The 72089-nt window shown below is 43.9% G+C and overlaps 3 protein-coding genes across 5 annotated transcripts; 1 reads left to right on the top strand and 2 right to left on the bottom strand.

The window, feature by feature from the left end:
- Nucleotides 1-13587: 13587 nt before the first annotated feature.
- Nucleotides 13588-19443, bottom strand: LOC123096082 (probable E3 ubiquitin-protein ligase ARI1). 3 transcript variants are annotated; one of them, XM_044517681.1, is made up of 6 exons: nucleotides 19319-19443; nucleotides 18137-19207; nucleotides 17315-17347; nucleotides 16929-17205; nucleotides 14616-15096; nucleotides 13588-14543 (listed from the first exon to the last, which is right to left on the bottom strand). In XM_044517681.1, the coding sequence occupies exons 2-6, from the start codon at nucleotides 18275-18277 to the stop codon at nucleotides 13871-13873; spliced, it is 1605 nt and encodes a 534-aa protein (XP_044373616.1). In that variant the 5' UTR covers nucleotides 18278-19207; nucleotides 19319-19443; the 3' UTR covers nucleotides 13588-13870. The 3 variants fall into 3 exon arrangements, with proteins under 3 accessions (XP_044373616.1, XP_044373617.1, XP_044373615.1); XM_044517682.1 differs by lacking the exon at nucleotides 18137-19207; XM_044517680.1 differs by having other exon boundaries at nucleotides 18137-19437.
- Nucleotides 19444-25393: 5950 nt separating this feature from the next.
- On the top strand, nucleotides 25394-26920 carry LOC123099553 (metacaspase-1). The gene is made up of 3 exons (XM_044521691.1): nucleotides 25394-25790; nucleotides 25870-26209; nucleotides 26286-26920. Exons 1-3 carry the CDS (start codon nucleotides 25433-25435, stop codon nucleotides 26671-26673), a joined length of 1086 nt encoding a protein of 361 aa, XP_044377626.1. The 5' UTR covers nucleotides 25394-25432; the 3' UTR covers nucleotides 26674-26920.
- A 4825-nt stretch (nucleotides 26921-31745) lies between these two features.
- LOC123096084 (probable E3 ubiquitin-protein ligase ARI1) lies at nucleotides 31746-35339 on the bottom strand. The gene is made up of 5 exons (XM_044517683.1): nucleotides 35014-35339; nucleotides 34138-34170; nucleotides 33742-34033; nucleotides 33021-33501; nucleotides 31746-32769 (listed from the first exon to the last, which is right to left on the bottom strand). The coding sequence occupies exons 1-5, from the start codon at nucleotides 35191-35193 to the stop codon at nucleotides 32106-32108; spliced, it is 1650 nt and encodes a 549-aa protein (XP_044373618.1). The 5' UTR covers nucleotides 35194-35339; the 3' UTR covers nucleotides 31746-32105.
- Between the last annotated feature and the right edge of the window lie 36750 nt (nucleotides 35340-72089).

Here is a 72089-nt window from a genome sequence, read left to right on the forward strand (position 1 = left end):
TCATCTGCTAAAACTAACATTTCAAAAATTTCTAACATTTCTAACATTTCTATATACTATTTGACATTAATCTAATCTAATTAATTAATTCATCTAAAACATTTGTATAAAAACAGAAAAAACTAAAAACAGAATCGTGTGTGTGTGTGTGTGCGCGCGTGTGTGTGTGCATGCATGTGTGTGTGTGCGCGCGCGTGCGCGTGTGCACCTACGGCGCCGGCGGCGCGGCGACTTCGATTGGAGGGAGGAGAGGGGCTCACAGCGCGGGCGACGACCACGGCGACGGCGAGGCGACGGGACGGCGAGGCAGAGGGGACGGCGACGGACGGCAACGGGGACGACGACGGGGACGGCGACGGGGGCGGCAGCAATGGTGACGGGGGCAACGACGAGGGGCGGCGGCGACAGGGCAGAGGAGAAGAAGCAGAGGGAGAACGAACTGACGAATTTTTTTGAAGTGTTTTCTTATATAGAACCCACCTTTAGTACCGGTTGGAGCCAACAACCGGTACTAAAGGTCTGTTTTGTCCAGGCGAAGCGGCGGGAAGCGCACCCCCTTTAGTACCAGGTGGTGGTTCCAACCGGTACTAAAGACCCCCCTTTAGTACCGGTTGGAGCCACGATCTAGTACTAAAGGTGGTGCGCTGCCAGGCGAGGGGCGCAAAGTTTAGTCCCACCTCGCCGGGCGAAGGGCAGCCGCACTGGTTTATAAACCCAGCCGCGGCTGCTCCCTCGAACTCCTCTGTATAGCAGGCTTCTGGGCCTAACTATGGCGCGCTGCCCTGTGAGCCTGCTGGGACTTCTGGGCCTGAATTTGCACACCCGAGGTCTGGCAGGCCCACCAGGCAGCGCCCCAACAATTTTTTATATAGTTTTTTCTTTTCTGCATTATTTATTTTTATTTATTTATTTATGAGTAATTTTTTATATAGTTTTTTTTCTTTTCTGCTTTATTTATTTTCTTCTATTTATTTATGAGTAGTTTTTTATATAGTTTTTTCTTTTCTGCTTTATTTATTTTCTTGTATTTATTTCTGAGTAGTTTTTTTATATAGTTTTTCTTTTCTGCTTTATTTATTTTCTTCTATTTGTAGTGCTTTTCAGAGTTCATTTATAGTGCTTTTCAGAGTTCATTTATAGTGCTTTTCAATTTCAGGGTCATTTAGCTCAAAACAAATCAGTAAATGCATTAAAAATACCAAATTATGTCAGAAAGGATTGAAAGTTGATGACGTAGCTTTGAATGGCGCCTGCTGAACGCAAAAAAAGTCCGGAGTTGTAATAAGTTATTAAAATTTTGAATTGCCGGTGTAACAGACGAGTTCTCGTCCGAAACCCTGATACTTCGAAAGAGATTGTCTAGTTTGTACACGAAGTGCATCCAGTTTTTGTCGTGACCCTCTCTACTTTTTTGCGCATGCTATGTGGGTGAAATGATGATACCATGCCAAGTTTCAACATTTTCAGAGTTCATTTTGTAGTGATTTTCAATTTCACGGTCATTTAGCTCTCTAAAGAAATCGATAAATGACTGAAAAAGAGCAAATGATGTCAGAAAGGGTTGAAAATTGATGACGTCGCTTTGAATGCTGCATACTGAACGCAAAAAAAGTCTGGAGTTCAAATAAGTTTTAAAAAAATGAAATAACTGTGTAACAGATGAGTTCTCGTCCGAAACCCTGATACTCCGAAAAAGATTGTCCAGTTTGTACACGAAGTGCGTCCAGTTTTTGCCGTAACCCTCTCTACTCTTTTGCACATGCTATGTGGGTGAAATGATGATACCATGCCAAGTTTCAACATTTTCAGAGTTCATTTTATAGTGATTTTCAATTTCACGGTCATTTAGCTCTCTAAACAAAAAAGGTAAATGACTGAAAAAAGAGCAAATGATGTCAGCAAGGGTTGAAAATTGACGACATCGCTTCGAATGCTGCATACTGAACGCAAAAAAGTCTGGAGTTCAAATAAGTTCAAAAAAAATGAAGTAACCGTGTAACAGACGAGTTCTCGTCCGAAACCCTGATACTCCGAAAGAGATTGTCTAGTTTGTACACAAAGTGCGTCCAGTTTTTGCCGTAACCCTCTCTACTCTTTTGCACATGCTATGTGGGTGAAATGATTATACCATGCCAAGTTTCAACATTTCCAGAGTTCATTTTGTAGTGATTTTCAATTTCACGGTCATTTAGCTCTCTAAACAAATCGGTAAATGACTGAAAAAGAGCAAATGATGTCAGAAAGGGTTGAAAATTGACGACGTCGCTTTGAATGCTGCATACTGAACGCAAAAAAAGTCTGGAGTTCAAATAAGTTTAAAAAAATGAAGTAACCGTGTAACAGACGAGTTCTCATCCGAAACCCTGATACTCCGAAAGTGATTGTCCAGTTTGTACACGAAGTGCGTCCAGTTTTTGCCGTAACCCTCTCTACTCTTTTGCACATGCTATGTGGGTGAAATGATGATACCATGCCAAGTTTCAACATTTTCAGAGTTCATTTTGTAGTGATTTTCAATTTCACCGTCATTTAGCTCTCTAAACAAAAAAGGTAAATGACTGAAAAAGAGCAAATGATGTCAGCAAGGGTTGAAAATTGACGACATCGCTTTGAATACTGCATACTGAACGCAAAAAAAGTCTGGAGTTCAAATAAATTTTAAAAAATGAAGTAACCGTGTAACAGATGAGTTCTCGTCCGAAACCCTGATACTCCAAAAGAGATTGTCTAGTTTGTACACAAAGTGCGTTCAGTTTTTGCCGTAACCCTCTCTACTCTTTTGCACATGCTATGTGGGTGAAATGATTATACCATGCCAATTTTCAACATTTTCAGAGTTCATTTTGTAATGATTTTCAATTTCACGGTCATTTAGCTCTCTAAACAAATCGGTAAATGACTGAAAAAGAGCAAATGATGTCAGAAAGGGTTGAAAATTGACGACGTCGCTTTGAATGCTGCATACTGAACGCAAAAAAAGTCTAGAGTTCAAATAAGTTAAAAAAATGAAGTAACTGTTGGGGAACGTAGCAATAATTCAAAATTTTCCTACGTGTCACCAAGATCAATCTAGAAGATGCTAGCAACAAGAGAGAGGGAGTGCATCTTCATACCCTTGAAGATCGCTAAGCGGAAGCGTTACAGGAACGCGGTTGATGGAGTCATACTCGCAGCGATTCAAATCGCTGAAGATCCGATCTAGCGCCGAACGGACGGCGCCTCCGCGTTCAACACACGTACAGCCCGGGGAGGTCTCCTCCTTGATCCAGCAAGGGGAGAGGAGAAGTTGAGGGAGAACTCCAGCAGCACGACGGCGTGGTGGCAATGGAGCTCGTGGTTCTCCGGCAGAGCTTCGCTAAGCACTACGGAGGAGGAGGAGGAGGAGGAGGAGGAGGTGTATGAGGAGGGAGGGGCTGCGCCAGGCAAGGGGGTGCGGCTGCCCTCCCTTCCCTCCACTATATATAGGGGCAAGGGAGAGGGGGCCGGCCCCTTAGATCCCATCTGGTGGGAGGGGCGGCGGCCAGGGAGGGTGGCTTGCCCCCCAAGTCAAGGGGGGCGCCCCCTCCAGGGTTTCCTCCAACCCTAGGCGCATGGGCCCTAGGGGCAGGTTGGCGCCCAGCCCACTTAGGGGCTGGTTCCCTTCCACCTACAGCCCATGAGGCCCTCCGGGGCAGGTGGACCCTCCCGGTGGACCCCCGGAAACCCTTCGGTGGCCCCGGTACAATACCGGCATACCCCCGAACACTTCCGGTGACCGTATGATGACTTCCCATATATAAATCTTTACCTCCGGACCATTCTGGAACTCCTCGTGATGTCCGGGATCTCATCCGGGACTCCAAACAACCTTCGGTAACCACATACTATTTTCCATAACAACTCTAGCGTCACCGAACCTTAAGTGTGTAGACCCTACGGGTTCGGGAACCATGCAGACATGACCGAGACACCTCTCCGGCCAATAACCAATAGCGGGATCTGGATACCCATATTGGCTCCCACATGTTCCACGATGATCTCATCGGATGAACCATGATGTCGGGGATTCAATCAATCCCGTATACATTGCTTGCCCGAGATTCGATCGTCGGTATCCCAATACCTCGTTCAATCTTGTTACCGGCAAGTCACTTTACTCGTTCTGTAATGCATGATCCCGTGGCTAACTCATTAGTCACATTGAGCTCATTATGATGATGCATTACCGAGTGGGCCCAGAGATACCTCTCCGTCATACGGAGTGACAAATCCCAATCTCGATTCGTGCCAACCCAACGGACACTTTCGGAGATACCTGTAGTGCACCTTTATAGCCACCCAGTTACGTTGTGACGTTTGGTACACCCAAAGCATTCCTACGGTATCCGGGAGTTGCACAATCTCATGGTCTAAGGAAACGATACTTGACATTAGAAAAGCTCTTAGCAAACGAACTACACGATCTTGTGCTATGCTTAGGATTGGGCCTTGTCCATCACATCATTCTCCTAATGATGTGATCCCGTTATCAATGACATCCAATGTCCATGGTCAGGAAACCATAACCATCTATTGATCAACGAGCTAGTCAACTAGAGGCTTACTAGGGACATGTTGTGGTCTATGTATTCACACATGTATTACGGTTTCCAGTTAATACAATTATAGCATGAACAATAGACAATTATCATGAACAAGGAAATACAATAATAACCATTTTATTATTGCCTCTAGGGCATATTTCCAACAGTCTCCCACTTGCACTAGAGTCAATAATCTAGTTCACATCACCATATGATTAACACTCAAAGTTCACATCGCCATGTGACTAATACCCAAGAGTTTACTAGAGTCAATAATCTAGTTCACATCACCATGTGATTAACACTCAATGAGTTCTTGGGTTTGATCATGTTAAGCTTACGAGAGAGGTTTTAGTCAACGAGTCTGCAACATTCAGATCCGTGTGTGCTTTACAAATCTCTATGTCATCTTGTAGATGCAGCTACCACGCGCTACTTGGAGCTGTTCCAAATAACTGCTCTACTATACGAATCCGGTTTACTACTCAGAGTCATCCGGATTAGTGTCAAAGTTTGCATCGTCGTAACCCTTTACGATGAACTCTTTTACCACCTCCATAATCGAGAAAATTCCTTAGTCCACTAGTTACTAAGGATAAGTTTGACCGCTGTCATGTGATCCATTTCTGGATCACTATTGTACCCCTTGACTAACTCATGGCAAGGCACACTTCAGGTGCGGTACACAGCATAGCATATTGTAGAGCCTACGTCTAAAGCATAGGGGACGACCTTCGTCCTTTCTCTCTCTTCTGCCGTGGTCAGGTCTTGAGTCTTACTCAATACTCACACCTTGTAACACAGCCAAGAACTCCTTCTTTGTTGATCTTATTTTGAACTCCTTCAAAATCTTGTCACGGTATGTATTCATTTGAAAGTACTATTGAGCGTTTTTTTATCTATCCTTATAGATCTTGATGCTCAATGTTCAAGTAGCTTAATCCAGGTTTTCCATTGAAAAACACTTTTCAAATAACCCTGTATGCTTTCCAGAAATTCTACATCATTTCTGATCAACAATATGTTAACAACATATACTCATCAAAAATTCTATAGTGCCCCCACTCACTTCTTTGGAAATATAAGTTTCTCATAAACTTTGTATAAACCCAAAATCTTTGATCGTCTCATCAAAGCGTACATTCCAACTCCGAGATGCTTACTCCAGTCCTTAGAAGGATTGCTGGAGGTTTGCATACTTGTTAGCATCTTTCAGGATTGACAAAACCATCTGGTTGTATCACATACAACCTTTCCTCAAGAAAATCGTCGAGGAAACAATGTTTTGACATCCTATCTGCAAGATTTCATAAATAATGCAGTAACTGCTAATATAGTTCCAACAGACTCTTAGCATCGCTACGAGTGAGAAATTCTCATCGTAGTCAACTTCTTGAACTTGTCGGAAAACATCTTAACGACAAGTCGAGCTTTCTTAATGGTGATACTTACCATCATTGTCTGTCTTCCCTTTTAAAATCCATGTGTACCCAACAGCCTTACGACCATCAAGTAGTTCTTTCAAAGTCTAAACTTTGTTTTCATACATGGATCCTCTCGGTTTTATGGCCTCAAGCCATTTGTCGGAATCCGGGCCCACCATCGCTTCTCCATAGCTCGTAGGTTCATTGTTGTCTAGCAACATGACTTCCAAGACAGGATTACGTACCACTCTGAAGTAGTACGCATCCTTGTCGTCCTACGAGGTTTGGTAGTGACTTGATCCGAAGTTTCATGATCACTATCATAATCTTCCACTTCAATTGGTGTAGGTGCCACAGGAACAACTTCCTGTGCCCTGCTACACACTAGTTGAAGTCATGGTTCAATAACCTCATCAAGTCTCCACCATCCTCCCACTCAATTCTTTCGAGAGAAACTTTTCCTCGAGAAAGGACCCGTTTCTAGAAACAATCACTTTTGCTTCCAGATCTGAAATAGGAGGTATACCCAACTGTTTTGGGTATTCTATGAAGATGCATTTATCCGCTTTGGGTTCGAGCTTATCAGCCTGAAACTTTTTCACATAAGCATCGCAGCCCCAAACTTTTAAGAAACGACAGCTTAGGTTTCTCTAAACCATAGTTCATACGGTGTCGTCTCAACGGAATTGCGTGGTGCCCTATTTAAAGTGAATGCGGTTGTCTCTAATGCCTAACCCATAAACGATAGTGTAATTCGATAAGAGACATCATGGTATGCACCATATCCAATAGGGTGCAGCTATGATGTTCGGACACACCATCACACTATGGTGTTCCAGGCGGTATTAGTCATGAAACAATTCCCACAATTTCTTAATTGTGTGCCAAACTCGTAACTCAGATATTCATCTCTATGATCATATCACAGACATTTTATCCTCTTGTCACGACGATCTTCAACTTCACTCTGAAATTACTTGAACCTTTCAATAATTCAGACTTGTGTTTCATCAAGTAAATATACTCAGTATCTACTCAAATCATCTGTGAAGCAAGAACATAACGATATCCACTGCATGCCTCAGCACTCATTGGACTGCGCACATCAAAATGTATTACTTCCAACAAGTTGCTTTCTTGTTCCATCTTACTGAAAATGAGGCCTTTCAGTCATCTTGCCCATGTGTTATGATTTGCATGTCTCAAGTGATTCAAAATCAAGTGAGTCCAAACGATCCATCTGTATGGAGTTTCTTCATGCATATCTACCAATAGACATGGTTCGCATGTCTCAATCTTTTCAAAAACGAGTGAGTCCAAAGATCCATCAACATGGAGCTTCTTCATGCGTTTTATACCAATATGACTCAAATGGCAGTGCCACAAGTATGTGGTACTATCATTACTATTTTATATCTTTTGGCATGAACATGTGTATCACTACGATCGAGATTCAATAAACCATTCATTTTAGGTGCAAGACCATGGAAGGTATTATTCAAATAGACAGAGTAACCATTATTCTCCATAAATGAATAACCGTATTGCGATAAACATGATCCAATCATGTCTATGCTCAACGCAAACACCAAATAACAATTATTTAGGTTTAACACCAATCTCGATGGTAGAGGAAGCATGCGATGCTTGATCACATCAACCTTGGAAACACTTCCAACACATATCGTCATCTCACCTTTAGCTAGTCTCCGTTTATTCCGTAGCCTTTTATTTCGAGTTACCAACACTTAGCAACCGAACCGGTATCTAATACCCTGGTGCTACTAGGAGTACTAGTAAAGTACACATTAATATAATGTATATCCAATATACTTCTATCGACCTTGCCTGCCTTCTCATCTACCAAGTATCTAGGGTAGTTCTGCTTCAGTGACCGTTCCCCTCATTACAGAAGCACTTAGTCTCGAGTTTGGGTTCAACCTTGGGTTTCTTCACTAGAGCAGCAACTGATTTGCCGTTTCATGAAGTATCCCTTCTTTCCCTTGCCCTTCTTGAAACTAGTGGTTTTACTAACCATCAACAATTGATGCTCCTACTTGATTTCTACTTTCGCGGTGTCAAACATCACGAGTTGCTCAAGGATCATCATGTCTGTCCCTGATATGTTATAGTTCATCATGAAGCTCTAATAGCTTGGTGGCAGTGACTATGGAGAACCATCACTATCTCCTCTGAAAGATTAACTCCCACTCGATTCAAGCGATTGTAGTACTCAGACAATCTGAGCACATGCTCAACGATTGAGCTTTTCTCCCTTAGTTTGCAGGCTTAAGAAACTTGTCAGAGGTCTCATACCTCTTGACGTGGGCACTAGTCTGAAATCCCAATTCCAGTCTTTGGAACATCTCATATGTTCTGCGGCGTTTCAAAACGTCTTTGGCGCCTCAATTCTAAACCGTTAGCATTACGCACTGAGCTATCACGTAGTCATCAAAATGTGTACGTCAGATGTTCGCAACATCCACAGACGACGTTCGAGGTTCAGCACACCGAGCGGTGCATTAAGGACATAAGCCTTCTGCGCAGCAATGAGGATAATCCTCAGTTTACGGACCCAGTCCGCATAATTTCTACTATCAACTTTCAACTAAATTTTTCTCTAGGAACATATCTTAAACAGTAAAACCAAAGCGTAAGCTATGACATAATTTGAAAAGACCTTTTGACTATGTTCATGATAATTAAGTTCATCTGATTATTTAATGAACTCCCACTTAGATAGACATCCCTCTAGTCATCTAAGTGATACATGATCCGAATCGACTAGACCGTGTCCGATCATCACGTGAGACGGACTAGTCACCAACGGTGAACATCTCCATGTTGATCGTATCTACTATACGACTCATGTTCGACCTTTCGGTCTCTTATGTTCCGAGGCCATGTCTGTACATGCTAGGCTCGTCAAGTCAACCTAAGTGTTTCGCATGTGTAAATCTGGCTTACACCCGTTGTATGTGAACGTTAGAATCTATCACACCCGATCATCACGTGGTGCTTCCAAACAACGAACCTTCGCAATGGTGCACAGTTAGGGGGAACACATCTCTTGAAATTTTAGTGAGGGATCATCTTATTTATGCTACCGTCATTCTAAGCAAATAAGATGTAAACATGACAAACATCACATTCAAATCATAAAGTGACATGATATGGCCAATATCATCTTGCGCCTTTGATCTCCATCTTCGAGGCGCGGCATGATCACCTTCGTCACCGGCATGACACCATGATCTCCATCATCGTGTCTTCATGAAGTTGTCTCGCCAACTATTACTTCTACTACTATGGCTAACGGTTAGCAATAAAGTAAAGTAATTACATGGCGTTTTCATTGACACGCGGGTCATACAATAAATTAAGACAACTCCTATGGCTCCTGCCGGTTGTCATACTCATCGACATGCAAGTCGTGATTCCTATTACAAGAACATGATCAATCTCATACATCACATATATAATTCATCACATCCTTTTGGCCATATCACATCACATAGCATACCCTGCAAAAACAAGTTAGATGTCCTCTAATTGTTGTTGCATGTTTTACGTGGCTGCTATGGGTTTCTAGCAAGAACGTTTCTTACCTACGCAAAAGCCACAACGGTGATATGCCAATTGCTATTTACCCTTCATAAGGACCCTCTTAATCGAATCCGATCCGACTAAAGTGGGAGAGACAGACACCCGCTAGCCACCTTATGCATCAAGTGCATGTCAGTCGGTGAAACCTGTCTCACGTAAGAGTACGTGTAAGGTCGGTCCGGGCCGCTTCATCCCACAATGCCGCCGAATCAAGATAAGACTAGTAACGGCAAACAAATTGAACAAATCATCGCCCACAACTACTTTGTGTTCTACTCGTGCATAGAATCTACGCATAGACCTAGCTCATGATGCCACTGTTGGGGAACGTAGCAATAATTCAAAATTTTCCTACATGTCACCAAGATCAATCTAGGAGATGCTAGCAACGAGAGAGAGGGAGTGCATCTTCATACCCTTGAAGATCGCTAAGCGGAAGCGTTACAAGAACGCGGTTGATGGAGTCGTACTCGCAGCGATTCAAATCGCGGAAGATCCGATCTAGCGCCGAACGGACGGCGCCTCCGCGTTCAACACACGTACAGCCCGGGGACGTCTCCTCCTTCTTGATCCAGCAAGGGGAGAGGAGAAGTTGAGGGAGAACTCCAGCAGCACGACGGCGTGGTGGCAATGGAGCTCGTGGTTCTCCGGCAGAGCTTCGCTAAGCACTACGGAGGAGGAGGAGGTGTATGAGGAGGGAGGGGCTGCGCCAGGCAAGGGGGTGCGGCTGCCCTCCCACCCCTCCACTATATATAGGGGCAAGGGAGAGGGGGGCCGGCCCCTTAGATCCCATCTGGTGGGAGGGGCGGCGGCCAGGGAGGGTGGCTTGCCCCCCAAGTCAAGGGGGGCGCCCCCTCCAGGGTTTCCTCCAACCCTAGGCGCATGGGCCCTAGGGGCAGGTTGGCGCCCAGCCCACTTAGGGGCTGGTTCCCTTCCACCTACAGCCCATGAGGCCCTCCGGGGCAGGTGGACCCTCCCGGTGGACCCCCGGAAACCCTTCGGTGGCCCCGGTACAATACCGGCATACCCCCGAACACTTCCGGTGACCGTATGATGATTTCCCATATATAAATCTTTACCTCCGGACCATTCCGGAACTCCTCGTGATGTCCGGGATCTCATCCGGGACTCCGAACAACCTTCGGTAACCACATACTATTTTCCATAACAACTCTAGCGTCACCGAACCTTAAGTGTGTAGACCCTACGGGTTCGGGAACCATGCAGACATGACCGAGACACCTCTCCGGCCAATAACCAATAGCGGGATCTGGATACCCATATTGGCTCCCACATGTTCCACGATGATCTCATCGGATGAACCACGATGTCGGGGATTCAATCAATCCCGTATACAATTCCCTTTGTCTATCGGTATGTTGCTTGCCCGAGATTCGATCGTCGGTATCCCAATACCTCGTTCAATCTTGTTACCGGCAAGTCACTTTACTCGTTCTGTAATGCATGATCCCGTGGCTAACTCATTAGTCACATTGAGCTCATTATGATGATGCATTACCGAGTGGGCCCAGAGATACCTCTCCATCATACGGAGTGACAAATCCCAGTCTCGATTCGTGCCAACCCAACGGACACTTTCGGAGATACCTGTAGTGCACCTTTATAGCCACCCAGTTACGTTGTGACGTTTGGTACACCCAAAGCATTCCTACGGTATCCGGGAGTTGCACAATCTCATGGTCTAAGGAAACGATACTTGACATTAGAAAAGCTCTTAGCAAACGAACTACACGATCTTGTCCTATGCTTAGGATTGGGTCTTGTCCATCACATCATTTTCCTAATGATGTGATCCCGTTATCAATGACATCCAATGTCCATGGTCAGGAAACCATAACCATCTATTGATCAACGAGCTAGTCAACTAGAGGCTTACTAGGGACATGTTGTGGTCTATGTATTCACACATGTATTACGGTTTCCAGTTAATACAATTATAGCATGAACAATAGACAATTATCATGAACAAGGAAATACAATAATAACCATTTTATTATTGCCTCTAGGGCATATTTCCAACAGTAACCGTGTAACAGATGAGTTCTCGTCCGAAACCCTGATACTCCGAAAGAGATTCTCCAGTTTGTACAAGAAGTGCGTCCAGTTTTTGGCATAACCCTCTCTACTTTTTGCACATGCTATGTGGGTGAAAGGATGATACCATGCCAAGTTTCAACATTTTCAGAGTTCATTTTGTAGTGATTTTCAATTTCACGGTCATTTAGCTCTCTGAACAAAAAAGGTAAATGAATGAAAAACAGAAAAATGATGTCAGAACGTGTTCAAAATTGATGACTTCGCTTTGAATGGTGCATACGGAACGCAAAAAAATTCTGGAGTTCAAATAAGTTTAAAAAAATGAAGCGCCCGTGTAACAGATGCTAAGTCAGCAAAGAGTGAGGGGCGGCCGGCGGGGGAGGACCGGCGCGGGGGGATTGAGGGGGAGAGCGAGTGACTGGAGAGAGTGATGGCGTGAACATGTAAAAATATACATAAAAATACATTGATTATCAATGATCTTTTTGTGTACAATCTGAATTGTCAATATGAGTCCTCAACGGTTTAGAAACCGGTGAAGACTCATATTGCGACCACAAATTCTACACATAGAGTTCAATGAAGACCAAGTGCTTGTGATAGTTTGAGAAGTAACATATTTAAGGTGGTAAAAATCTTGCTAGGGGAGCGAGGTGGGACTAAAAACAGCCTGCCACAACCTCTTTACTACCGGTTCTTGCCACGAACCGGTACTAAAGGGGCTGGCCGGGCCCCAGCCTCTTTAGTACCGGTTCGTGGCATGAACCGGTACTAAAGATTCGCCCTGAACCGGTACTAAAGATCTCCTCCCGCCTAGCCGTTTGAACCGGCACTAATGGACACATTAGTACCGACTCAAATGCAAACCGGGACTAATGTGTCTCACATTTGACCCTTTTTCTACTAGTGCTCACATCATCAACACGACACGTGGCTAACGGTAGGATTTCAAAGCAACTCTTTCAAGTGGTCTGCCTTGCCGTGTAAGACAACTAGTTGTTTTGCAAGGCAATTGCGCCAAGGAGTCTCGAAGAATAACATCTCGGACTCTGAAGCCAAATGCACTTGTGTTTACGTTCTCAAAGTTTTCAATGAAAGATTTTGGGTTTGGATTAAGCACAGACTAGAAGAGTTCAATCTAACTTTCACTTTGACCCCCTCAATAGTACAGTTTGTCATATTGACTCAAATAGAAGCAAAATAAACTAGTAAACCAAAGTCTACACTTCTGGTTCAAATTCTACATTTGCTTCAAATGGGCATCCCATATTCTTCAATGTTTTCATAACATATTTAAGGGTCATAACTCTTTATTAAACCAAATCCTCACATACTATCGCTGCATACTAACAAAAGATATCGAGGAAGCATATTTAGGGCGCCTGTGTGTACTAGCATATTTAGGTTCATATCTCATCTAGTCCCTTACCTAACTGTTGATACTTCTGGCCCATGTGTGGCCCGTGGTGCCTATTGATCAGTTTCGGCCCATACCGTCTTTCAAACTTTTATGACCCGTGCTGCATTTCGGCCAACTTCCGGCATGTGGTTTCTCTGGGCCATTTTCAGCCCTTTGTGTTTCCTGACCCATTTACTGCCCGTCGTGCCTGTGTGGCATTTTCGGTCTATGGTGGATTTCGGTGCATTCATGACCCACGTTGGCTCTAGGCCATTTTCAACCCGTAGGGGCTTTTGGACCATTTACGGGTCGTGTTTGCTTCTGGTCTCATTTACGGCCCATGGTGTATAACAACCCATTTACGACGCGTTGTTCATCTTGGCTGGTTTTGGCCTCCAATGAAGAGCCCTCCGGATAAACAACACAAAAGAACCCTGCCAACCAATGTCAAACAATCGACCAAAAGTGTCAAGGATCAGACAGCTCCGATCTTAATAAAGAGGTTCGCATGAGAACAAGCACATCGATGGCAAGTTCATAGACAAACGACGTGTTTTACTCTTTGAATCTCGCCCAAATGATATACAGTATACAGAATACTCTTTGGGCTTCTGAATCTGGTACTACAAAATCCAATGGGAAAAAAATGCAGCTCCTATCGAGCTGCCTTCCTGAAGCCATTTCCTGTCCGGTGTGGCTGCCCAGACAGTCAGCGAGAGACTGTCCAATAGTACTACAGGCCATGAACTCCTTGGCCTTGCAGCACATTACAGCCACCTGCCGTCACGGCCAAAAAACTAGAGGAGCTAATCTCCTCCTCATCAGGCCGTGAACTCCTTGGCCTTGTCGGGGCCGCGGGGCCGGTAGGCGGCGATGATCATGGGGTCGAGGAGCAGCGGCAGCAGCTCGTCCTGGATGCACTTGTAGATCTCCCCGCATCGCGTCTGCACGATCTTGGTGAGATTCATGGCGTTCTGCTTGTCACGCCGGACGTCGTCCTCGTCCGGCACCGGCCCGTACTCGGTGGCGAGCACCTTGGAGAGGCGCTCCACGTTGCTCTCCAGCTCCTCCTGGTAGTTCTCGAAGAGGCCCTGCGCGATGGGCAGGCTGTGGCGGTTCGCGGGCCACGTCCGCACCTTGTCGTCGTCGCCGAACATGTAGTAGGCGAAGACGTAGGAGCGCGACAGCACCTGGCGTGACTGCAGGAGGCCGCGGTGCGCCTCGGTGAGCCAGCTGGCGTCCTGGATGAGGGACTGGTCCCGCAGCGCCTCTAGCACCTTCACCCGCTCATCGATGGCGGGACCGAGCATGTCGTGCTCCAGCTTGTGGGAGTCGCCGTGGATCTTGAAGCGGTCGTAGTAGTGCGTGTAGCGGTGCAGGTTGCGCTTGGCGTTGTCCACCTTCTTCTTCTCCTCCCCCACGAAGCGGTTGCAGCTGTGGCCGTCGATGCTGTCCCAGTTGTGCGCGAACCCCGTCGCGCCGCCGCACTTCCAACTGTACCATCATCCATGGATTCGATCACGCCAAGAAGCAAGCATGCATATCGTCGTGCCGATGGTTACTTACCATAGATGCTGGCCGCACTTGCAGGTGACGAGGTTGCAGCCGCCGTCCTTGACGATGGGCTTGAAGCACTTGGGGCAGCTCTTGGTGTTGGCGAGGATCCAGTTGACGGTCTCCGACTCGCCGTTGCACTTGACCTCCCACATGTCCCACATGGTGCAGGGGCACGGCGAGTGCGCGGCGGCCGCGCACGCGAAGCAGAAGCCCAGGCCGCAGGGGCACTCCACCTCGGTGTAGCGCTCGCCGGCGCCCACGCGGATCGCGCGGCCGCAGTGCGGGACGCTCGGGCACCACTTCACCGACTCGTTGTTCTCGAGGTACGACTCGAGGAGGAAGCGGTCGAAGCGCCTGGCCGCGTCGGGGTACTTGCCGGCGAGGAGCTGCTGCACCACGGCCTCGTCGCACACCACCGGGCACTTCACCCCCATGCACCGGATCTGCTTCTTGCCGCTATCCACAGACGCCTTGAAGTGCTCCGTCCAACCTGCAGAACGCACAAATTAAGAGCGAAAACTACACCAGTAAGGAACTAAGGATTGATTATCCTTGCACATCGCAGAAGTGCTCCTCACTCGGCAAAGAAAGTCGAGTTGCTCAATCAAAGGTCATGAAAACGGGATTATTTATCTAATGGAAACCAGATAGGTGCATATTTTGTAGGAAAAGTGTGCTTCTTGCGCACGCAAATGCATACAGGTTCGAATGATAAAATCAGACAAATCTAACATTCAAGTATCTATAATCACACCATTGGAATGTGGTTCTAACCATTTTAAATTTGTTTTTGAGGACGTTGCGCTTACGTGTCTACCATGTCACTTCTGTGTCATAAAAAAATAGCAGTAAAAAGCATAACATATAATGATTTTTTGGGGGAAATGTCTTTTCCAATTTCAAAAATAAAACTAGTACGTTCCATATTATATGTCGCTGCTCTAGTACAACTTTGTACTATTTTTTGGGGGAAATGTCTATTCCAATTTCAAAAATAAAACTAGTCCGTTCCATATTATATGTCGCTGCTCAAGTACAACTTTGTACTCAAGTTGTACTAGAGCAGCGACAATTAATATGGGCTGGAGGGAGTACTAACTTTTAAATTTTGAAATTTCCGGAAAATTTTGAATTTCTTTTGGGGAAATGGTTGTGAGATTAAATTCCACGGGAAATTTGGAGTTCCTCACAATTCTCAAAACTGAAGCCATGTGATTAAAATTTATGACATTTTGTGTACTTTTGAAAAGATTGGACTTTAGAAACCTGAATTTTTTTTAAAAATATATCTATTTTTTTTACAATATGATGAAGGTAATGCAGTAGACACGTGGGCACTGGTGCTGATATAAGGACCAATCCATGTCATGGCCTGTCCAGCCCATGAGAAACCGAGTGCTGGGCCATGGAACACCAAGCCAGGAGCAATTTCCTTCAGCCTGCCCTGCCCAACTATTTGCTTCAAGCTCCGCCGGTGGTGGGCAACATGTCATAAAACCAATTTTCAATGGTCAAAACTGCTTAGGAGTGGTTCAGGGAGTATTTTACCCCATTTTGATACTCGAGGGTTTAGTTTGTCTGGTACTCCCTCCGTTCCAAATTACTTGTCTCAAAAGTGGATAAAAATGGATGTATCTACAACTAAAATATGTCTAGATACATCCACTTTCGTGACAAGTAATTCCGAACGGAGGGAGTATTATGTATAAGATGCTAATTAACGGGGCAACTCTATTATTCCCTTTTTAAGAAATTGAGATCCTCTGGGGCCTACTTTCGAAAGAAAAAAAAAAGTGCACATTCAAATGGACGACGGGTTGCAACCTACACTTTATCCTATCTTATAAATTCTGTGCAACTATATAGGATTTACAAAATGTGCAAGTTGATGTTGCACAAACTCCTTTTTGTACATTTTTAGGACTGATGATAAGCAACTTAGTCAATTAGAAATAAAAATTTCATATGCTATTGAGAAATAGATAATCCATTAACAAAGACAAACCTTTGGAACAACTGCATTTCGCTATAGAGTGAGAAATTTGCTTGGCTAACTCGGGCTAAAGAATTGTGTGTTGACCTTATTATAACTCAATAAAGTACACTGTTGAAATTATTATGCTATGTGATACCATGTAGTATTGTATTTTCAAAAATTTTGCTCCTATGATTTGGATTTGTTATGTCCATACATGAAAATTAAATTGTGCATGTCAAGTGTACCCTCGTTGGTAAAATGCTAGCCCTAAATACTAGCAAAAGATTCTTAGTAAGTTAAACTGTAAAGATACAAGATAAAACATTGTGAAGGGGAAAACTCACAGTCATTGCAGAAATAATGGCCACATTCCATGATGGAGACGGCACCCACAGAGAATTCATCAAAGCACACCATGCAGTTCACCACTCTTGAGGGCAGCGCCTTGCCGTTGATATTCTCCTGAAGCACGATGCCTGCCTCTCTGAACATGCGGTCTCGCCCCTTCCTGTCGAGGTGGTCGTAGATGCAGTCTATCTTCCACCGATGGTGGATGAGGAGAGCACGAGCGTTGTGCTGCTTGACGTTGAGCAAGTTCATTACCATGGATAGATCTTGTTGCTGTAGGTAGAGAACCAAAGAGAATATTGTACATTACTCCTCTGATCACAGTTGGGAGACACGTATAATCTGAACTCCAAGCAGTGCCTAGTATAGTGACTCTAGTTACCTGTGCAGTGGAAAGAGACTCTTGTGTAATTGCCTGCAATAACAGATGGAAGAGTAGTTCAGTAGTGCATCTTCTGATTTACAGTAAAACAGCAGAATAAATATTAGCTAATCCAACTAAAGCAAACCACTCGGGAAAAAATGAGTGTTGAAAACTTAAGACTAGGTTATTGCAACCACAGCAATCCGTCAATCAGCGTCAAGGAGAATTTCTGTATTGTCCAATCAAATTTTACACTGATAAGAAAGAGAGCCCATGCAAGACACAGAGGGAGTCTGCTCGAGTGAAAGCTCGTTTTATGATTTCTCCAAAATTTCTGTCGAGCCATTTGCCGGGATATTATACAGTAGGATTCATGTGATCCAAAGGGCTTCTATAAGAAGAAAAGAAACTATGTGGACTATTTTGAAATCCAAATTCCTTTGAAAATACCTTGACAGCGAGAGCGAATAGATGAAAATTGTGCTGAACTAAATATCTTACTGCCAAGACTAAAAATCAAACCATCTATTAGTATATTGTCGTTAACGATGCCCTCCACTTTTATCAGTAAATAAACCTGCATCGCATTTGAATTCAGAAACCAGTGGGCGCAATAAAACCATACCACAATCCCCCATCGGAAGCCGATCTGGCAAGAGTTTATGGAAGCCTCAACATTAACCCCACCGATTAGGTAATAAAACAGAGATTCCGCGCAAACCCCAGGACCCTAATTTGTTCGCCTTCGATTTTCTTCTTCTCTTGGATCGATTCGGTAAAGATTCAATCGGGCAGTAACCGAGGGCGCAATGGGCGGCGTTGGTCGATGGGCTTACTTACCCAGCAATCGGCGGGGCGATCCGGCATCGGCGTGTCGTCCTCGAACAGGCCGTCCTCGTCGGCCTCCATAGCCTCCTCCTCCTCCTCCTCGTCTTCGTCGTAGTCATACTCGTAGTCGTAGCAATCGTCGTCGCTGGCCATGGCGGGCGAGCCCGCCGCCGGCGCCGAGGGGTTTTGGATTCGTCAACGGGGCGCGCGGGGATGGCGGCGAGGCGAGGCGAGGCGGAGCTTGGCTGGCGAGGGTTTGGAGGCCGCGGGCTTAGCGCGATGATCTGATCGGCAACATATAGATTTTGCTTGGATTAGGACTCCGCTGGGCGCTCGGCGGGCGTCGCCTCGTGCGGATGCCGTTGTGTTCAAGATCCTCGTTCGCTCCGGTCACAAAATTACGTACTAGTAAGTACTCCTTTTTCTTTGGCGGCTGCTACGAATCAGCCGGATGATTTGCTAGAAAATCATCCGGCTAACTAGCCGTCCGATCTGGTGTTGAGTCGTTGGATCCATCCCCTCATAGCTGTTGGACCGGTCAACGCATTAGCATGGTCCTTCTCCTCTCATTGCAACCGCAGTGAAGAAACACAATCACGTCGTCGTGGGGAAGCAGCACCACCCCGGCTCGTAGCAGGAACTGCGTCCCCTCGCTGCTAGCGCAGAGATGCTCCACAGACGAGCGCCGGCGATGCTTCACTAGAGCACCACAACAGCGCGGCGGTGATCCATCGCAACAGCCCGGTAGCCGCCGCACTGCTTCATTGGAGCACCACCGCCGGCGCGACAATGCTCCGTCGCAACACCCCGACGCCCGTCGTCTGCTTCATCGCAGCGTCACCGCCGGCGCAGCCGTGCTTCATGGCAGCACCCCGACGACCGCCGCGTGCTTCATTGTAGCGCCGCCGTGACCGCCGCCACGACCGCCGCATGCTTCACTGCAGTGCCACCGCTGGTGTGGCGATGCTCCGCCGCAACACCCCGACGACCGCCGCAAGCTTCACTGCAGCGCCACCGTCGGCGCGGCCGTGCACCATCGCAGCACCTGACGCTGCGCCGGCGGCTTCACTGCAGCGCTCCCCTCTGCAGCAGTGAGATCCACAAGTATCGGTACGACGGCGAGACGCGAGCTGCCGGAGCGGAGAAGCGCTGGGTACGAGATGAATGAGCGGAGGGAGGTAGGGGATGAAGCACCTGACGCAGCGCCGGCGGCTTCACTGCAGCAGCAAGATCCACGAGCATCGGTGCGACGATGAGAGACAAGCTGCCAGAACGAAGAAGCGTTGGGTGCGAGATGCACGAGCGGAGGGAGGTAGGGGATGAAGCAGAGAAGGAAAATGTGTGGCTCATGTGAAAGGATAAGGAGAAGTGGAGAGAACGGTGTGTGGGGCCCAGCGTGACGCGTGTCAAGCGAAGGGAGCGGTTTACGCGCGGAAGAAATCATCCGGCTGAAAACAAAGGTTTTCCTTTCCTTTTTCTTTCTCTCTCTCTCAAAAAAGTACTCCTTTTCTTTGTTGCTTTTTGTGGGCTGACGCTAGGCGCCGGTGGATAGGTGGCAGATCAGATCGGTGGCCTCTCCAGCCACACGATCTGGCCCCTTCTAATGGTCTGATTTTATATTTTTGCGAATATTCTAATGGTCTGATTGATTGACGTGCTCCCCAAGCGATTGAACCGCGGCGACTATATCTCGCATTAAGCGAGTCTGTAGAAAGTCTTGCCTTGAGGTTTTCGTGGTTGTTACTAAACCGGCCCATTTTTGTGAGGGGTCGATCCCTGGTCACCGCGAAGATAGCCAGCGCTACTAGCCACCGTGCCTGCCTACCATTCGTGATAAGTTAAAAGGCGCGACCTACTTGAAGCGAGTCAAGCCGTTATTCTCGCCCGGGGGGGGGGGGGGGGGGGGTCTTCTTTTGCTTTTCCGTTTTCTTCTCTCTTTTTTCATTATTTTTGCATTTGTTTCTTTGTTTTTATTTTCTTTTTTCTTTGGTTTATTTTGTTTCTTTTTCGGTTTCCATTTTTTTCTTTGTTTCTCTTGGTTTTCATTCTACATGTTTTGTATATGTCAACAACATTTTTTAATATATGTTTAACATTTTTGTATACACATTTAACATTTTTTATACATGGTCAACATATTTTCTATACATATTTTAAACATTTTGTCAAATGCTTGATTAACATTTTTCGAATACAAGATTAATTTTTTAATACATGATCAATCTTTTTTCTATACACACTTTTAAACTTTTTAAATTCTTGATTAACATTTTTAAATTAACACGAGGTCAACATTTTCTCTAAACACATCTAACTTTTTCAAATGCTTGGTTAATATTTTTTAAATATTTGTTTAACATTTTTTAAATGCTTGATTAACATTTTTATATACATGATCAAAATTTTCCATCAATTTTCAATACATGGTTTTCTATAAACACATTAAAAAAGTAAATGCTTGATTAAGATGTTTTCAAATACTTATTCGACATTTTTTCATATGCTTGATTAACATTTTTATATACATGACCAAAATTTTCCATTATTGTTTAATACATGGTCAATATTTCCCTATACACATTTAACATTTCCCAAATGTTTAATTAACATTTTTTAAACACTTGGTCAACATTTTTTTCAAATGCTTGTTTAACATTTTTAAAATATATGATAAAATTGTTTCATACACATTTTATTTTACTTTTGTACATTTTTCGTACACATCATAAATATTTTCTCTATGTGCATTTAATATTTTTCAAATGTGTGGTCAGAACTTTTAAAATGTTTTATGTAGAGTGTTTTTTTAATATATTTATTTAGAATATTTAGGAGTGTAAACAAAAGTAAAAGAACAAAAAACAAAAACAAAAATGTGAAGAAAAAAATGAGGCACTTGTTCCCACACGCCTGGGCCGGCCCAACTCGTGCACCCTTCAGCGATGGTTCCTACTAGCTCGCTGAACACAAGATATAGGGGCGCCCTGACTGGACTCCCTCGTGTCTCTAAGTGCGCATCGCCAAGGCCACCGATGGCCGGTCCCCGTAGCCGTCATCGTGTCCCCGCTCGAAGTTTGCAGTCCCACCACACGTTGCACCGCCTCTGGTGCCGCTGCGATGCTGCACACGGTGTCGCTCAATGGTGTGCCACTCATCACTCCATGATGTGTCGCACGCAACATCATGATCGACAGATTCCAACGCACTGTGGCCATGGTTGCCGCATCGCGTCCGACCGGTTCCAACACCTAGGGCTTATAGCGAACGGTTCGCAAAATCCGGGGAATGCAATTGTAGCAAAGTGGTCGCCGCGGTTGTCTGCTATTGCAACATTCCCTTGCCGCCATTGTAGCTCGTGACCGTTGTGGCTGTAGCACGTGGTCGTCACAGTCCCAACTTCACCGTCAAATATTTTGATGAGTGGATGCAAACCTTCGGCTTAACGGCTTATACACTTCATTCTTCTATGTATACCCTTATGTTACCCTTTTGTAGCAAAAGGCTCGACATTATTCTTGCCCTGTCAGCTTTGTTTGTGAACTCATGTCATGTTCTTTCTTTTCAGTTCTTGGGCATTAGCCTTTGTAATTTCTTATTTTTGTCAAACTGATAAGTCAAATGGGCGTCCCGGATATAATCTTGTTTGAAACATTGGCAATTCTTCCTTGATCTTTGCCACTTTCAAGTTCCTTTGGCTGATTTGGCACTCTGATCTTCAACGGTTGATTGCTTCGCCTCTTTACTTTTAGTAGCAAATGCCACCACCTTGATTGAATTTTATCATTTTAAAACAAATATGAAGTAGCACTCTTATGACTATCTTTTTTATCTGATAAACTTGTTTGATCACCTCTTTCTTCTTCCTGGAGCTCCAGAGCAATTCTTTTTGATTGAAATGGTATTTGACATGTGATTGTTTCTCAAGTGTTGATCTTATTGGAGTTGCAAAATCTAGTTGAGATATCTAAAATGTGGAAGAGAATGTGGCCTTGAATCCTACATGTCCCATGATGAATATCGATAAATATGGCATAATGAGGTATCCATGATGAGGTATCCATGATAAATTGGCGGCCCAAAAGGAGGATACGAAGTTTATGCATTGAACTTCTCCCTTCGCTAATCCCGGTTTTCAAACTTGTGCTTCGGAGGTGACTTTGAATTCTTTGTACTACTTGTTAAATAAGCATTTTTTTTCCGTTTCATCTCCTTTTGATATTTAGCGAGTAACTCTTCAAAAGTAAACTTTTGATGTGTTACCCTTGTGTGTATTGCGGCATTTGTCTTCATTGATTTTGCATGCATCAGTCTTTGAATTTCCTCGCTACCCCAACACTTTGATGTCTTTGTTGTATTTTTGATAGAATTATCGCCTTCAAGAATGTCTTAATTGTGCTCCTAAAATTGTCTTTATGTGAAAATTTGAGTTGGTATTCATCTTCTAATATTTTAATGAATCGGCTCGAGGTGACTGATGTGATAGCCTTTTGTCATCAAGACCAAACTAAATAGAGTGGTTCAGGTTTGAAGCCCTCACCCAATTCGGCAATGTATTTATTCATTCTTGTATTATGTTTCCTCCATGTTTCCAAATAAGTTATTATGCTAGCACCGGCTTCCTCAAAACATTTAAACCTTGGCTTCATGTCTCTGAAACCAAAATAGTTACAGCATATAAGTCTCATTTGAGACAAAGTGTAAACCGAATATGAAACATGCAAATCTACCAATGTAGTATAAACTTTGAATAAAACAATAGGGACAGATTTAGCTGTAATAAATTCTCACCATCGGCCTCTCCAGATGGTACTGTGTGTTGACTGATATGCTTTGTGACAATCCTATTGCTAACAAATAAATTGCACCTTTTCATGGTCTCTCAATTTTTTTATTAGGATTTTGCTAATAGGTGCATCAATAATAAAGTTGTGACTAAATCAATTTTTTGATAAATTACTTGCAAGAATTACCACTTTAAATATGTTGAAAGAGCACGATGGTTGTTCACGGATCTGCCATAATCTCTTCAAGCAGAACCCGGAAAACTGAGGACCCGGCATGCCCAAATTAGTGTTATGGTGAACAAAAAAATGTTCTGGCATTGGTCTCTGCTCGTGAGGTATAACATCTATTCTCGTTAATTCCATCACGCCTGTGTTCACCTTCGAATTTATAGAATTCATATCCACTACCCTGTGTAGAAGAAGATGGATCGTATTCCTCCTAATCTCCACCTCCCACAAACTAGCAAATAGTGGGATAGTGCTTCCAATGATACGAGTAGAAGCTAAACTAGGCGGAGAACCTAGCTTGCAAATTAAGTATAACTCCTACTGCCCACTCTAATCATATATTCGCTATGTTTCAATGTACTTCGCATATTAGGTCTGAGGACACTGTTACGGAAGCCGGCCATCCAACTATAGTCACATACATTTCAAACCGGATTTCAACAGACCGGACGAATTACATGCAAACCGAATGATTTTCATCCAAACCAGAGCACATTCATTATATTTTTGTCATATTTTAATTTAAAAAGCGAGCGGACCTAAACCTAGCCTACGGCAATGGCCATCCCCACGTCCTTGTTGTTCCCTTACAGCGATCACCGGGCTCATCTCGCCGTCTCCATGAGCAGTGGAGATAAGACCCACGAAGTGAAGGTGCGGTCACCGGTGAGAAAGGGTAGAGCATGGGAGACGGACCGTCCCACTAGGGACTCGAGGCCCCGCCGCCTCCCATGCCCTACTTATCCTCATCAGAGTCCGCGACATGTCTACCGCTGGTGGACGTGAGATCCACGATGAAAGTGGAGGGGCCGGCACGCTCGTCGTCCCACCGGCGCAGCTAAACAGCATTTGGTGGCGTGTAGTATGAGTAGTTGGCGGCGTTCTAGTCCGCGATCGCCTGCGCCGCCAGCGCTGCTTCTGTGTCCGGAGGTATACATCTATTTCTCGTTAAGTCCATCACGTTTCTTGCTCTCCTTCGAATTTATAAAATTCATATCCACCACCCTGTGTAGAAGAAGATAAATCATATTCCTCCTAATCAGGATCTTGCACAAACTAGCAAATAATGGGATAGTTCTTGCAATGATACGAGTAGAAGCTAAGCTAAGCGGAGAACCTTGCTTGCAAATTAAGTATCAATCCTACTGCCCACTCTAATAATATATTCGCTCTGTTGTCGCATGGGACATGTGGTTAGCAAACTCAAAATTCACATATATTCACTCTGTTTCAATGTACTTCTCATATTAGGTGTCTTTGAGTCTATGATCAAGTTTATAGAAAAACAATATGATAGTTTGCAATAACAAATACAGTAGTACAATGTATAGTAAAAAAATCCTAAATATATGGGATGGGAAAATATAATCAATGAATCTAATGGTATTGATTTGGTATTGAAGATACTAATAAATTTTCTCTACTCACAAGGTTTGACTTAAGACAATATACATATCGAAGTAAGGGCATCTCCAACGCTGACCCCCAAACTGGAAACCGCATCCGTCCGCGAACCCGGAGGAAGGGGGCAGTCCGCGGACACGGATGGATGGCCGGCTCCCGCATCCGTATCGCGGACTGGTACCCTGTCCGCAGACGGATGCGAGAACAAATTTGCGGTCAGCATTGAAGACTCCCTTACATTAACCAACCTCATTCAAAATGCACTTCTACAAACAAGTAGCGAGCTCTGGATTAACTTCAACCGAGAACCTTGGTCCAGGGTTAGCTCTAGAGCGGCATGAATGTAGGCAACTGGCTTAGGGCGGGAAAGAACGCGGGCGAGTGAGAGGATTTTTTGCTGGGCCAGGGTTGTGGCAGCGGTCCGGACACCCACAAAGCAACCCCCCGCCCCCTCCTCTCGGTTTGCTTCCGGTTTGCGGGAAAAAGAACGTCCCGGTCGTTGAGCGGATCGATATAGGATTGTGTGAATGACAAAACACGTCCGGATCACGCGGTCAGGACGATTACCGGAACCCCTCTCTCGCCCCACTAGAAAATATGGATGCTGCACTGTTGTTTCTTTATCTCATCATGTGGTTGCTAGAATCATATCCCCACTCACTCCTCCACGCGGTTTCTTAATGTTCATGGTGCCACAATGCATTCGATTCTCCAACCAAAAAGAAAGAAAGAAACAGGACCGTTCCTGCAAAAGTGCTTGATGTTCATTCAAATCATGGCCTTTTCCCGGCTCGATTTAGCACTATAAAAAGGGGCATGGAGTTGAGACGAGAGATGCACGCACCACCAGGGCAGAGCAAGCAACTTCCTAGCCATACATACAAGTCAAGCCATGGAGTGTGGTCACTGCGGCGAGGGCCTGTCCATCCCGCGAGGAGCACGCGCTGTGCAATGCGCGCATTGCCGCGGGGTGACGCGCGTCGGGCGGCGGCACGGCTTCGTCGGCTTCGTCGTGAACATGATCACCAACATGGCGGGCGGCGGCCGCACGAGGCCGGCAACGCCGCCGAGGCTGCGGGAGGCGGGCTACCCCAGAGTCCAAGGCGACAAGCGCGCCCTCCTGGTCGGCATCAGCTACGCGGGCACGCATCTCCCTGAGCTGAGCGGCCCCGTCACCGACGTCAAGAGCATGAGCTTCCTGCTCACCCAGAAGTACGGGTTTCCAAGCCAGTGCATCCTCGTCCTCACCGGTAACGATCGATGAACGCCCAAGAAGTACTGGCTGATTCGAGTTTCTTGTCTGATTGTCGCTCCCGTGCTGCTTGCCAGATGAGGAGCGCGACCCGTACAGGACGCCGACCAAGTCCAACATCCTGCTGGCGATGCGGTGGCTCGTGCACGGCTGCAGCTCCGGCGACTCCCTCGTGTTCCACTTCTCCGGCCACGGCGACCAGGTGCGCGACGACGACGGCGACGAGCGGGACGGGAAGGACGAGGTGCTCTGCCCGCTCGACTCAGACCCGGCCGACTACGGCAGCGACATCCGGGACGACGAGATCAACGCGGCCCTGGTCCGGCCGCTCGTGCACGGCGTCAGGCTCCACGCCGTCGTCGACGCCTGCCACAGCGGCACCGTGCTCGATCTCCCCAACCTCTGCAAGATCAAAAAGTACTACAAGATCATCGACGCCGCACTGCACGTAGTAATAATCGATTAATGATGCCATTGTTTTGCCATTTTGGAGGAACGGCGAATCGGAATGGACGGACCAGAGCGCTCCGAACGGCGCCTGGAAGAGAACGAGCGGCGGGCAGGCGGTCCTGATCAGCGGCTGCGCCGACACCCAGACGTCGACCGACGGGATCGGCGACGAGCTCGTGGGCATGGGGGCCCTGACGTACAGCTTCTTCACGGCGGCGCTGTTCGCGCAGCGGACGCCCACCTACGCGCAGCTGCTGGCGACGATAAAGGCGATCATCCGCGAGCGCAACGCCGACGGCCGGGTCAGCTGCAAGCTCCCCGAGCCCGTCTGCTCGCTCGTCCGCAAGGTGGTCAACTTCAGCGGCGTGCAGGAGCCGCAGCTGACTTCATCGGACAAGTTCGACATCAGTCGGACACAATTTCTGCTGTGAACCAGCTACCTCTGTCCTCTGCAGCTCCCTAATTACGGCAAGCTTTCCTACCTGTTGGTGACAACTGACTAGTCAAACCGATGTATGGTCTTCGTGGTGAGACCTGGATTGTGCTAGATCAGTTACGTCTATGTGGCTTATTAGTCACGGGCCATCCAGCGGCGCCGCTTGTGTCGTACGTGTATTATTACATAGTCGTATCATATTTCCCAAGAAAAAGAAATTTGGTGTTTTTAAGTTTTAACTAGCAAAACGATCCGTACATTGCAACGGGAGAAAAAAAAATCATAATCTCCCATGGCCATGACTACATTTTGTTGCATCACCGAGATACACTATCACACTCATTTTCGTGAAATCATCAAAGTTTTTCAAATTCTTGAACATTTTTACAGATTTCAAACATTTTTCTAAAATCATGAACATTTTTTAATTCATGAAAATTTCATACTATTTGCAAAAAATGTGAGCATTTTTTAAAACATTTTTCTTGAATAGGCCAACATTTGTAGAATCGACGAACATTTTATTGAAAATTGGTGGAACAGATTTTGGAATTGACGAACGTTTTTTGATTGAACCAGCATTTTTTTAAATGCACACTCATTTTTTGAATCAACGAAATTTTATGAATCAACAAACTATTTGGAAATTCATGAACAATTTTTGAATTTTTAGGATATTTTTCAGTTCATGAATTTTTTTGAATTGCCAAAATTTTGTTCAGTTTCATTAACATTTTTGAATACAAGAACTTTTCTCAAAAATGATGAACATTTTTTTATTTCCTGAACATTTGTTTCAAAAATTACGAATATTTTTTGAATAAGCAAACTTTTCTTTAAAATCCTAAATATTTTCTGAATCTGCAAACATTTATGAGTTATTAAACATTTTATTTCAAAATTCTTTTTTTAAAGTTTGTGAACTTTTTTGAAGTCCTAAATTATTTAAAGTAAAAAAAAGGAATCAAAATTTAAAAAACAGGCCGCCCAGACATGGGCCGGCCAAACAGACTCGTTGTGTCTTCTTCCAGCGCGCAGAGCGTAGTATAGGAGGTTCGCACTACATAGGCCGGCCCAGGCGGGGATTCCCCTTTGTGAAACTTTTTTTATCACTTATTGGTGGCAACGGTGGGTAATATTTTACAACTTTGGGGCAATTTCGTTGACATACCGCCAGAAGCAATAGCCCCTTTATTATTAGGTATAGAAAAAGGGCAGCCCTACGCGTCAGCCGGAGGATAATGAGAAAATATCCGGCGGTCCGTTGACCATTGGATAGACACACTAATGACCGTTTGATGTGTCCACGTGAGTAGCCATCCCTTTGCAACAAGAATGATGTTGTAGTATTTTCTGCAACAGATGTCTTGTTGCAGAAAATTTCCGCAACCGAGGTCTTGTTGCGGAAAAGTTCGGCAACAAAGGTCTTGTTGCAGACAAATATATATTAAAATCCTTTGTTGCAAAAGCTTGTGGATGTGTCTGTCGTCATTGCAACAAGACCCTTGTTGCAATTGCAACAGGGTCTTTGCTAAAAAAAACATCCTCTCATCACTAAAACATTTTGGGATTTAAAAGATACAAAATAGTGAAACATTACACAACTTAATTAAGCACTCGAATGAACCACACTTAATTATACATAACTTGAACTCCAATATAATCAATATATCACTCAATGGAAACATTTCTCTCATAGATTGCACATACACATAGCACATAAACATTACATACAACAATTGAACACACATATGCCACGTAAACATTACATACAACAATTGAACACACACACATTTTCTGCATGTTGGTGAACAAAATCATTTATCCATGAACGACTCCCAAAGTCCTTGTATATATACTCCTTTCTTTTCTTTTTACTCCGCATATAAGATTTATCTGAAGTCAGACTTCAAAAAGTTTGATCAAATATATATTAATAGATATCAACATCTTCAATATTAGAGTTATATAATAGCAAATATTAGTTTCACGATGCATCTAACGATATTAATTTTGTATAGTGACTGTTGACTTCAGACAAACCTTATACGCATATTAAAAAGACGAGATTAAGGGGGGATTAGATGATTCGCCACACTTTATCAGGGGTTTGATGATTTGCCGTAGGTCGTTACTTATATAATCCCATCAGAAAGATGAACAACGCTACAGACACCACAGATAGCTGGATGAACCCGTACGTGCTTCACTTGCAAACTAGTAATAATAATCTATATTAGTACTACTTGGGTACTTAGGTTAGCTCCTCCTAGTGCGAGGCCTCCACTAACCTAAATCATTCCTTACTGTACGTCCACATTTGCATCAGATGCATGTCAAGGTCGCCTTCACTCATCAGTTGCTGCCACACCGTCTGTCCGTCCGCCCCGAGCAGCATCCAAGTCCAAGTGAAGAAGCCTGTCAGGCCCGGAACACCTTGGCCCGCACAGGGCCGCCGGGCGTGTACGCGGCGATGTCCATGGGCTCCGTGAGCAGCGGCAGCAGCTCGTCCTGAATGCAGGTGTACATCACCCCGCAGAGCCTCTCGAGGATCTTGTCGAGGTTGACAACCTCCTGCTTCACCTTCACTATCTCCTAGTCAGGCAGTCCTGAATGCTAGAATTGTATTAACCGAAAACATAATACATGTGTGAATATATAGACAAACATAGTGTCACTAGTATGCCTCTACTTGACTAGCTCATTGATCAAAGATGGTTGAGTTTCCTAGCTATAGACATGGGTTGTCATTTGATTAACGGGATCACATCATTAGGAGAATGATGTGATTGACTTGACCCATTTCGTTAGCTTAGCACTTGATCGTTTAGTTTACTGCTATTTCTTTCTCCATGACTTATACATGTTCCTATGACTATGAGATTATGCAACTCCCGAATACCGGAGAAACACTTTGTGTGCTACCAAACGTCACAACGTAACTGGGTGATTATAAAGGTGCTCTACAGGTGTCTCCGATGGTGTTCGTTGAGTTGGTATAGATCGAGAATAGGATTTGTCACTCCGATTATCGAAGAGGTATCTCCGGGCTCTCTCGGTAATGCACACACTATAAGCCTTGCAAGCAATGTGACTAATGAGTTAGTTACGGGATGATGCACTACGAAACGAGTAAAGAGACTTTCCGGTAACGAGATTGAGCTAGGTATTGAGATACCGACGATCGAATCTCGGGCAAGTAACATACCGAGGACAAAGGGAACAACGTATGTTGTTATGCGGTTTGACCGATAAAGATCTTCGTAGAATATGTAGGAACCAATATGAGCATCCAGGTTCCGCTATTGGTTATTGACCGGAGACGTGTCTCGGTCATGTCTACATAGTTCTCGAACCCGTAGGGTCCGCATGCTTAACGTTCGATGATGATCGGTATTATGAGTTTATGTGTTTTGATATACCGAAGGTAGTTCGGAGTCCCGGATATGATCACGGACATGACGAGGAGTCTCGAAATGGTCGAGACATAAAGATCGACATATTGAACGACTATATTTGGACATCGGAATGGTTCCGGGTGAGATCGGGAATATACCGAAGCACCGGGAGGTTATCGGAACCCCCCGGGAGGTATATGGGCCTTATTGGGCCTTAGTGGAAAAGAGGGGAGAGGAGCAAAGGAGGGGGCGCCCCCCAAGCCCAATCCGAATTGGGAGGGGGGCCGACCCCCCTTTCCTTCCTCCCTCCTTCCCTTCCCTTCCCTCTCCTACTCCAACTTGGAAGGGGGGAATCCTACTCCCGGTGGGAGTAGGACTCCCCTTGGGGCGCGCCTAGAGAGGGCCGACCCTCCCCCTCCTCCACTCCTTTATATACGGGGGAGGGGGCACCCCATAGACACACAAGTTGATCATTGATCTCTCTTAGCCGTCTGCGGTGCCCCCTTCCACCGTAATCCACCTCGGTCATATCGTAGCGGTGCTTAGGCGAAGCCCTGCGTCGGTAACTTTATCATCACCGTCATCACGCCGTCGTGCTGACGAAATTCCCCCTTGAAGCTCTACTGGATCGTGAGTTCGTGGGACGTCGCCGAGCTGAACGTGTGCAGTCCGTGGAGGTGCCGTAACTTCGGTGCTGGATCGGTCGATCGTGAAGACGTACGACTACATCAACTGCGTTGTCATAACGCTTCCGCTTACGGTCTGTGAGGGTACGTAGACAACACTCTCCTCTCTTGTTGCTATGCATCACCATGATCTTGCGCGTACGTAGGAATTTTTTTGAAATTACTACGTTCCCCAACAATAATGTGGTCCATCCTTATCCCCTCCCAAGTGCCCACCTGGGTGTAATGTGACACATGACTTGGAGATCTGTACATACTCGTTAGGGTGATCAACAGATCACTATTACAAAAAAAATATTATCAATGCCAGAACCAAAAATCACATCGAGGACGACTGGACCACAGTCACTAACAACTCGTCACATGATGCTTGTCACTAGTAACAACGGTACCAATGAAGGGCAGCCCATGGGAGTTTGCCAATGGAAGTTCGTCCAAGCCTAGACCATTGGCCTTTAGCGGTGACGTGCTTTTTTGCCCATCACTAGTACATTTTGGGATTTAAAAGATACAAAATAGTGAAACATTACACAACTTAATTAAGCACTCGAATGAACCACACTTAATTATACATAACTTGAACTCCAATATAATCAATATATCGCTCAATGGAAACATTTTTCTCATAGATTGCACATACACATAGCACATAAACATTACATACAATAATTGAACACACACATGCCACGTAAACATTACATACAACAATTGAACACACACACATTTTCTGCATGTTAGGGAACAAAATCATTTATCCATGAACGACCTCCCAAGTCTTTGTATATATACTCCTTTCTTTTCTTTTTACTCCACATATAAGATTTATCTGAAGTCAGACTTCAAAAAGTTTGACCAAATATATATTAATAGATATCAACATCTTCAATATTAGAGTTATATTAGCAAATATTAGTATCACGATGCATCTAACGATATTAATTTTGTATAGTGACTGTTGACTTCAGACAAACCTTATAAGCAGATTAAAAAGACAAGATTAAGGGGGGATTAGATGATTCGCCACACTTTATCAGGGGTTTGATGATTTGCCGTAGGCCGTTACTTATATCATCCCATCAGAAAGATGAACGCCGCTTAGTGCAGACACCACAAATAGCTGGATGAACCCGTACGTGCTTCACTTGCAAACTAGTAATAATAATCTATATTAGTACTACTTGGGTACTTAGGTTAGCTCCTCCTAGTGCGAGGCCTCCACTAACCTAAATCATTCCTTACTGTACGTTCACATTTGCATCAGATGCATGTCAAGGTCGCCTTCACTCATCAGTTGCTGCCACACCGTCTGTCCGCGGCCCCGAGCAGCATCCAAGTGAAGCCTGTCAAGCCCGGAACACCTTGGCCCGGACAGGGCCGTCCGGCGTGTACGCGGCGATGTCCATGGGTTCCGTGAGCAGCGGCAGCAGCTCGTCCTGAATGCAGGTGTACATCTCCCCGCAGAGCCTCTCGAGGATCTTGTCGAGGTTGACGACCTCCTGCTTCACCTTCACGATCTCCTGGTCAGGCAGCGCTGGGATGTCCGTGACGAGCACCTTCGACAGCTGCTCCACGTGGCGCTCCAGCTGCTCCTGCTGGCTCTCAAACAGATTCTGCGCTGGGGCCAAGTTGCCCCGCTCTGAACGGTGCGCCTGCAGTTCGCCGCCGAACATGTGGTAGGCAAACGCGTATGATCGTGACACCACCTGCCGTGACCACAGCAGGCGCTGGTGTGCATCGGTCAGCCAGTCGCCGTCCCTGATCAGCCTTGGTCGCAGGTGGTTCGACTCCAGCTGTTTCACTTTCTCTTTGATGGCCGGCCCCAGCTTTTCGTGCTGCTCCTTGTATGAGTCCTCATGGATCTTGAACCGGTTGCAGTAATGCGCGTATCGCTCTAGCTGCCGCCTGCCCGTGTCCACCTTGTCCTTGCTCTCCTTGTAGCGGTTGCAGCTGTGGCCCTCAATGTTTGTCCATGTGTGCGTGCTACCTGTGGGTCCACCACATAGCCAGCTGCATTCATAAAATTACTAATAATCAATAACTGATTTAAGTCGGAGTAGGATGCATGCAGCAGGTAACATAAGAACATTCCTCAGAGAATGAGTGAATTAGCATGTAAGCACTGCAATAAGCATGTGCAGGAATAATGGGATGAAAATTATCCCAAAGGCACACTGATGAGCAGTTCACAGATTGCTGATCGGGCAGTCGAGCTCACATGTTTTCACGAACAGATGACCCCATATGTAAAAAGAGCTTACCACATATACTGGCCACATTTGCACTTGACCAGGTTGCAACCGTCATGCTTCTCAATCGGCTTGAAGCACTTGGGGCAGCTCTTGGTGTTTTTAACGATCCATTTGATGTTCTCTGACTCGCCATGGATCCTGGTGTTCCAGTGCTTCCATATGGTACACGGGCACGGTGAGTGTGTCTGCTCCATACAGTTGAAACAGAAGGTGACACCACAGAGACACTTGACCTCGCAGTAACGATCACCAGTGCCCACACGGATTGCACGTCCACAGTGTGGGATGCTGGGGCACCACTTCACAAAGTCATTGTCCTCAAGATAAGACTCGAGTAGGAAGCGATCAAAGCGCTTGGCTGCATCGGGGTACTTCTGGCCAAGTAGGCGCTGCACAATGCCCTCATCGCAAATGGCCAAGCACTTCACCTCCATGCAACGTATCTGCTTCTTGCCGCCGTCTATGGCTGCATTGAAGTGCTCTGTCCAACCTGGAAATTTTTTGAAGTGCCCCGATAAGCAAATGTTTTTGTTTTTGTTTTTATTTTCAGGTGTTAGGGGTAAGCAAGCGTGGACGTGTTTTGCAAGTGATTTTAATCCTCTGCTGTTGCTGCTGCTGCTGGTTGCATTGCATAAGATCAGTCATTGTACATATCAGAATAACAGTACGCCTTAAAGTAACTATGCAGGGTCAGAAGATAACTACTGAGGAGTAGGCATGATGAACTCACAGTCATTGCAGAAGCAATGGCCACAGTCCATAGTTGAGACAGCGGCCGGGGACAAGTCATCGTCAAAGCACACATTGCATTGGACACTTCTCGAGGGTGTTCTTGAGGCACCTATTAGCATGCTACTCTTCTCCTGCAGTACAATGCCTGCCTCTCTGAGCATGCGGTCTCGCCCCTTCCTGTCAAGGCAATCGTAGATGCAGTCTATCTTCCATCGGTGGTGAATGAAGAGACTGCGCGCCTGGTGCTGCTTTATATTGAGCAAATTCATCATTGTGGACAAGTCTTCTTGCTGTAAGTATAGTAGATAAAGAAACAGTCAGTGAACCTCAACTAGAAGTAGACGGACTGAATCTAACTCTGAAATCATAAGAAATGGCCAGCATGGCCCATTACCTGCGCCGCAGAAAGGGTGTCTTCTGTAATAGCCTAAAACAACAGTTACAAATGTTAAAACCTTAATTAAACAACCATATTTATCTTCTTTAAAAAAATATTCTACATTCTAGTGCAGCTGGTTAATCCGGAGCCATAAATCACAGACAATGCAAAATACAAGTACAAACAATTGCATACAATAACATACTACTTACTTTGAGCAAATAATCAATATTTTACTGTGAGATCAGAGGTTCAGAGCTTTGAGCTATGGTAACAGACAGGAGCTGAACTATCAGCAATCCAGGAACGGCACCCATGCCTGATGCCTTCATTTTGCACTTATTGTCTTCTAAATGATTTGTATGGTCCTTAAAATTATAATTAGTAGAACAAATTATGCATTCAAGAAGGGAAGCTCTGCAATGCCATAGTGTCCTCTGCATAAATGTGATTCATAATTTTTACTATGATATCAGCAAACCAGGAACTAAAAGATCTGGCAACTAAAACAGAGTTTGGAACCAAGAGAGCTGCGCGATTTCAAGCACGGTCGCGCCACTAGCGATGCTGTTTCACCGATCAATCACATTGGGACTCTGTATCAGTCGGCATTAACTGATACCAACCCCAGCCCCGTCTGGAGCCGATCTGGCGAGGAAACTGCTTCGCGAAACTAGTGCGCTGCTGAAAGGGGATACCAGAGGCTCCCAGAGCAGAATGCAGAGACGCGTAACTATTATAGTCTTAAAAAAAAGGACGCGAAATTCGGCCTGGTCTGGCGAAGGGTCAGGAGCACGTGGAGGCTCGAATCCCCCCGATCTCGGCCCCGATAACCCGCACGCGCACGCAATCCAAGGGCACGGAATCCGCCGGCCGGCCGCGAGAACTCACCCAGCAATCGACGCGGCGCTCCGAGTGCGGCGGGTCGTCCTCGAGCAGGCCGAGGTCGTCCTCGTCCGCCCCCACCGCCAGGCCGTCCCAGTCGGCCGCCTCCTCCCCCTCCTCCTCCTCATCCTCCTCGCCGTCGCCGTCGTCTTCGTAGTAGTAGTAGCAGTCGTCGTCGCTGGCCATGGTGGCGGGGCTTGATCGCTGCCGGCCGGGGTGGGGGTGTGGGGCGGGGGAGAAGGGAGGAAGGGGGGGCGAGGGTTTTTCCGGAAAGGCTTCGGGGAGAAGGCTTGGCACTTTGGTCGCGGATTTTGGCTGGTGGCTGGGTAAGCCGGAGTGGACCGCTGGCAGAGGCCAGAGGGGTTTAAAGGCGGATGCTTTTCGTCTCCGGAGGGCAAAAGCCGGAAGGTCAGGGGAGGTTCGACTCGGGCATGTGGGCGTTGACGTGTTGGAACCGGACGGTAACTTATACGACTACTCCGTATATCACAATCCACCTGAAGGACAAATACAAGTTACCGCAGGGTAATCTAGTTCCTTCGAGAATCAGGTAACGCGTTCACCCATTGTAGAGCGCACGCAATTATGTCATGTCACTTTCACAATTAATTATGTACCTAGAATCACGACGCTTATTTTGGAACGGAGCGAGTGCATGGTAGGCCCGCCTAACTAACTTATTGCGGTGCACATGCAAGCTATGCCACCTCACCATAATTATTAGGTTGGGGGAGATAGGATGTGCTTTTTGGCAACAAAAGGTAGCATTGGAGTTTGTGGAAGGAAGCAACACCACGTGTAAGGCTGGAAGTTGTTTGGTTGGATTTTGCAACTAGTACGCGGTGTGTAATTGGTCGGTTAACCTTTCGTTCTTATTTGTTATAACCTAAAGTTTTTAGTCGCGTCAAACTTTTTCAAGTCGGGCTTGTTGGGATACAGTTAGTGTTTGAATCGAACATGTTGTATCCTTGGCCTCCTGTGTAATGAGAGGCACGCCGCGGTGTAACACATGGCACCTAGATAGCGACATGCACGAGGGGGGCGGCTGTATGTGCCGGCACCCGAGCAAATTGTGGTGCCGTACCTCAAGGATGAGTGCCTGTATTCATTGCCCTGGGAGTAGGCGAGTTTGCCGACCTCGTTAACGAATCTCGTTGTAACAACCGCGTGCCTCGGATTATTCTAACAACTGGTACCACGAGCAAGGTTTGAAATCAAGGTTACGACTCATCGAGAGGAAGATCAAAGTTAATCGTGGATACGATAGTTGTGTCGACAAAATCATCAGGAAGAACAACAAAAGGCAATGGGATCGGTCGGTCATTTGGTCACAAAAGCAATTGGCGATTCACATGCTTCATGGCAGAAGAATCACGAGGCCATGTAACAGATTGGTTGAGATCGGTTGATGAGGTCGCAGTTGTTGGAAATATGCCTTAGAGGCTAATAAAGTTAAGCTTATTTTCAATGCTATAATTGTGTTGGTTCCTAAATATGAGATTCAAAGGAAAACCAAATTGCATGTGTGGAAAACACCAAACAAACATCTATTCAGGTCTCTGGGCTAGCTCGTGTATTGTTAATGGCATTGTTTTCCTGATCATGGACATTGTTAATGTAGCAAGGATGACGAAAATAATGAGAACACATTGTTTGCGTAACAATGGTGTTGGATAAACACACTTATGAAATACTGCGAGATCATGTGTCAACATGTTGTCTGTATTTTCTCATAAAGTTAACGTTTACTTGTGTGCTTAGACCATGAGAATATCATAGACCCAGATACCAGATGGTTAATTCAGTGTCATCAAACGTTTCTCTGTAACTGTGTAATTATAACAGTGATTTTCGGACAAGTCAGAAAGTATGTTGTGGTGCTAGATATGTCAAGACTGGGATTCCCCCCTCCGACAGTGGAGATATACATTTTGGGCCCACCAGGTATAATGATGTCCAACATCGCCCAGCCAGGTTTGTGACTAAGGAGTTAGGCACGGGGACACTGGAATACAGACACGAGAAAGGATTACAAACAGGTAACAAGCATAGCTAGGTATGGTGATCAAGGAATTGATCACACGGATGTCGTCAAAGTCTTGCCTCGGGTTGTGTAACATACCGTGAGGCAAAGATTATAGTATGCAATAATACAAGGTTGGTTCCATAAAGATTTTCGATGATATGTGAGAATCATTACGCGTGTCCATATCCTGCTAACGGCTACTGACCTGAAGGTGATCGGACATGTCCATATATGCTCGAACCTATAGGGTCTCATTCTAAATGTTTAGTGATGCATAGGAATGCTACCGTTTAATGGAGATCAAGAGAGAAGGGTCCCGAAACTACTTTGGAGGATCTCTAAGTGTTTCGAGAGGTCCGAGTGTTCCGATGATGTCTGAAAGTGTTCCACAAGGTACCAAAAGGTTCTAGATCATGGTGGAAACTTCCAAGGAGGTTCAGAAGGTCCTCGAATGTTCCGAAACATTTTGAAAGGATCCTAATGGGATGGCCCCTTTGCTTGGGAGCAAGGTATCCGGGCCAGGTCGACCGAACCCTCCCTGCCTTCGAGGGCAAGGCAAGCTTGGATGGAGTCCTAGTGGGAGGACTCCTCCTCTTGCATGGACAAGCCCCCCTCCCGGACACATATATAAGGAGGGCATGTTGGGAAATGGAGTACAAAACAAAAAAATCGCCCTACAATCACCCAGGAACAATATGAAGATGCATTAACGGTTAGGATATCAATCGTTACCGACTCCAAGTAGCAGCAGAAGTAGACGAGTCGGTGTAGATCATACTTGGATTCCCTTGAATCGTAGATGAATGATCCCGCGAACCGCCCACGAATAGTCCCTTGAACGAAAGACCAAAAGCATGGCCTCTCTACGAGTTGCAAGCGTACGGTCTTCATGATCCGGCAACGCTTCGCTATCCCGAGCTAATCGTCGTGGGAGAGTTAGAGGGGGGAGGTTAGAACCACACTGGACTTCTAATTATGAGGATTAGAGGATCTAGGTCAAGCTCTAATTGATCAACTAGGACCAACTAGAACTAGAGAACTAGAGGAGGGGAGAGGTGCAAAAGGTCAAGCTCCAAAACTTGTGTATAGAAAAGGTGCAAAAGCCTCTAGTATATATAGGTTGGAGGGAAGAGGGAGGGGCGCCACAAGGGGGGAAAGGACTCCCCTCCTTGGCCGGCCAAGAGGACGGGGAGTCCCCCTCCAATTCGGCCTCCCCTCCCTTCCCTAAGTGGGAAGGAGGGCGCCACCTCCACTTGGGCCCAAGTGGCCCAAGTACCGTTCCACCACTTGGTCTTTTAAGGCCCGTTGATTTTTAATTAGTTATAAAAGCCTCCTAACAATTATTGTAGCCTTTTATTATTAATTTAACATCTCTAGAAACATTTTCCATCTATATACTATATTATTTATCGGTAATACCCGGTATTGCCCGATAAACTCCGAAACGCTTTTGGTTCCTCTAGAACAATTTCGAATATTAATGAAACTATTTCACAAATAAATCCTTGTTACTCCCGTACTACTAACACTAAGTAGATCATGATTACCTTAATCTTGTGACCATGTATGTTCGGTAAAACATAACATGAACAAAACTCCTTTGTTCAGTGACCGATAACGGAAGCGTGGACGTCCATATTGATCCCTATGAGTACACGAATGACATTTGAGTGAACCTTTGGTTATCATGTGATGTTCCATTTGCTTCGGGATACTTTACAAAACCCGAGGTGAGATGTACCGGTATCCTCTTGAGTCAAACACATGCTCACTATATCGGTCTCGTCGTTATCGGTTTTGTTCTTCTTTCTCGTTGACATGTTCCGGCATCCCTGTGACATAGGCACGTGTGTCTGTCCAGACGATGATGGATGGCGTCACATCGAGAGGGTCCTAAGAATATCTCTCACTTTCTGGTGAACCTGTAAGTTATCGTTAGGATCACCTAGTTATAGATGACGTTTGAGCAACCCCAAAGTCCATCATATATTAAGAAGTGACTACGATACTCTCATGGTTTAAGGAACTAAATCATACGTTAACACTCCGTGTTATAACAATTGACTTCTGACAATTTCATCTCAAAGTATAACAAACAAGTTTGGGTCGATTCAATATAATCGTTCTTCCAACGTCAAATTCTCAATGTTGTTTTAGAACTATCGTTACACTTAATGATATCCTAAGACCTAGAAAACATGGTCACCAACAACACTTGAGCTAGTCTCAGAGGCGAGACTAGGGATCATATTTAGCCGTTTATCATTCCACACGTGAATATGAGTTTTTCACTGAATCGCATATTCCAGGATCATAGCAGTTATCACATAGAATATAAACTCTTAATTATAAAATGGAAATATAACAATATAATATTATTGCCTCTAGGGCTGATACGTCCATTTTGCATCATGTTTTCCTACTATTATTTATAATGTTTTAGATTAATATTTCACTTTGTGTTGCAATTCTAATGCCTTTTCTCTCTTAATATGCAAGATATACATGAAGCGGGAAATTGCCGGCAATTGGAATTCTGGACCTAAAAGAGCTACAATAGAGATAGCTATTCTCCGGAGCTCCAAATGACCTGAAATATTACGGAGAATTATTTTGGAATATATAAAAATTACTGGAAGGAAAAATACCGGAGAAGATCAACCGTGGGCCCACAAGGCAGGGGCGCGCCCTACCCCCCCTAGGCGTACCCTGCCCCTTGTGGGGCCCACATAATCCCTCAGGTGTCCATCTTTTTCTACATAAGGCCATTTTCCCAAGAAAAAAATGGAAGAAGACTTTCGGGACAAAGCGCCGCCGTCTCGAGGCAGAACCTGGGCAGGGGCACTTTTGCTCTCCGGTGGAGCGATTCCGCCGGGGATACTTCCCTCTGGGAGGGGGAAATCAAAGCCTTCTTCATCACTAATGATCCTCTCATTGTGGGAGGACTCGTCTCCATCAACATCTTCACCAACACCATCTCATCTCAAACCCTAGTTCATCTCTTATATTCAATCTTTGTCTCAAAACCTCATATTGGTACCTTTGGGTTACTAGTAGTGTTGTTTAAATCTTGTAGTTGATGCTAGTTGGTTTATTTGGTGGAAGATCAGATGTTCAGATTGTTAATCATATATTATTGTCCTTTGAACATGAACATGAATATGACTTGTGAGTAGTGCTACTTGTGAGCTGCGTTGGGATTTCCTCGAAGAGGAGAGGATATGATGCAGTACAACAGAGATAAGTATTTCCCTCAGTTAAGAACCAAGGTTATCAATCCAGTAGGAGAAGCACGCAACACCTCTTTAGCAGCACCTGCACACAAAATAACAAATACTTGGACCCAACGCGAACAAGGGGTTGTCAAGCCCTGGGCGGTTAATTGTAAGATTAAATTGTGTAGTAATAGATAGATAGATCGGACAAAAATACAAAATAAAATAAATAAAGTAAAAGTGCAGCAAGGTTTTTTAGGATTTTTAATATATGATAAAACTAGACCCCGGGGCCATAGTTTTCACTAGAGGCTTCTCTCTTGAAAATAGCATACGGTGGGTAAACAAATTACTGTTGGGCAATTGATAGAAAGGCAAATAATCATCAGGATATCCAAGGCAATGATGATGTATATAGGCATCACGTCTGAGACAAGTAGACCGAAACGATTCTGCATCTACTACTATTACTCCACACATCGACCGCTGTCCAGCATGCTGATACGTCTCCAATGTATCTATAATTTTTGATTGTTCCATGCTATTATATTATCTGTTTTGGATGTTCATTGGGCTTTATTATACACTTTTATATCATTTTTTGGGACTAACCTATTAACCGGAGGCCCAGCCCAAATTGCTGTTTTTTTGCCTATTTCAGTGTTTCGCATAAAAGGAATATCAAAGAGAGTCCAAACGGAATGAAACCTTCGGGAACGTGATTTTTGGAACAAACGTGATCCAGAGGACTTGGAGTGGACGTCAAGCAATCAACGAGGAGGCCACGAGGCAGGGAGGCGTGCCTGCCCCCTGGGCGCGCCCCCTACCCTCGTGGGCCCCTCATAGCTCTCCTAACTGACTTCTTTCGCCTATATATACCTACGTACCCCGAAAACATCCAGGAGCATCACGATGCCCTATTTCCACCGTCTCCAATGATGGGCTTCCTCAAAATGCCCTAGGTCTTCGTGACCAAGCAAGTTGGATGCACACCCACTTAGTTTCTTTTGTTGAGCTTTCATATATTTATAGCTCTAGTGCATCCATTGCATGGCAATCCCTACTCACTCACATTGATATATATTAACGAGCATCTCCATAGCCCGTTGATACGCCTAGTTGATGTGAGACTATCTTCTCCCTTTTTGTCTTCTTCACAACCACCACGCTATTCCACATATAGTGCTATATCCATGGCTTGCGCTCATGTATTGCGTAAGAGTTGAAAAAGCTGAAGCGCATTAAAAAGTATGAACCAATTGCTTGGCTAAAACCGGGGTTGTGTATGATGGGAGTATTTTATGTGATGAAAATGAAGCATAGCCTAACTATATGATTTTGTAGGGATAAGCTTTCTTTGGCTATGTTATTATGATAAGACATGATTACTTGTTAGTATGCTTGAAGTATTACTATTTTTATGTCAATACTAAACTTTTATTTTGAATCATTTGGATCTGAATATTCATGCCACAATAAAAAGAATTACATTGAGAATTATGCTAAGTAGCATTCCACATCAAAAATTCTGTTTTTATCATTTACCTACTCGAGGACGAGCAGGAATTAAGCTTGGGGATGCTTGATACGTCTCCAATGTATCTATAATTTTTGATTGTTCCATGCTATTATATTATCTGTTTTGGATGTTCATTGGGCTTTATTATACACTTTTATATCATTTTTTGGGACTAACCTATTAACCGGAGGACCAGCCCAAATTGCTGTTTTTTTGCCTATTTCAGTGTTTCGCAGAAATGGAATATCAAACGGAGTCCAAACGGAATGAAACCTTTGGGAACATGATTTTTGGAACAAACGTGATCCAGAGGACTTGGAGTGGACGTCAAGCAATCAACGAGGAGGCCATGATACGTCTCCAATGTATCTATAATTTTTGATTGTTCCATGCTATATTATATTCTATTTTGGATGTTTATTGGGCTTTATTATACACTTTCATATTATTTTTGAGACTAACTTATTAACCGGAGGCCCAGCCCAAATTGCTGTTTTTTGCCCGTTTCAGTGTTTCGCAGAAAAAGAATATCAAACGGAGTCCAAACGGAATGAAACCTTCGGGAACGTGATTTTCGGAACAAACATTATCCAGAGGACTTGGAGTCTACGTAAAGCAATCAACAAGGAAGGCCCATGTTGCTCCACCGACGTACTTCTTCCTCCTATATATACCCATATACTCGGAAAACATCAGAGACGGAGCCGAAACCCTATTTCCACCGCCGCAACCTTCTGTACCCGTGAGATCCCATCTTGGGGCCTTTTCCGGCGCTCCGCTGGAGGGGACATCGATCATGGAGGGCTTCTACATCAACACCATAGCCTCTCCGATGATGTGTGAGTAGTTTACCTCAGACCTTCGGGTCCATAGTTATTAGCTAGATGGCTTCTTCTCTCTCTTTGGATCTCAATACAAAGTTCTCCTTGTTTCTCTTGGAGATCTATTCGATGTAATCTTCTTTTGCGGTGTGTTTGTCGAGATCCGATGAATTGTGGGTTTATGATCAAGTTTATCTATGAACAATATTTGAATCTCCTCTGAATTCTTTTATGTATGATTGGTTATCTTTGCAAGTCTCTTCGAATTATCAGTTTGGTTTGGCCTACTAGATTGATCTTTCTTGCAATGAGCGAAGTGCTTAGCTTTGGGTTCAATCTTGCGGTGTCCTTTCCCAGTGACAGCAGGGGCAGCAAGGCATGTATTGTATTGTTGCCATCGAGGATAAAAAGATGGGGTTTATATCATATTGCTTGAGTTTATCCCTCTACATCATGTCATCTTGCTTAATGCGTTACTCCGTTCTTATGAACTTAATACTCTAGATGCATGCTGGATAGCGGTCGATGTGTGGAGTAATAGTAGTAGATGCAGAATTGATTCGGTCTACTTGTCACGGACGTGATGCCTATATACATGATCATACCTGGATATTCTCATAACTATGCTCAATTCTATCAATTGCTCGACAATAATATGTTTACCCATCGCAATACTTGTGCTATTTTGAGAGAAGCCACTAGTGAAACCTATGGCCCCCGGGTCTATTTTCCATCATATTAATCTTCCAACACTTTGCTATTTCTATTTCCGTTTATTTTACTTTGAATCTTTATCATAAAATACCAAAAATATTATCCTATCATCTCTATCAGATCTCACTCTGGTAAGTGACCGGGAAGGGATTGACAACCCGTTTATCGCGTTGGTTGCGAGGTTCTTGTTTGTTTGTGTAGGTGCGTGGGACTCGCGCGTGGTCTCCTACTGGATTGATACCTTGGTTCTCAAAACTGAGGGAAATACTTACGCTACTTTGCTGCATCACCCTTTCCTCTTCAAGGGAAAACCAATGCAGTGCTCAAGAGGTAGCAAGAAGGATTTCTGGCGCCGTTGCCGGGGAGATTCGCGCCAAGTCAAGTCAAGATTTACTCTCCCGTCAACGAGCCATTTCTGGCGCCGTTGCCGGGGAGTCTATGCACAAGTCAAGACATACCAAGTACCCATCACAAACTCATCTCCCTCGCATTACATTATTTTCCATTTGCCTCTTGTTTTCCTCTCCCCCACTTCACCCTTGCCGTTTTATTCGCCCTCTCTTCCATTCGCCTCTTGTTGCTTATTGCCCCTATGGCGATGCCTAGATTTGGTGATCTTCACCTTAAAAGGTTGGAAGAGATTGAAAGCAACATCCGAAGTTTTATGACTTTACAATTTGAGCATAATAATTTCTTTAGAAATGAGCTTAAGGAACAAAAAGGCTTTATGGAGTACATGAATAAAGAGCTTGATGATATGTCTAAGGAATTCTATGGTTTGAAATCTCAGATTGCTCACAATTAATCGTTGAAGTTTCGGATAAGCAGGCCACCTTAGTTAATAAGACGGCCGCCAAACCGGAAAAAATTTATGAGAATAAAGATGAAGATCTAAAAGTTATTGATGTTTCCCCTATTAAATCTTTGTTTTGCAATATGAATCTTGATAATGATGGTACTGGAGATGAGTCACCTTTACCTAGAAGGCGTTCCAAAAATTCGGAGTTTTTAGATCTTGATGCAAAATTTGGTAAAAGTGGGATTGAAGAAGTTAAAACTTTAAATATCAATGAACCCACTATTTTGGATTTCAAGGAATTTAATTATGATAATTGCTCTTTAATAGATTGTATTTCCTTGTTGCAATCCGTGCTAAATTCTCCGCATGCTTATAGTCAAAATAAGGCTTTTACTAAACATATCGTTGATGCTTTGATGCAATCTTATGAAGAAAAACTCGAGTTGGAAGTTTCTATCCCTAGAAAACTTTATGATGAGTGGGAACCTACAATTAAAATTAAAATCAAAGATCATGAGTGCTATGCTTTGTGTGATTTGGGTGCTAGTGTTTCCACGATTCCAAAAACTTTGTGTGATTTGCTAGGTTTCCGTGAATTTGATGATTGCTCTTTAAACTTGCACCTTGCGGATTCTACCATCAAGAAACCTATGGGAAGAATTAATGATGTTCTTATTGTTGCAAATAGGAATTATGTGCCCGTAGATTTTATCGTTCTTGATATAGATTGCAATCCTTCATGTCCTATTATTCTTGGTAGACCTTTCCTTAGAACGATTGGTGCAATTATTAATATGAAGGAAGGGAATATTAGATTCCAATTTCCGTTAAGGAAAGGCATGGAACACTTCTCTAGAAAGAAAATAAAATTACCTTATGAATCTATCATGAGAGCCACTTATGGTTTGCCTACCAAAGATGGCAATACTTAGATCTATCCTTGCTTTTATGCCTAGCTAGGGGCGTTAAACGATAGCGCTTGTTGGGAGGCAACCCAATTTTATTTTAATTTTTTGCTTTTTAGTTCTGTTTAGGAATAAATAAATTGATTTATCCTCTGGTTAGATTCGTTTTTGTGTTTTATTTAGTGTTTGTGCCAAGTAAAACCGTTAGGATAACCTATGGTGATAGTTATTTGATCCTGCTGTAAAAAACAGAAACTTTGCGCGCACGAGATTAGTTTTCATAAATCACAGGAACGTGCTTTTCAGTTGATTCTTTTTACAGTAGATCAATAAACAAATTATCTAGTACTTCTTAATTTGGTGGAATTTTTTGCGTTCCAGAAGTTTGCGTTAGTTACAGATTACTACAGACTGTTCTGTTTTTGACAGATTCTGTTTTTCGTGTGTTGTTTGCTTATTTTGATGAATCTATGGCTAGTAAAATAGTTTATAAACCATAGGGAAGTTGGAATACAGTAAGTTTAACACCAATATAAATAAAGAATGAGTTCATTACAGTACCTTGAAGTGGTATTTTGTTTTCTTTCGCTAACGGAGCTCACGAGATTTTCTGTTAAGTTTTGTGTTGTGAAGTTTTCAAGTTTTGGGTAAAAGATTTGATGGATTATGGAACAAGGAGTGGAAAGAGCCTAAGATTGGGGATGCCCATGGCACCCCAAGATAATATAAGGACACCAAAAAGCCAAAGCTTGGGGATGCCCCGGATGGCATCCCCTCTTTCGTCTTCGTCCATCGGTAACTTTACTTGGAGCTATATTTTTATTCACCACATGATATGTGTTTTGCTTGGAGCGTCTTGTATGATTTGAGTCTTTGCTTTTTAGTTTACCACAATCATCCTTGCTGTACACACCTTCTGAGAGAGACACACATGATTCGGAATTTATTAGAATACTCTTTGTGCTTCACTTATATCTTTTGAGCTATATAGTTTTTGCTCTAGTGCTTCACTTATATCTTTTAGAGCACGGTGGTGGAACTGTTTTATAGAAACTATTGTTTTCTCATGCTTCACTTATATTATTTTGAGAGTCCTACAAAACAGCATGGTAATTTGCTTTAATCATGAAATTAATCCTAATATGCAAGGTATTCAACATTAGTAAAAATTCTCTTATGAGTGCCTTGAATACTAAGAAAAGTTTGATGCTTGATGATTGTTTGAGATATGGAGGTAGTAATATTAAAGTTGTGTTAATTGAGTAGTTGTGAAATTGAGAAATACATTTGTTGAAGTTTGCAAATCCCGTAGCATGCACGTATGGTAAACGTTGTGTAACAAATTTGAAACATGAGATGTTCTTTGAGTGTCATACCTTGTGTGGAGGTCGGGGGCGCGCGATGGTTAACTCCTACCAACCTCCCCCCTAGGAGCATGCGTCTAATGCTTGGTTTTGATGACTTGTAGATTTTTGCAATAAGTATGTGAGTTCTTTATGACTAATGTTGAGTCCATGGATTATACGCACTCTCACCCTTCCATCATTGCTAGCCTCTTCGGTACCGTGCATTGCCTTTTCTCACCTTGAGAGTTAGCGCAAACTTCGCCGGTGCATCCAAACCCCGTGATACGATACATTCTATCACACATAAACCTCCTTATATCTTCCTCAAAACAGCCACCATACCTACCTATTATGGCATTTCCATAGCCATTCCGAGATATATTGCCATGCAACTTTCCACCGTTCCGTTTATCATGACACGTTTCATCATTGTCATATTGCCTTGCATGATCATGTAGTTGACATTGTATTTGTGGCAAAGCCACCATGCATATTATTTCATACATGTCATTCTTGAATCATTGCCCATCCCGGTACACCGCCGGAGGCATGCATATAGAGTCATACTTTGTTCTAGTATCGAGTTGTAATCATTGAGTTGTAAATGAATAGAAGTGTGATGATCATCATTCATAGAGCATTGTCCCTAAAAAGGGGGGGCAAAAGAAAAAAGAAAGGCCCGGGGAAAATAAAATAAAATAAAAAGGGGCAATGCTACTATCCTTTTTTCATACTTGTGCTTCAAAGTAGCACCATGTTCTTCATGATAGAGAGTCTCTTGTTTTGTCACTTTCATATACTAGTGGGAATTTTTCGTTATAGAACTTGGCTTGATATTCCTACAATGGGCTTCCTTAAATGCCCTAGGTCTTCATGAGCAAGGAAGTTGGATGCACACCCACTTAGTTGCATTTTATTGAGCTTTCATACATTTATAGCTCTAGTGCATCCGTTGCATGGCAATCCCTACTCCTCACATTGATATCTATTAATGGGCATCTCCATAGCCCATTGATACGCCTTGTTGATGTGAGACTATCTTCTCCTTTTTGTCTTCTCCACATAACCCCCATCATTATTCTATTCCACCCATAGTGCTATGTCCATGGCTCACGCTCATGTATTGCGTGAAAGTTGAAAGAGTTTGAAAATTCTAAAGTATGAAACAATTGCTTGGCTGAAACCGGGGTTGTGCATGATTTGAGTATTTTGTGTGACGAAGATGGAGCATAACCAAACTACATGATTTTGTAGGGATGAACTTTCTTTGGCCATGTTATTTTGAGAAGACATAATTGCTTAGTTAGTATGCTTGAAGTATTCTTACTTTTATGTCAATATTGAACCATTATCTTAAATCTTTGGGATCTGAATATTCATACCACAATTAAGAGGGTTACATTAAAAGCCATGCCAAGTAGCATTCCATATCAAAATTCTGTTTGTATCATTTACCTACTCGAGGACGAGCAGGAATTAAGCTTGGGGATGCTTGATACGTCTCCAACGTATCTATAATTTTTTATTGTTCCATGCTATATTATATTCTGTTTTGGATGTTTATTGGGCTTTATTATACACTTTTATATTAATTTTGGGACTAACCTATTAACCGGAGGCCCAGCCCAAATTGTTGTTTTTTTGCCCATTTCAGTGTTTCGCAGAAAAAGAATATCAAACGGAGTCCAAACGGAATGAAACCTTCAGGAACGTGATTTTCGGAACAAACGTGATCCAGAGGACTTGGAGTCTACGTAAAGCAATCAACGAGGAAGGCACGAGGCAGGGGCGCTCCCTCCACCCTCGTGGGACCCACGTTGCTCCACCGACGTACTTCTTCCTCCTATATATACCCATATACCCGAAAAACATCAGAGACGGAGCCAAAACCCTATTTCCACCACCGCAACCTTTTGTACCCGTGAGATCCCATCTTGGGGCCTTTTCCGGCGCTCCGCCGGAGGGGGCATCGATCACGGAGGGCTTCTACATCAACACCATAGCCTCTCCGATGATGTGTGAGTAGTTTAGCTCAGACCTTTGGGTCCATAGTTATTAGCTAGATGGCTTCTTCTCTCTCTTTGGATCTCAATACAAAGTTCTCCTTGTTTCTCTTGGAGATCTATTCGATGTAATCTTCTTTTGCGGTGTGTTTGTCGAGATCCGATGAATTGTGGGTTTATGATCAAGTTTATCTATGAACAATATTTGAATCTCCTCTGAATTATTTTATGTATGATTGGTTATCTTTGCAAGTCTCTTTGAATTATCAGTTTGGTTTGGCCTACTAGATTGATCTTTGCAATGGGAGAAGTGCTTAGCTTTGGGTTCAATCTTGCGGTGTCCTTTCCCAGTGACAGCAGGGGCAGCAAGGCACGTATTGTATTGTTGCCATCGAGGATAAAAAGATGGGGTTTATATCATATTGCTTGAGTTTATCCCTCTACATCATGTCATCTTGCTTAATGCGTTACTCCGTTCTTATGAACTTAATACTCTAGATGCATGCTGGATAGCGGTCGATGTGTGGAGTAATAGTAGTAGATGCAGAATCGTTTCGGTCTACTTGTCGCGGACGTGATGCCTATATACATGATCATACCTAGATATTCTCATAACTATGATCAATTCTATCAATTGCTCGACAGTAATATGTTGACCCATCGCAATACTTATGCTATTTTGAGAGAAGCCACTAGTGAAACCTATGGCCCCCGGGTCTATTTTCCATCATATTAATCTTCCAACACTTTGCTATTTCTATTTCCGTTTATTTTACTTTGCATCTTTATCATTAAAATACCAAAAAAATTATCCTATCATCTCTATCAGATCTCACTCTGGTAAGTGACCGTGAAGGGATATACAACCCCTTTATCGCGTTGGTTGCGAGGTTCTTGTTTGTTTGTGTAGCTGCGTGGGACTCGCGCGTGGTCTCCTACTGGATTGATACCTTGGTTCTCAAAACTGAGGGAAATACTTACGCTACTTTGCTGCATCACCCTTTCCTCTTCAAGGGAAAACCAACGCAGTGCTCAAGAGGTAGCAGGCCACGAGGCAGGGAGGCGCGCCTGCCCTCCTGGGCGCGCCCCCACCCTCGTGGGCCCCTCGTAGCTCTCCTGACCGACTTCTTTTGCCTATATATACCTACGTACGCCGAAAACATCCAGGAGCATCACGAAACCCTATTTCCACCGCCGCAATCTTCTGTACCCGTGAGATCCCATCTTGGGGCCTTTTCCGGTGCTCCGCCGGAGGGGGCATTGATCACGGAGGGCTTCTACATCAACACCATGGCCTCTCCGATGATGTGTGAGTTGTTTACCTCAGACCTTCGGGTCCATAGTTATTAGCTAGATGGCTTCTTCTCTCTCTTTGGATCTCAATACAAAGTTCTCCTTGATTCTCTTGGAGATCTATTCGATGTAATCTTCTTTTGCGGTGTGTTTGTCGAGATCCGATGAATTGTGGGTTTATGATCAAGTTTATCTATGAACAATATTTGAATCTCCTCTGAATTCTTTTATGTATGATTGGTTATCTTTGCAAGTCTCTTCGAATTATCAGTTTGGTTTGGCCTACTAGATTGATCTTTCTTGCAATGGGAGAAGTGCTTAGCTTTGGGTTCAAGCTTGCGGTGCTCGATCCCAGTGACAGTAGGGGAAATGACACGTATTGTATTGTTGCCATCGAGGATAAAAAGATGGGGTTTATATCATATTGCTTGAGTTTATCCCTCTACATCATGTCATCTTGCTTAAAGTGTTACTCCGTTCTTATGAACTTAATACTCTAGATGCATGCTGGATAGCGGTCGATGTGTGGAGTAATAGTAGTAGATGCAGGCAGGAGTCGGTCTACTTGTCACGGACGTGATGCCTATATACATGATTATGCCTAGATATTCTCATAACTATGCTCAATTCTATCAATTGCTCGACAATAATATGTTCACCCACCGTAATACTTATGCTATCTTGAGAGAAGCCACTAGTGAAACCTATGGCCCCCGGGTCTATTTTCCATCATATAAGTTTCCGATCTACTTTATTTTACTTTCTTTACTTTTAGTATTTATCATAAAAATACCAAAAATATTATCTTATCATCTCTATCAGATCTCATTTTTGCATGTGGCCGTGAAGGGATTGACAACCCCTTTATCGCGTTGGTTGCAAGGTTCTTATTTGTTTGTGTAGGTGCGTGGGACTTGAGCGTGGTCTCCTACTGGATTGATACCTTGGTTCTCAAAAACTAAGGGAAATACTTACGCTACTTTGCTGCATCACCCTTTCCTCTTCAAGGGAAAACCAACGCTGTGCTCAAGAGGTAGCACATGCATCTAGAGTATTAAGTTCATAAAGAACAGAGTAACGCCTTAAGCAAAATGACATGATGTAAACAAAGTAAACTCATGCAACCCCATCTTTTTATCCTTAATGGCAACGATACAAATACGTGTCATGTCCCTTTCTATCACTGGGATTGAGCACCGCAAGATCGAACCATCACAAAGCACCTCTCCCATTGCAAGAAAAATCAATCTAGTTCGCCAAACAAAATCAATGGATCGGAGAGAAATACAAAGCTATAATAAGCATGCATAAAAGAGTTCAAAAAAATCAAATAATATTCATGGATAATCTGAGCATAAACTCACAATTCATCGGATCCCAACAAACACGCCGCAAAAATTGATTACATCGAATAGATCTCCAAGAACATCGAGGAGAACATTGTATTGAAGATCAAAGACAGACAGAGAGAGAGAGAGAGAGAGAGAGAGAGCCATCTAGCTACTAACTATGGATCGTACGTAGGTCTATGGTAAACTACTCACACATCATCAGAAGGACTACAAGGTTGATGTAGAACCCCTCCGTGATTGATTCCCCCTCCGGCAAAGTGTTGGAAAAGGCCTCCAGATGGGATCTCGTGAGAAGAGGAACTTGCGGCGGCGGAAAAAGTATTTTGGCTAGCTCTCTGTTGGTTTCCCTATTTTAGAGGATTTATAGAGGCAGAGTTAGGTCAAACGGAGGCACGTGGGCCCCATGAGCCACCAGGTTGCGCCCACCCCGGTGGGCACGCCCTGGTGCCTCGTGGGCCACTGCTCCATCTTCTGGCCCTCTCCCAAAGCTTCCAGGGTCTATTATGTCTAGAAAAAAATCTCCAAAAAGTTTTGTGGCATTTGGACTTCGTTTGGTACTGATACTATGAAAAAACAAAAACAGGCAAAAAACAGCAACTGATACTGGGCACGAAGTTAATAGGTTAGCCCCAAAAAATGATATATAATTGCTTGTAAATGCTTATAAAACATCCAAGATTGATACTATAATAGCATGCAACAATCGAAAATTATAGATACGTTGGAAACCTATCAACGCACAACATGCAAGTATGTGTTGGTACAACATGGCATCACAACATAGCTCTACGACACAAAGTATTTATTTAGGATGCTCCGAGGAGCCTTACATAACATGATATTACAAACAGGGGTCAACTGACCCAATATACAAAGTCATACAAGCAACAAGCGGAAGCATAACCTATCTGAGTACAGACAGCTGAAAAGAAAGAAGGCTAGAAAGCATGTCTATATACAAGACCCTCCATAGGAACCAAACCTCTGTTTGGGATTCCAAGCTAATCGTCGAAGCCCACGTGGAACTACTAGTGAGACTGACGTCTCCTCTGCAAAAACATAAATTAAGCAAACACGAGTACAAATGTACTCAGCAAGACTTACATCAGAAGTAACTACTTATGCATCAGTATCAACAAAGGGGTTGTGGAGTTTAACTGCAGCAAGCCAGTTTGACTCACTGGCTATCCTGTACTACGACTACCACTATTTTCTTTGAGGTGAGAAAGTGCACACGAGTCCACATATTCACCATATCAATACTCCACTATGGATCCTTTCCCGTCTCCCTACAAGAAGGCCATCCATAGCACTCACACTTATCTTGCGCTGTCGTGGTGGGCGCACGGTAGATGCCAAAGGATGGCTAAAGAAAGGGACAAGCTCGAGGGCACCAGTGGGCGCACGACAGATGCCAAAGGATGGCTAAAGAAAGGGACAGGCTCGAGGGCACTGGTGGGCTCCAGAGGCGAGGTCGGAATGAGCGAGCGAGGGACGCAAGACATACCCAGGTTCGGGGCTCTCCGGAGAGATAACACCCCTAGTCCTGCCGAGTGTGGTTTATATGTGGATGACACAAGCTTGCTCCTTGAGCTGTTTTGGGGAGGGAGGAAGACAGACCAAAGCATAGGCTGCTCCTTCTCCTTATGTGTGTGTTCTACTGATGATCTCTCTAGTGTTCGCGGAACCCTCCTGGGGGGTTTTATAGGTCAAACCCCCAGGGTTACAATGGTAAACTTACATGGCCATGGGGCCAGGATGTCAGCGTCTGGGAAGCCGGCACTGGGGCCCGCCGGGTACCAGGGTACGCCGAGTTCTCCGGGCGCGGGCCCCGTGCGCCAGGGGCACTGTTCCCCATCTTGTCATGCGTCATGGAGTGGTTGGGCCGGCTCGGCTACAGTGGCGCGTCGCCTGGTCATTGTCGGCTTGCGTCAGCAGGATAGGGGAGGCACTATAGCCATGCCGGCCCTGGTCAGCGGGGTAGGTGGGCCACTGTCGCCACGCTCCTGTCGGTCAGCGGGGTTGGTGGGCCACTGTAGCCACGCTCATCCCTTCCTGGGGACTTGTTCCGTCGTACGCCCCGGACGGGACGGGAGCTGACCCGTGGCCGGGTTGAGGGGCACACTGCGGTTGCGCTTACTTGTTGAAGAAGTCTTGACTTGTTGGGGCCGGCCGGCATGCGCCAGCGGGCTTGGCCGGGTTGCGGGACTCGACCGGGTTCCGAAACCTGGACAAGGGCAAGCCAGACTAAGGGGCGTTGCTAGCCCTGATGTTTTTGAAAAGGATCCGGGTCCCGTTGCCTGCCCAGGGTTCATCCCCCCGACATGCGCATTTTAGAGTATTCGCTTCAAGTTGTCTATGAATCATATAAGTCTCCAAGCAGTCCATATCTGGGGACGTGGCTATTCGAATAGATCATATTACCCTACAGGGGTGTACTTCTTCACACACGCTCTCACCACTTACCACCATATACACGTCATGTATCTCGGCAACCTTCAAGCGGAAGCCTGGCAAGGGTGTCGGCGACAACCTGACTAACCATGCAAGACTCTAGTCTAGGTTTATCGCCTATCTGAGGCTGAAACCGCAAGGGAAGTCCAACCGAAGTTTCCATCACGGCCCCAAACGATATATGCAGGGTTCCCAAGCCCACCTCGCCGGGTGGAACTGCGCTTGGTACACCAGGCCACGGTGCCTAGTCTGTCCCAAGCCCACCTGTACCGGGTGCCACTTGGTAGACTACTAGCACTACCTCCAAACACCAGAAACTAGTTGCAACTCCTGGATAGATATCAAGGCGATTAATAAGTCAAGAGAGCTTGATTACCGGAGCCCAACGTGTGGTAGTATTGTCTTGGATAACATACACGGGGACTCAGTTCTTAAGGACGGTCTCAATGAGACAACCCACCATGTACTCCTACATGGCCTCTCATCGCTGCCTTTACCAGATCGTGTTCACACAGTTAGCTCTCAACATCAGAACATGTTCACAACATCCCAATTCATTCTCGAATGAATCAAACCTCACACAACTCTAAGCAATAGCAGGCATAGCAACCAAACATGGATGAGTAGTCACAACATGGCTCAAGCAATTCCTAATCATGCCAGAAGGTTTTAACTATTTATTGTGGCAAAGACAGGTCATGCAGAAGAATGGGTTCAACTACCGCAACATGTAACAGTTGAATTGTTGTTGTCCTAATGCAATAAAAGAGAGCAGGAGCGAGAGAGTGGGATTGCATCGAAATGACCAAGGGGGATTGCTTGCCTGGCACTTCTGAAGATAGCATTGTGTCTTCATCAGTGACATCGATCTCAACGTCGGAACAACATCTACCTAGAGGGAACACACATCGACAAATAAGAAAAGAGAGCACATTCAATGCAATGCACAAATCAAATGCATGATATGGCATATTAAGGTACTGAATTGACCTTTGTAATAATTAGGCAAGTTAATTGAATTGGAGTTCAAACAAGGATCAAATTGAAAGTGCGTTATATCGACTAGGGGGGTGAATAGGCAATTTTTACAAATTCGTCACTGAGGAATTTCAGGGTGAGGAAATTCCTAAGTTACGAACGACTAGCAGCGGAATAAGTACTCAGATGTAAGCATAACAGAGTAGTAGCACAGTCATCATGATGAAATGAAAACAAGCACAGTGTACAAGTAGCGTAAACACATGATAAGCAGGCCGAAGACGAACTGACTGAAGAAATAGGATTGAGGAAATTGAGAAAGTCTTCAGTCAATGTCTTCAAACAGTAACGATCAAGTACAACAACACAGTAATGAGGAAATGAAAGGGTTGAGGAAATAGAACCAATAGCTCGGTGAAGACAGTGATTTGGTAGACCAGTTCCAACTGCTGTGACAGTCGTACGTCTAGTTGGAGCGGCTAGGTATTTAAACCTGAGGACACACAGTCCCGGACACACAGTCCTCACCGTATTCTCCTTGAGCTAAGGTCACACAGACCTCGCCCAATCACTCGTGGTAAGTCTTCAGGTGACTTCCAAACCTTCACAAACTCGGTCACTCGGCGATCCACAATTTCGTCTTGGATGCTCTAGACCATGACGCCTAACCGTCTGGAGGATACACAGTCCTCAAAGGTAACAAGCGTCGGTTCCACACAGGAACAATCTCTTCAGTGATGCTCAATCACTTTGGGTTTGTGGGTGTTTGGGTTTGGGTTTTCCTCACTTGATGATTTTCGCTCGAAGTCCTCGGAGGATGGGATGCTCTCAATGACAAGTGTCAGTTTCTCTCGGAGCAGCCAACCAGCTAGTGGTTGTAGGGGGCGGCTATTTATAGCCTAGGGAGCAGCCTGACATGATAAGACATAAATGCCCTTCAATGATATGACCATTAGGTGGGAAGATATTTTGGGACAGTTGGTGCATAGCACAGCAATGGTCAGAAATTTGACTATCAAATTCCTCAGGGCTATCATGTTCCTCACTTTTAGGAAATCTGCACTGGCGAATTCCTAACTCCTCCGTCAGAACAAATTCCTCAGAGACCAGAAGATCTTCGTCTCTGTCACTGAAGAAATTGACTGAACTATATGATATTTCCAATGGCTTCACTCGAAAGGATTGGGTAGGTGTAGGATTTTGAGATGAGCATCACTTGGAAACTTTTCCTTAGTTTTACCTCAACCCCCTTTAACAGTATGGTGTTTCCTATGACTCAAGAAAGAGAAAACGAAACTACGAAAACAAAAGTCTTCACGCTTCATATTCCTCGCATGAATATTAAGTATTCACGGTCACACCAATTTCTTCACTTTCAAAGTCTTCAGAAAGCCAAAGTCTTCAGTTGAAGACATTCATTTTTAGGGGTCGACTTTCTCTGTAAATATCAAACTCCTCACAGACTTATAGACCTGTCTACACTCACAAACGCATTAGTCCCTTAACCTATAAGTCTTCAATACACCAAAATCACTAAGGGGCACTAGATGCACTTACATAAATTCCAATTCAAAACTGATTATAAAAATTTCCCTAATCATGAATTGTCCTAGCTGGTAATGTTAACTTGCTCAAACATGCATGATCATGGCGTAAACAGATTCTTCATATTTTTCTTATATTTTTTCACATATAAAATATTTTCATTTGAGTTATATATTATTTTCTATGATTTTTGAAGCTTGGGGTATTTTCTGGAATTTATAAAACCATTTCTGATTTACTAAAATTCCAGGAACTAGTTTTTGCATCAGCAGGGTCAGAAGTGGCGTCAGCAGGGTTAGCACTTGATGACCCACAAGTATAGGGGATCAATCGTAGTCCTTTCGATAAGTAAGATTGTCGAACCCAACAAGGAGCAGAAGGAAATGACAAGTGGTTTTCAGCAAGGTAATATCTGCAGGCACTGAAATTGTCGAATACAGATAGTTTGATAGCAAGATAATTTGTAACAGGTAATAAGTAACAATAGTAAAAATAAGTGTAGCAAGGTAGCCCAATCCTTTTTGTAGCAAAGGACAGGCCGGAACGGTCTATGATAATAAGTGAAACGTTCTCGAGGACACACGGGAATTTCATCTAGTCACTTTCATCATGTTGGTTTGATTCGCGTTCGCTACTTTGATAATTTGGTATGTGGGTGGACCGGTGCTTGGGTGTTGTTATGACTTGAACAAGCCTCCCACTTATGATTAACCCCTCTTGCAAGCATCTGCAACTACAAAATAAGAATTAAGATAAAATCTAACCATAGCATTAAACGTATGGATCCAAATCAACCCCTTATGGAATAGCGTGTAAACTATGGTTTAAGCTTCTGTCACTCCAGCAACCCATCATCTAATAACTACTCCACAATGCATTCCCTTAGGACCAATGGTGGTGAAGTGTCATGTAGTCGATGTTCACATAACACCACTAAGGGAATCACAACATACATATCATCAAAATATCGAACGAATATCAAATTCACATGATTACTTGCGACATGACTTCTCCCGTGTCCTCAAGAACAAAAGTAATTACTCACACAACATATTCATTCTCAAGATCATACGAGTAATAAATATCATAATGGATCTGTACATATAATCTTCCACCAAATAAACCGGCTAGCATCAACTAGCTACAAGATGTAATCAACACTACTAGTCACCCACAGGTACCAATCTGAGGTTTTTGCTACAAAGATTGAACACAAGAGATGAACTAGGGTTTGGGATGAGATGGTGCTTTTGAATATGTTGATGAAGATGGGCCTCCCAAAGATGAGAGGGTTGTTGGTGATGACGATGGCTTCGATTTCCCCCTCCCGGAGGGAAGTTCCTCCGGCGGAATCGCTCCGCCGAAGGGGAAAAGTGCTCCTGCCCAAGTTCCGCCTCGAGACGGCGGTGCTCCATCCTGTAAGTCCTCTCCTTATTTTTTTTCTAGGTCGGTCAAAAGACCTTATGTACCAGAAGATGGGCATCGAAGGTGGGCCAGGGCCCCACTATCCTCCAGGGCGTGCCTGGCGCGTCCTGGTGCCTAGAGGGCACCTGGGTGGCCCCCTCTGGTATTTATTTTCTCCAATATTTATTATATATTCCAAAATAATTCTTCGTAAAATTTCAGCTCATTTGGAGATGTGCATAATAGGTATCTCTAACATAGCTTTTTCAGGTCCAGAATTCCAGCTGCCGGTATTCTCCCTCTTTGTGTAAACCTTGCATATTATGAGAGAAAAGGCATTAGAATTACTCCACAAAGTGTAATAATGAATAAAAACACTATAAATAACAGTAGGAAAACATGATGCAAAATGGATGCATCAACTCCCCCAAGCTTAGACCTCGCTTGTCCTCAAGCGAAAGCCGATATCGAAAATCGTGTCCACATGTTTAGAGAGAAAGAGGTGTCGATAAAAACAAAATACGGACATGGTAGCATCATGCTTATTATTATAACAGAAATAAAATTTATCATAAAACTTCTTATGAGCAAGTAACAATTCATCACAACATCGAAGTATAAAGCATAAAACTTTCTTGAAAACTAGCAAACTGATGTCTACTATGCAACCTTCTTCTTGTAGACGTTGTTGGGCCTCCAGGTGCAGAGGTTTGTAGGACAGTAGCAAATTTCCCTCAAGTGGATGACCTAAGGTTTATCAATCCGTGGGAGGCGTAGGATGAAGATGGTCTCTCTCAAACAACCCAGCAACCAAATAACAAAGAGTCTCTTGTGTCCCCAACACACCCAATACAATGGTAAATTGCATAGGTGCACTAGTTCGGCGAAGAGATGGTGATACAAGTGCAATATGGATGGTAGATATAGGTATTTGTAATCTGAAAATATAAAAACAACAAGGTAACTAATGATAAAAGTGAGCGAAAACGGTATTGCAATGCTAGGAAACAAGGCCTAGGGTTCATACTTTCACTAGTGCAAGTTCTCTCAACAATAATAACATAATTGGATCATATAACTATCCCTCAACATGCAACAAAGAGTCACTCCAAAGTCACTAATAGCGGAGAACAAACGAAGAGATTATTGTAGGGTATGAAACCACCTCAAAGTTATCCTTTCTGATCAATCTATTCAAGAGTCCGTAGTAAAATAACACGAAGCTATTCTTTCCGTTCGATCTATCATACAGTTCATACTAGAATAACACCTTAAGACACAAATCAACCAAAACCCTAATGTCACCTAGATACTCCAATGTCACCTCAAGTATCTGTGGGTATGATTATACGATATGCATCACACAATCTCAGATTCATCTATTCAACAAACACATAGAACCTCAAAGAGTGCCCCAAAGTTTCTACCGGAGAATCATGACGAAAACGTGTGCTAAACCCTATGCATAGGTTCATGGGCGGAACCCGCAAGTTGATCACCAAAACATACATCAAGTGAATCACGTGATATCTCATTGTCACCACAGATACGCACGGCAAGACATACATCAAGTGTTCTCAAATCTTTAAAGACTCAATCCGATAAGATAACTTCAAAGGGAAAACTCAATCCATTACAAGAGAGTAGAGGGGGAGAAGAAAAATAAGATCCAACTATAATACAAAGCTCGCAATACATCAAGATCGTGCCAAATCAAGAACACGAGAGAGAGAGAGAGATCAAACACATAGCTACTGGTACATACCCTCAGCCTCGAGGGTGAACTACTCCCTCCTCATCATGGAGAGCGCCGGGATGATGAAGATGGCCACATGTGAGGGTTCCCCCCTCCGGCAGGGTGCCGAAATAGGGTCCCGATTGGTTTTTTGTGGCTCTGGAGGTTTGTGGCGGCGGAACTCCTGATCTATTCTGTTCCCCGATCGTTTTAGGGTATATGGGTATATATAGGAGGAAGAAATACGTCAGGGGAGCCACGAGGGGCCCACGAGGGTGGAGGGCGCGCCCAGAGGGGGTGGGCGCGCCCCCTGCCTCGTGCCTCCCTCATTTCTTTCTTGACGTGGACTCCATGTCTCCCGGGTTGCTTTCTTTCCAAAAATAACTTCTCCAGAAGGTTTCATTCCGTTTCGACTCCGTTTGATATTCCTTTTCTTCGAAACTGAAACAAGGGAAAAACAGGAACTGGCATTGGGCTCTGGGTTAATAGGTTAGTCCCAAAAATAATATAAAAGTGTTTAATAAAGCCCATTAAACATCCAAAAGAGATAATATAATAGCATGGAACAATCAAAAATTATAGATACGTTGGAGACGTATCAGCATCCCCAAGCTTAATTCCTGCTCGTCCTCGAGTAGGTAAATGATAAAAACAGAATTTTTGATGTGGAATGCTACCTAACATTATTTTCAATGTAATTCTCTTTATCGTGGCATGAATATTCAGATCCATAAGATTCAAAACAAAAGTTTAATATTGACATGAAAACAATAATACTTCAAGCATACTAACAAAGCAATCACGTCTTCTCAAAATAACATGGCCAAAGAAAGCTATCCCTACAAAATCATATAGTCTGGCTATGCTCTATCTTCATCACACAAAATATTTAAATCATGCACAACCCCGGTTTCAGCCAAGCAATTGTTTCATACTTTAGTATTCTCAAACTTTTTCAACTTTCACGCAATACATGAGCGTGAGCCATGGACATAACACTATAGGTGGAATAGAATATGGTGGTTGTGGGGAAGACAAAAAGGAGAAGATAGTCTCACATCAACTAGGCGTATCAACAGGCTATGGAGATGCCCATCAATAGATATCAATGTGAGTGAGTAGGGATTGCCATGCAACGGATGCACTAGAGCTATAAGTGTATGAAAGCTCAAAAAGAAACTAAGTGGGTGTGCATCCAACTCGCTTGCTCACGAAGACCTAGGGCACTTTGAGGAAGCCCATCATTGGAATATACAAGCCAAGTTCTATAATGAAAAATTCCCACTAGTATATGAAAGTGACAAAAATAGGAGACTCTCTATCATGAAGATCATGGTGCTACTTTGAAGCACAAGTGTGGTAAAAGGATAGTAGCATTGCCCCTTCTCTCTTTTTATCTCATTTTTTTATTTGGGCCTTTTCTCTTTTTTTTATGGCCTCTTTTTTTTTCTTTTTCGTCTAGAGTCTCATCCCGACTTGTGGGGGAATCATAGTCTCCATCATCCTTTCCTCACTGGGACAATGCTCTAATAATGATGATCATCACACTTTATTTACTTACAACTCAAGAATTACAACTCGATACTTAGAACAAAATATGACTCTATATGAATGCCTCCGGCGGTGTACCGGGATGTGCAATGAATCAAGAGTGACATGTATGAAATAATTATGAACGGTGGCTTTGCCACAAATACAATGTCAACTACATGATCATGCAAAGCAATATGACAATGATGGAGCATGTCATCATAAACGGAACGGTGGAAAGTTGCATGGCAATATATCTCGGAATGTCTATGGAAATGCCATGATAGGTAGGTATGGTGGCTGTTTTGAGGAAGGTAAATGGTGGGTGTATGATACCGGCGAAAGGTGCGCGGTATTAGAGAGGCTAGCAATGGTGGAAGGGAGAGAGTGCGTATAATCCATGGACTCAACATTAGTCATAAAGAACTCACATACTTATTGCAAAAATCTACAAGTCATCAAAACAAAGTACTACACGCATGCTCCTAGGGGAAGGGTTGGTAGGTGTTAACCATCGCGCGATCCCGACCTCCACACATAAGGAAGACAATCAATAAATACATCATGCTCCAACTTCATCACATAACGGTTCACCATACGTGCATGCTACGGGAATCACAAACTTTAACACAAGTATCTCTCAAATTCACAACTACTCCACTAGCATGACTCTAATATCACCATCTTCATATCTCAAAACAATCATAAAGAATCAAACTTCTCATTGTATTCAATGCACTTTATATGAAAGTTTTTATTATATCCCTCTTGGATGCCCATCATATTAGGACTAGATTCATAACCAAAGCAAATTACCATGCTGTTCTAAAAGACTCTCAAAATAATATAAGTGAAGCATGAGAGTTCATCTATTTCTTCAAAATAAAACCACCGCCGTGCTCTAAAAGATATAAGTGAAGCACTAGAGCAAATGACAAACTACTCCGAAAGAGTAGTCGAATAATTATGCAACTATGTGAAGACTCTCTAACATTTAGAATTTCAGATCTTGGAATTTTATTCAAACAGCAATCAAAACAAAACAAAATGACATGACGCTCCAAGCAAAACACATATCATGTGGTGAATAAAAATATAACTCCAAGTAAAGTTACCGATGAACGAAGACGAAAGAGGGGATGCCTTCCGGGGCATCCCCAAGCTTAGGATCTTGGTTGTCCTTGAATATTACCTTGGGGTGCCTTGGGCATCCCCAAGCTTAGGCTCTTGCCACTCCTTATTCCATAGTCCATCGAATCTTTACCCAAAACTTGAAAACTTCACAACACAAAACTCAACAGAAAACTTGTAAGCTCCGTTAGTATAAGAAAATAAAACCGCCACTTAGGTACTGTTGTGAACTCATTCTAAATTCATATTGGTGTAATATCTACTGTATTCCAACTTATCTATGGTTCATACCCTCTGATACTACTCATAAATTCATCAAAATAAGCAAACAACACATAGAAAACAGAATCTGTCAAAAACAGAACAGTGTGTAGTAATCTGTAACTCTCGAATACTTCTGGAACTCCAAAAATTCTACCAAATTAGGAAGTCCTAAGCAATTTGTTTATTAATCTTCTTCAAAAAGAATCAACTGCAAATAATGTTTCTGTGATTTATGAAAACTAATCTCGTGCGCGCAAAAGTTTATGTTTTTCAGCAAGATCAAATTAACTATCACCGTAGGCTATCCTAAAGGTCTTACTTGGCACTTTATTGAAAGAAAAGCTATAAAACATGATTACTACAGTAGCATAATCATGTGGACACACAAAAACAGTAGGAGTAAATATTGGGTTGTCTCCCAACAAGCGCTTTTCTTTATTGCCTTTTTAGCTAGGCATGATGATGACAATGATGCTCACATAAAAGATAAGAATTGAAACATAAAGGGAGCATCATGAAGCATATGAATAGCACATTTAAGCCTAACCCACTTCCTATGCATAGGGATTTTGTGAGCAAACAACTTATGGGAACAAGAATCAACTAGCATAGGAAGGTAAAACAAGCATAGCTTCAAGATTTTCAACACACAGAGAGGAAACTTGATATTATTGCAATTCCTACAAGCATATATTCCTCCCTCATGATAATTTTCAGTAGCATCATGAATGAATTCAACAATATAACCAGCACCTAAAGCATTCTTTTCATGATCTACAAGCATAGAAATTTTACTACTCTCCACATAAGCAAAATTCTTCTCATTCGGAATAGTGGGAGTATCATAAGAGACTTGAATACTATAAATTGTTTCCACATTAATAGAGTAATGTTCAGAAAAAGGGGAATCATAATCACGACAAGTTTTATAAATATAATCATCACTACTTTTTATAGCATACGTTTCATCACAATAGTCATCATAAGTAGCAACTTTGTTCTCATCCTAATCGATTGAAACCTCTTCCAAGATAGTGGACTCATCACTAAATAAAGTCATGACCTCTCCAAATCCACTTTCATAAATGTTATAAGATTCAACATCCTCCAAAATAGTGGGATCATTACTTCCTAAAGTTGACACTCTTCCAAGCCCACTTTCATCATTATAATCATCATAGGTAGAAGGCATGCTATCATCATAACTTTGCATATCAAAACTTGAGAGGCTAAAAGTATCATCTTCATTAAACATAGCATCCCCAAGCTTGGGAAAAACATTAATTGCAGCAAATATATTCTCAAACACATCATTCTCATCAAACATAGCATCCCCAAGCTTGGGCCTTTTCATATCATAAGCATAATCACTCTCATCATTAATAGTATGGATAGCACCAATAGTATAGCAATTATCATCATCACAATGAGTAGTAGGAGCAACATCATTTGGGAGGGATACCTTTCTACCTTTACTTCTCCGTCTTTTATTTTTCTTCTTCACATCATGTGTGGGTTTAACTCTCCCTTTTGAGCTCCTTATTGATGAGATTGGTTGAATAGAAGGCTCCTCCTCGTTACCTGATTCATCATAAGAAATAATAGGAGGATATTGGGAAGTCTCTTCCCTTTCATTAGTATTCTCTTCATCTTCCATTTGTTTTCTTTTCTGCAATTCACCGCACAATACATATAAATTTCTTCTAGATCAAAATGAAGAATTCTATCAAGGGCAAATTCTGGAATAATCTTAGTTATACGTTTCATTTCTTCATAACCCAAAAGCAAACTAAGTTCATTATGATGCGCAAGGGAAATCAAGTCATCACAATTTTTGGACACGATACGATCATGAAACAATTTGCGTTGGATATTGAAATGATCACGTTCATTGCAAAGTTCACAAGTACGGCTAAGAAAGTTTAAATTTTCAGCACAAGCATCTAGCCTTTCTTGCAACCATTTAGTTTCTAAATGCTTATGCCTCTTGCAATATCTACCTTCTCTATTTGGTGTGTACTTGCAAACCCAATACACTCCACAAAAATTGACATGCTTATAGGAGATATTTTCATCATGAATAGTGCAATCATCACTAGTACCATGGATATTCAAGGAGTTCATACTAACAACATTGCAATCATGCTCATCATTCAAAGATTTAGTGCCAAACATTTTAATGCATTCTTCTTCTAACACTTTGGCACAATTTTCCTTTCCATCATACTCACGAAAGATATTAAAAAGATGAAGCGTATGAGACAAACTCAATTCCATTTTTTTGTAGTTTTCTTTTATAGACTAAACTAGTGATAAAACAAGAAACTAAAAGATTTGATTGCAAGATCTAAAGATATACCTTCAAGCACTCACCTCCCCGGCAACGGCGCCAGAAAAGAGCTTGATGTCTACTACGCAACCTTCTTCTTGTAGACGTTGTTGGGCCTCCAAGTGCAGAGGTTTGTAGGACAGTAGAAAATTTCCCTCAAGTGGATGACCTAAGGTTTATCAATCCGTGGGAGGCGTAGGATGAAGATGGTCTCTCTCAAACAACCCAGCAACCAAATAACAAAGAGTCTCTTGTGTCCCCAACACACCCAATACAATGGTAAATTGTATAGGTGCACTAGTTCGACGAAGAGATGGTGATACAAGTGCAATATGGATGGTAGATATAGGTATTTGTAATCTGAAAATATAAAAACAACAAGGTAACTACTGATAAAAGTGAGCGAAAACGGTATTGCAATGCTAGGAAACAAGGCCTAGGGTTCATACTTTCACTAGTGCAAGTTCTCTCAACAATAATAACATAATTGGATCATATAACTATCCCTCAACATGCAACAAAGAGTCACTCCAAAGTCACCAATAGCAGAGAAAAAACGAAGAGATTATTGTAGGGTACGAAACCACCTCAAAGTTATCCTTTCTGATCAATCTATTCAAGAGTCCGTAGTAAAATAACACGAAGCTATTCTTTCCGTTCGATCTATCATAGAGTTCATACTAGAATAAGACCTTAAGACACAAATCAACCAAAACCCTAATGTCACCTAGATACTCCAATGTCACCTCAAGTATCCGTGGGTATGATTATACGATATGCATCACACAATCTCAGATTCATCTATTCAACCAACACATAGAACCTCAAAGAGTGCCCCAAAGTTTCTACCGGAGAATCGCGATGAAAACATGTGCCAACCCCTATGCATAGGTTCATGGGCGGAACCCGCAAGTTGATCACCAAAGTGAATCACGTGATATCCCATTGTCACCACAGATACGCACGGCAAGACATACATCAAGTGTTCTCAAATCTTTAAAGACTCAATCCGATAAGATAACTTCAAAGGGAAAACTCAATCCATTACAAGAGAGTAGAGGGGGAGAAGAAACATAAGATCCAAATATAATAGCAAAGCTCGCAATACATCAAGATCGTGCCAAATCAAGAACAGGAGAGAGAGAGAGAGAGATCAAACACATAGCTACTGGTACATACCCTCAGCCCCGAGGGTGAACTACTCCCTCCTCGTCATGGAGAGCGCCGGGATGATGAAGATGGCCACATGTGAGGGTTCCCCCCTCTGGCAGGGTGCCGAAATAGGGTCCCGATTGGTTTTTCGTGGCTCTGGCGGTTTGTGGCGGCGGAACTCCTGATCTATTCTGTTCCCCGATCGTTTTAGGGTATATGGGTATATATAGGAGGAAGAAATACGTCAGGGGAGCCACGAGGGTGGAGGGCGCGCCCAGAGGGGGTGGGCGCGCCCCCTGCCTCGTGCCTCCCTCGTTTCTTTCTTGACGTGGACTCCATGTCTCCCGGGTTGCTTTCTTTCCAAAAATAACTTCTCCAGAAGGTTTCATTCCGTTTTGACTCCGTTTGATATTCCTTTTCTTCGAAACACTGAAACAAGGGAAAAAACAGGAACTGGCACTGGGCTCTGGGTTAATAGGTTAGTCCCAAAAATAATATAAAAGTGTTTAATAAAGCCCATTAAACATCCAAAAGAGATAATATAATTGCATGGAACAATCAAAAATTATAGATACGTTGGAGACGTATCACAAACTATGTTCTCAGTCAACTTTGCAATTACAATTCATCATATTTTCAGGAAGGGTCTCGTATCGGAGCCTTTTGGCAAGTCCACATACTCAACCATCATTTAGTCTTATATGATTGCTAACACTCACAGTATATATATGAGAAAAAAGTTTCAACCGGACACATAGAAAGATAGGGGCTTATAGTTTTGCCTCCCAACTTATTCACCTCAAGGGTGATGTCAACAATAATTGATGATCACTCACGTCCAACTGGATATATGTGCCTAGATCTCTTCCCCACCAGACATTGCTTGCAAAAGAGAAAATAAAAAGGAATAGAGGAGAATACTGTGGCACCCGGCTCAGAGAAACCGGAATGCCCCGTATTCCAGCCCAGAGATCGAGGAGAAGTCTTCTGGAATACGGCACTACTTAGCATAGAACAAATCAGCTCTTTACTACAATCTATATGAATACAAGGGATTACATCGGCACGGCGACACTGCGCCTGCCACGGTTGCTCCATGTAAGCAGCAGAACAACACGAAGCAGCGGAATAACTCTAGCAGCGGAACAGTGACGACGGTGGTGAACTCCACTCCGCAGGGACTCTGTCTGGAACGCGTATCCTAGCTCGCAAACAAGGGATCCACGGCAAACAAGCAATCAAATCCGGCATGACCTGCAAACTGGCATGACACGCCTGGTCAGTACATTGAATGTACTTGCAAGCTCACAGCAACCAAAGCAATCAAGACAAATAACAGCATGGCATTTACAGGTTAACAAGGATTACCATGATACTATGAGATAAATCATAGGATGAGCAAGATGATACAACTAGAACCATACAATCATGGCAGGAACATATGAACATGATGACACTATCATGCAACATGATGACGTTATCGTGCACCAACTTACTCTGTTCGGGTTACCTCGTAACCATCACGGACATCACACGGTCATCTTAGGATCCAATCAAGCTTTGTATTAACAATACCGTAGTAATCATTACATGACCACAAGGAGCTTGATCTTTACCCTTGACTCTCTCATAACACCACAAATATCCAACAACTCGGTATCCTTGATACCACGGTGATCCTCACTCGATCACAACCAATCTCTTTCTCATCATCGAACCGGGGTTGTTATTAAGCACATTATTATTACTGTTGACCCATAGTGTGATCGACTATGAACTGGGCCCATATCTGCGGGCGCGACTATCGATAGATTTAATACACACTCTGCAGAGGTAGCGCACTGTACCCACACCACGGAACCCATGGCCTCGCACTCCCATTCGGGTGGACCAACGGCGTTCCGACAAAACCGATCTACTGCCATGACACTCTCCCGGCCACTCTGACTAACTCCCCTTTGGGCTAAGTCATGGGTGGCCCCGTGCCTACCAAAGGAATCAACGGCCACCGTCGTGGCAAAACTATAAACGGTCCCAAACGGGGACAATGGTATACCAATCTCAACAACGGGCACACAAGGCTTATGTCCGCCTACCTGATCAGGGTAGCGCGCGCCCATAACCTTCCCTCATTGGAGGCACCGGCGAGAGGCATGACAATAGACCCAGTTAGGACCTCCCCATAAAGGCAAATGTGGTTGCACTAGTCAGCTCGATTCGATGGCACCATGACTCAGCCAACAGTTGTTCAAGTTCATTTAAGTCCGGTTAAACTTGAATGCAAATGATGACGAGTCATACAATATAACATGATGCAACTAGCATGCACGATATCAACATAAGCATGGGGTACAACATAATCATCAAGCACATCAATATTAAAGCATATATCCGAATAAGCATGGCATACTGACTAGCATGAATATCACAAGTATAACACTACTCATAGCATAACATGACCACTAGCATCAACAATAAATACAATGCAAGAACATATCAAGAATACTGTTAAGTAAGTATATAACCAGCTAGATGCAAAGGAACATGCATATTCACGGTTATTGGTAACAGACGATAGTCATGCACCGAAGAACATGACCAACACCAACATGTACTATTACCCAGCATGTCATACAAAAATAATACTAGCAAGAAATACATGATAACCAGGTGCATAAAAGCATAGCATGAAAGTGAACACAAATCCATAAGCATTACCGAAACAACGATAACCGTATCAAAACAAGCAAACATTTATTAAATATTCAAGTTGAAAACCATGGCTACTGCATGGCTATCATGCAAGTGGGTGTTGTGGCTTGCCTGGGGGTGACGGAGACTCCGGGAAGAAGTGCGGCGAAGCCGCGGAACGAAATGTCGGACGGTTCTCTCTCGAAGGGGGCTGATAAGGGCAAGGGCATCATGGTCATTTTCATAGTGTGAACACCTTATGAAAATGAAGCCAAAAGAAAGAGCTCGACGAGACGAAGAAGTGAGCGTTGATTTCACCTCAATCGGAGTTACGGTCGCGAAGTTATGAGGTGTAGAAGATCAGGGACTAATCTGTGGTCCCTGGGAGGAAAAACTGAAAGCGCATAAGGGCAAGTACGTTTTCTGAAAGAGAAAGCGTATTCTGGACCGAAGTAGATTGAAACACGTTTCCATAGTAGGAAAACGTACCCGGGAGAAACCCGTCTCCACTTATCCACGTGGACCCGTGGCTGGAGCCACTTCCAGGCGGGGCCCATGCGCAGGGGGAGGGGGCACGGGAGCTCGTCTCCTTCCTCCCGCTCCTGTGCTCCCGTGCGGGACAGAGGAGGAGCAGGGGAGGAAGCGGCGAGGGGGCGGCCAGCTCCGGCCGTCTCTGGCCGAGCCGAGGGCACCGGCGGGACCGGGGCGGCGAGGGGGTCCCGTTCAGAGGGGGCACGGCCGCCGGGGAGGAGAGGGGTGGAGGGGAGGAGTGGCGCCAGGAGGAGGACCGGGACGGGCGGGCGGTGGTGCTCTCCGGCGAAGCAGGCACTCCGGTGAGGGGGCAAGTGGGTGGGGCGGCTGAGTAGAACGAGGGGGACTCGGTGGACGTGGTAGGAGGAGGAGAGGAGGCTCGAGGTGGTCGGAACCAAGCCGAGGCCGAGGCGGCCATGGAGGAAGACGGCGAACAACAGCGAGATGAGGCGACTCCGGTGGACTAGAGAGGCGGGGGAGGGATGAGTGAGGTGAGGAGGACCTAGGGGGAGCTTAAATAGGCGCGGGGGAGAGCTCTAGAGCATCACGGGCAAGCTCACGCCAAGCTTCAATGGAGGACAGGAGCTCGTGGCACGGGCATGGATCTAGCAACACATTTATGGCGAACCACGACGAGAAATCAACTCCGGACGACCCAGGGAATCACGGGGAAGCTCCAGGAAATGAATGGAGGTCGAGACGACTAGGGAGACGACGGGAACAGTGGCCGGAACGAGCCAGAGCGCGAGTTTAGCCATGACGCAAGCGTGATCATCATGTGCACTGTAGCAAATGACTCGTTTTGGCCGGAACGACCATGTCTAGTGAGGATACCTTAGTGCACTGACTATTACTAAAGAAAGAAATGAACTCAGGGGCAAAGAAGAGATTTGCAGATGGCCCCAGAGCAAACATGCAGGCAAGTGTTTGTGCTGTGCAGTGGGGGCCCAAGCTTGTGAAAGAAGGAGGAGATTTGTCTGTTGATGATCACACACTAAGGTGATGTTGATCACCAAAAATCAGCTTAATATGAGGAGTTTAGATGAGGGTTGTTGTAGAAAGTGCCATACTGGCCAGATTAGAGGATTTTGAAGTTGCACTCAGATACATGATTGTAATGAGCTGAAATTTGGACGAGGTGGGTTATATGATCATATGAAGCTTCCGTAAAAGTTTCATGCCATTTGAAAATACCAAAATAGCACTTGCTTCACAATGCTTCATTCTGACCAGAAACTTGGCAAACTTGCACAGGGCAAATGATTTGATTAATTGAGCCAAAACTTTGTTAAGAGAGTTAATATAGATAGGAGAATGCCCTAGTAAATTTTCAGCTTAATTGAAGCAATATAAAATATAGTTGCTTCAAAACTAAAAATCTGACCAGAAACCAAGATTTGGAGTTGGGCTCACATAGATGAGTTACATGAGCTCAAATTTGGTGGAGATGCATGATTTGATCAAATGAATGATGTGGCAAAGTTTAAACTCATTTGGATACGCCTAGCTTGTACCTCCTTCACAAAGTTTCTTCCTGGACATAAACTTTGGAAAACCATTGATAAATATTGACTAGGTAAATGAGTATGAAAATTTACATGAGGCAATTATATGGACAGGAAAAGATGTCCAAAAAGTTTGGAGTCAATAGGAAAAAGGTAAATAGCACTTGGTTTGCAAAAGTGCCACTTAGGGCAGAATTGAAAAAGAATTATTGGTGGAATATTTTTGAACATGGCAATGAAAAGTTTTGCCATATTTGATGAAGATAGGACACAAACAATTTATGAGAATTATTCAGAAATTTTGGGAGTGATAGAAATATAGGTTGCTTCACAACCTAGGGCAGACATGGTTATTCCTTTAATAGAAAAAGGAATATTCCCAAGGACAAGAATACTGGGGTTGGGCTAGGATGAAAATGGCAAGGTCTAGGGAAGGGTTTGAGGATGACAAGCCACTCTGGAAACAAAGAAGAGGTCATCTTCTTCAGTTTCCAGACCACATAGCCACAGAAAAAGAAAACTCAAGCAAAAACCTCAGAAAATCAAAAGAAAAAGAAAGGGCCAAAAAACAGGCTGTGACAAATACTTTGACTCTTGCATTCCCCACCATTGTTCTTCTCTCCCAACGAAGGGAAGGTAAGCGGATCTGTGATGTTGGTATATTTTCTTTGTAAAAAAAATTTGCAAAGCAGTAACCGACCCTCACTCTCTCTTTTGTTTCATTTTCATTGCGATTGTGTTTTCCTTTCAGTTGTCTTCTATTCGTCAGTTTCATGACGGATCAAGGAGAACCAGGCAAAGATCTGCCGATGTTGGAGCAGACGCGGGAGGCTGATCCCCACGAGACAGAGAACACCAAGAAGATGGAGGCCACCACCGAGCCGACCCCAGATACACTCACGGCCACTACTGAGATGGTCAACACCACGTTTGAGGTTACAGTCCCCATGGCCCTGCAGGAGCAGTTCCCCCCCTTCGCGGATGCCCCCCCGCTGAGCTGCCCAAGGTGATTTTCTTCTTTGCCGATATTGATTGTAGTTTTCATCTAAGTATGTGGTGATAAATAATGCACGATTTTGTTAGATCCGATGCCTTGCTACCTTCCCTGTCATGCATACTTTTGACTCTACATAGTGGTTTAAATAACTTGTGTTTTTTATATTCGAAAGTTTCAGAATTTGTTTCTGTTTCAGTTAGGGCCCTGATGCAGACAAGGATTGTGTGGTTGTATATGTCACTTGCTATGAGACAGATGACCTGAATATACGCACTGGGAAAACAAAGTTCTTAGGTTGTTTGATCCTGGAAGCCAGTTGCACTTACACAAAAGACAAGATGTATTCCAGCCACATTGTTGTCAGGCGTGTTGTCCAGGGTGTACTGAAGCACAAGAAGTTCAAAGCTACTCCTACGTTTGTGAGGCATACTGTTCTTGTGAAGATTACGCAGGAAGATGACGTGGCATGCCTCGACAAACAAGTTTATGAGTGGCAAGGCCACAACGTTATCTTCAAGAAGGTTGATAGGATTGAGCTGCTGCTGGACGTCCTCGATGACGTTCATGGCAAGGTCGGTCTTGTGTCCATCGCAAATTAGATCGATGGCATGAAATAGTTGGCCCAACTAGTGTTTCAAAGTAGTTTGGATTGTGTTTAATTACCCGAACCTTGAGTATTATCGAGCCCTCTGGGGGTAGTACTCTGTTTGAATCCGTCTATGGGAACTACTGCTACTTTTGTGTGCCCGTGAATCATGTGAGAACCATCGTAATTGTTCCCGTAATAGATGTGTCCTCACTAGTTTTTTTCATGTAATATGGCATGGTAAGACATAAGTTGTC

The sequence above is a fragment of the Triticum aestivum genome, chromosome 4D (genome assembly GCF_018294505.1).
Source record: "Triticum aestivum cultivar Chinese Spring chromosome 4D, IWGSC CS RefSeq v2.1, whole genome shotgun sequence".
NCBI lineage: Eukaryota > Viridiplantae > Streptophyta > Magnoliopsida > Poales > Poaceae > Triticum > Triticum aestivum.

Bases quoted from the DNA above. Each gene is read 5' to 3' on its own strand.
- LOC123099553 (XM_044521691.1), top strand. From the start codon at position 25,433: ATGGAGTGTGGTCACTGCGGCGAGGGCCTGTCCATCCCGCGAGGAGCA. The intron at 25,791-25,869 runs GTAACGATCGAT...GCTGCTTGCCAG, and splicing joins GTGCATCCTCGTCCTCACCG to ATGAGGAGCGCGACCCGTAC. The intron at 26,210-26,285 runs GTACTACAAGAT...GCCATTTTGGAG, and splicing joins AACCTCTGCAAGATCAAAAA to GAACGGCGAATCGGAATGGA.
- LOC123096084 (XM_044517683.1), bottom strand. From the start codon at position 35,193: ATGGCCAGCGACGACGACTGCTACTACTACTACGAAGACGACGGCGAC. The intron at 34,034-34,137 runs GTAATGGGCCAT...CTATACTTACAG, and splicing joins ACACCCTTTCTGCGGCGCAG to CAAGAAGACTTGTCCACAAT. The intron at 33,502-33,741 runs GTGAGTTCATCA...AAAAATTTCCAG, and splicing joins CCATTGCTTCTGCAATGACT to GTTGGACAGAGCACTTCAAT.
- LOC123096082 (XM_044517681.1), bottom strand. From the start codon at position 18,277: ATGGCCAGCGACGACGATTGCTACGACTACGAGTATGACTACGACGAA. The intron at 17,206-17,314 runs GTAACTAGAGTC...CTCTACCTACAG, and splicing joins AGTCTCTTTCCACTGCACAG to CAACAAGATCTATCCATGGT. The intron at 14,544-14,615 runs GTAAGTAACCAT...ATGATGGTACAG, and splicing joins AAGTGCGGCCAGCATCTATG to TTGGAAGTGCGGCGGCGCGA.